General features: G+C 41.2%; 1 protein-coding gene across 1 annotated transcript; it reads right to left on the bottom strand.

Moving 5' to 3' along the window:
• Positions 1 to 17,380: 17,380 nt before the first annotated feature.
• Positions 17,381 to 62,356, bottom strand: kif5b (kinesin family member 5B). The gene is made up of 26 exons (NM_001128654.1): positions 62,055 to 62,356; positions 39,442 to 39,529; positions 35,269 to 35,342; positions 35,080 to 35,184; positions 33,981 to 34,029; positions 31,234 to 31,289; positions 30,995 to 31,082; positions 30,207 to 30,331; positions 29,659 to 29,763; positions 29,342 to 29,487; positions 28,977 to 29,125; positions 28,439 to 28,620; positions 28,176 to 28,244; positions 27,222 to 27,428; positions 26,866 to 27,009; positions 26,240 to 26,428; positions 26,031 to 26,148; positions 25,300 to 25,361; positions 24,334 to 24,443; positions 23,440 to 23,541; positions 22,030 to 22,090; positions 21,874 to 21,945; positions 21,687 to 21,791; positions 21,360 to 21,576; positions 20,050 to 20,182; positions 17,381 to 19,778 (listed from the first exon to the last, which is right to left on the bottom strand). The coding sequence occupies exons 1-26, from the start codon at positions 62,178 to 62,180 to the stop codon at positions 19,772 to 19,774; spliced, it is 2,889 nt and encodes a 962-aa protein (NP_001122126.1). The 5' UTR covers positions 62,181 to 62,356; the 3' UTR covers positions 17,381 to 19,771.
• Positions 62,357 to 72,089: the final 9,733 nt, after the last annotated feature.

The following is a 72,089-nucleotide window of genomic DNA, read 5'->3' as shown; positions in this document are numbered from 1 at the left end:
GCTGTTAGGTTAGGTGGGGCAGAGACTGCAGGCCCTAGGTTTTTTGTGTACTCTTGTATAAGTAGTAGACTGTAGACGCTTCCTGTAGTGTATCTGAAGAGGTTCCAAGGACAATGCAGAAAGTCTGAGGCACCAAAAACCCCAAAGACCCCAAAATTGTGGATAGCCAACCTGTAAACCTTTGGCTGTTATTTAGCTACAGGCATGACTCTCTCCAGGTGTTGGACATCCATGATGTAAAATGTCAAAATATCCAACCAGTTGAACCCAAGACCCATGCTCTAATGGAAAACATGTGGCTCATTTAATAAATGCAGCTGGGTTCATGTAGCCTCAGAGGGGACATTTACCTTAACAAAAGGTATTATTTTTATGCCAAATAATTTAATATTTTACTATTTTAGATTTTATACTGTTTATCTAAAATGTAAAGGACATGGAAACCCCAGTTTACTGGGGGGCAATATATTAAGGTGAAGACACACGAAGCTACTAGTAGCAGCTACTTTTTCACGGCTACTAAATGCCAGAAAATCCCCTGCCATAGACAATACTGAGAACTGCCTCTGCTAAAACACACGTAGAGACAGTTATCAGTAAATAATCAGCATTGTCTGTGTAAAACTATTTTTTAGAACATATATATTATGCTTTAGGGCTCTGGTACACGGGGAGATTAGTCGCCCGCGGCAAAACTCCCTGCTCGCGGGCGACTAATCTCCCCGAGTTGCCTTCCCTCTGCCATCCCACCGGCGAACATGTAAGTCGCCGGCGGGATGGCACACGCGGCGGCGCGATTTCGCGCAAATCGCCGAAAAAGACTCGCGAGGCTTTTTCGGCGATTTCCCGAAATCGCCCCGCCGCGTCTGCCATCCCGCCGGCGACTTACATGTTCGCCGGTGGGATGGCAGAGGGAAGGCAACTCGGGGAGATTAGTCGCCCGCGAGCAGGGAGTTTTGCCGCGGGCGACTAATCTCCCCGTGTACCAGAGCCCTTAGACACCTTGAATCCACCCTGGTTGTGGCCTATGTTATATACTAACGTGAAATCTGGCAACCTGAAGATCAGCTCATTTGGCATTGTCCTAAAATAAGTACATTATTATCTGATTTGACCTCTGGGCCAAGGATTAGATCAACATAGGGGCCTATGGTGTCCCATTTGCTACTGTAAATACCCAAGATGATTAGCACTGTGCCTTATTCAGTATGTGAGCATTCTTATCTAATAAGATAAAGAAAAAGATTCAGTTAATTTAAAAAAACAAACTTATCACCATGTCCTTTTAAACTGTCTGAAGGAAACAATGGAGTCAGACTTTCTTTTGATTTTGCTTTTGGATCATCTCACAGATATGAGGTGGTTTTTGGCCAGATATTTCCATTAGGGGCTTCTAAAGTCAACGGTTTGCATATGATTTCCACAAATAATTTTAGCATTTTTGAAAGAAAGCCAGGCGAAGCAGCTGGAAAGTGAAGCTAAATAAGCATCCATCCACTATAAAAGAAACAAGTTAGGGGGAACAGATACAGATGGTCTGAAACATTGGAATATGCCAGGTAATAGCTAATGACTTTGTAAGTGAGGACATACAGTATCAGAAGACAGAGAAAAGTCCCCAGCCCTGTGAACTACGATAAACATGCATGTATATAATATAGAATATGTAGGGATACAATAATCTGGGTTACTGTACTAAAGTTGTGCTGCCCCACTTGTAGAACTGGTGTTTCCCTAAAGTGCTAATAGTGTAACAGCAAAAGTGACTATTCCAATGGGCAGACGTATGAACCGTTGAGGCTCAGAAACAAGCCAAAACAATCAATTGCAGAAAATTCCATTTCTGCAATCCTTTTGCATGAACCTTAGCCTTATATTTTCATAAGTCTTCCCTTGGTCACTTGGATCCGCTACCTGGAGGATGCTGTACGTATGTTCGCACTGGGGGAAGGCGGATCTCAGAAAAATGCAGACCAAGATGTGGGAGGATTAGCTAGTGCAGGGCTAGATCCATAATAAGTTGCTGTGGGATGAAAGGCCAAGGTAGCTGAGAGGCCTAAGTTGCAAGCAGTGTCCAAATGAGGTATCTGGGGCCCATCAATAGCCATCACCCCAAGCGATAACCACCCCAACTTACTCCTGTTGGGTGCTTCAAACTTCTGGCTGCTGGCAAACTGCTCCCCCCACCCTAGGGCGCCCGGTCAGCATGGCCCACCCCTGTTTTCATCCCTTGAGTCAATGCCCTTTTTATACAAGACAGCACTTTATTTGCTTTAGTAGCCACAGAATGACACTGCCTGGAATTAGATTAATTGTTATCTACAAAAAACCCCAGATCCTTCTCCATTAAGGATAACCCCACACACTACCATTTAGTGTATAACTCGCATTTATATTATTTCTACCAAAGTGCATAACTTTGCACTTATCAACATTGCACCTTATTTTCCATTTTGCTGCGCTGTTTTCCAATTTTGTCAAATCACTGCACAAAGTAGCAGCATCCTTCATGGAACTTATAGATCAGATCACACAGGGTTTCTGAATAAGGTTGGCCCATTATTTCTCTCTCTTGGTCAGTTATGTCCCAGCCTACTGACACAGATTGGTCAGCTACCGACCCCACACACATAGTTTTATTTGGTTGACTTGGACCATCTTGCTTCATTTGTGCTGGGTGCAGAGGTAAATGTGTGTATTCACCTTATTAGCTGATGGTACCAAGATCCTATAGGGCAGTGATCCCCAACCAGTGGCTCTGGGGCAACATGTTGCTCCCCAACCCCTTGGATGTTGCTCTCAGTGCCCCCAAACCAGGGAGTTATTTTTGAATTCCTGACTTGGGGGCAAGTTTAGGTTGAATAAAAACAAGATTTCCTACCAAATAAAGCCCCTGTAAGCTGATAGTGTGCATAGAGGCCCCTAATAGCCAATCACAGCCCTTATTTGGCACCTCCATGAACTTTTATGGTGCTTGTGTTGCTCTCCAAGTCTTTTTACATTTGACTGTGGCTCGTGAGTAAGAAAGGTTGGGGACCCCTGCTATAGAGTTTTGCTACCAGTAGAGTTGCCTATATTTTTCTTCCCTATTAATAACATTGCCACCAAGTATCATTTTAACTGACCAGGCCAGCAAAATATCAACAAGGTGTTTTTTCCCCATCTGCTAAAGTTGGTATTTCCATCCAAGGATGGGGATACATGAATAAGTATTTTCACATTTGCTGGAAAGGCATCCAGCCCTTTCTTAACCCTACCTGATATATCTACCAGACCAGTACAAATACTGCACAGATAGAATTCCCCAGCTCCACTGTACAAAGCCTTTCTGTTCATTAAGATGAAACCTCCTTTCTTCTCATCTGAATGGGTGCCCTCTTGTCCTGTGGGAAGAGCTACTGGTGAATAAGGCACCACAGAGTTTATTTGTTAATGAAAAGATAACAAAGGGTTTGGGCTGTGTGAGTATAACAATTAGGGAAAGTGGAGGAGAGAGGCATAAAGCTGCAGTGCTGGCAGGAGGGGAGGCTTATATATAAATATATATCTGCTGATCTGCAGAACTACAAGCAAAGTGAACTTTCTAGGAAACACATTTATCTGTTGACAAAGTTGTTGTTTCTGGAATAAAATTTAATAAGAATAAAATCCTATTTTCCACCTTTTTTTACAAAGTTCTTATGACGTGATGTGTATTTTGTTTTTGTTTTTTGTTTAGAATGGAATTTGACCATATGAACAGGATTCAGAAGTTCTTATTGCACAGCCATATTATAGGTCTAGGGTTAGATGGGTAGGTAATGCAGGAAGGCTAGGGGGTCACCTGGTGTAGGATAAAATGACATAATTCAGAGGTCTGACCTGCAGCCCTGCTAGCATTTTCATCAAAACCTGTGACATAGTTTTTCTAAACGGGGTCCCAGGGCAATTGTCCTCTGTCTAATGTTGGCCATACACATTACAATTACCATTGGTCCCAGGAAAGACTGCTCGTACCCTCCACTAATATTCAGAGCTGAATCGTCAGCTATAGATATAGAAACAATTCCCATTTCTGATGATTCAACCTGAAACTTGTCTTTTCTGTCCTGGCCGATCGTCGAGTCAACCGGTATCCGAGGCTTTGGCGATACTGGTCACCTCGTCAATCCACCATACATGCACCAAATATTATACGAAACCTCATTTCATACCAAATGGCCAGCTTTATAGTTAAAAGCCAACCCTGAGTCTTTGTGATCAAATAATAGAATGTTATATACACTATAGACTGGGCCAGGGTCCCCAAAATATCAGAAACTTTGTATATAAAATATATCATTGCTAATACGTTAGGGCCCCATTGGGCACTGTACACACTTCGGTTGCCCCAGGACTCTCAAGTCTGATTTCCCCTATTATCACCAGTCTGAATTACACACATTTGGTCAATATCATTTATGTGAAAGAGACCAGCACTGTAGACGCTACCTTTCCAGCAGGCTCTTTAATCTATGCTGCATGTTTCTTTACATGGCAGTAAATTGCATAAATATTCTGGGGGCGGGGCTTTTTGTATTTTTTTGAATCCTATAGTTTCCCTTTATAAAAAAACATAGCTATGTCAAGCCTTGTGTGCCTGGAGATAGTAGACCCCTGAGTGATAACTCCATTTGAAGGAGACCCCCACATCAGGCATTGTAACCTTTATTGGGGAACCACACAATGGCATGTAGCATAATGTTGAAGTTACTTAATGAAACTTTTACAGAGCAGTGCTGAGTGGGCATGAAGGTATAGGAAGAGAATTCCCATGCTGAGTGTATAGGATGGAGCTGCATGGTTGCTAAGAAACCAGCTTATGCTCAAAGCAGAGAGTAAGGAGTTAAACCAGTTCTCCTGTTGACTAAACCCCTTATTTTGTTGTCTGGATTAGATCCCTGGCAATTTCAACACCCACGTCCACTCCTACATATGCTTTATGAAATTCATTGCTGCCGCAGAAACCGAAGCTGCTGATAAGTGATAAAGGTTATTGCCGAGCACTGATACAATAAGGTACAGTGGCAACTAGCAAACCCCGGCAGAGGCAACTGCAAGCACAAAGGATTGGGCACGCAAATTTAAAGGGGAACGCTCTTGCACACTGCATGCTATTTCATTGAATTGCCTTGCAATATATTCTGCTTCTCTTAGAAAATACGTTCCATTTCTGCTCCTTCATACCATAGACTGGGGCGTCCATCTTGCTCCAATGGGTCTAACTACAAAACACAACCAGCATCAAGACTCTCCAAAGATAGAGAAAGTCAATAAGAGTGTGGACATTTCAAAACCTTTGAGAGAACAATGTCTAAAGGTGCCCATACACCTTCAGATCCCCTCGCTTGGCAATGTTGCCAGGCCAGCAGATCTTCTCCTGATATCCCCCACCCGTAGAGAATCCAGGCTAATTCGATCATTGGGCCCTGGGGCCAAACGATTGAATTTTAATGACAGGTATAGGCAAAGTTGGTTTGGGGGCCACATCAACGAGCCAATGCGGTCCTCATTCTGACTAGATTTTTTAACCTGCCCGATCGATATCTGGCCGATTTCAGGCCAGATATCGGTCAGGCAGGCCCGTCGGTAGTGCCCATACACGGGCCGATTAGAATCGGCCCGTGTATGGGCACCTTAAGACCAAAAGGTTTATTAGTTACACATGTTTCAAGCTTATGGGGCTCTAAGACCATGTGATATGTTGAAGCAACAGACATTGGCCGCAGATAGGCCTGCCCCACCAATATCTGGCTAAAAATTGGGCAGATGTCAATCGGACAGGTTTAAAAATCCTGTCGGGGGAAGGAGCACATTGGCTCATTGATGGAGTCCTCCTCCAATGCGCTGCATCCCAGCAATGTGGCCTGAGAGCCCAACGATTGGATCAATCTGATATTGCCCACCTCAAGGTGTGTATATCAGGAAAAGATCTGCTCATTTGTCGACCTTGCAAAAGGTGGGGGTCTTTCAGTGTATGACCAGCTGTGCTTATCTTAGAGAAGATACAACCAAAATAATGAAAGGGAACTATTGTCCAATGTATTGTCTAAACCTGGAATTTGCACATTTTATATTACCTTCATCCATACACAAATGGATGAAAGGTTCTCCCGATTCAACTGGCCTATAATCTCTCAGGTTGATCTGAACAACTAAAACTGCCTATGTGTAAGCCAATTGTGCATTTTAGGGCCAAAATCTGCCCTATTTAAGCACTGAGTTGACATAGGCCTTGGGGTACAAGTGCCCAAAGCATTCCTCACTGACTTCTATGGGAATTACCTGTAAACTCTTGTGAAACTATGTTAGGTGATTCCATAGAATTCAAAGGGGGACAATTTTATGTGCCTCTGGCTCCAATGCTACTAAAAATATGCCGCTGCCAAAACACCCAGCATTGCCTGTGTGTATTTTTCAGCTTGGCCGTTAAGTGCCACTAAGAACAATGCCAAGAAAGAGAATAAATGACCATTATTTATTAACCAACATAAGAATTTTAAATTATTGGTAGGAACATATAATGCATCCTACATACAAGGTGAAAGGCCATAGACAGCCCCTGACTGATGGTTCCCTTGACCCACAGCAGTTTAATTTCTCTAGGGGTCAGCTGGGTTGTTTTTATTGTCTCTAATGAAAACAGAGCAAATAATGGGAGTTGCAGTGAATATTATTCCTTACATTCGGTCTGCATATCAGTACCAAGGCCATCCTGTAACCTAATGAAAACCCAAGGAATAAAAGGAGTGCTTTAGTATTGGATTCCTGAAGGTCTGGATTTTAGTTTTGTAGTCTATGATTGTGGAAGCCCAAGGCCAATGGCCTCCCAAAACTGACCCTGCTTTTTGCTCCCATGTTCCTGGAAATGCACATTGTGTGAGTATAACTGCTTCCTGCTGTTTGGTGTTGCCTCGAGGGCATTTAGCATCACGGGGGACAAATAAGCATTGGGTAAAGAGACTCAAACATAGGGTTTAGTCCTTGGGTTACCTGTTAGAGGACCAGGGGTGTCCCCAGTTGAGACAGGCCCTAGGGAGGTGACAGCTCAGACCTTTCTTTTGCTAACAGAAGGTCATTAGTCAGGTAGAGCAGATATTGAGCCAAACTGTAGAATGTCCAGTATAGTGTCTCATACTGTCTCTTTAGTATTTAAAGAAGAGAACAGTGACAGTTGTGAAGTCGTTTTATACAACGTTTTGAGGAGAGGCACTGGGATGTACTGGGATGCCACTGTTTGGTATAGTATATACCTAAATTTGTTTTGTATTATGCTTTGAAAAAATCTTTGAGCCATTAAAATGTGGTTTTATTTTCACTGAATTCTTTGCTGTTATTTGTATATTAGTTCAGGGCCTATCAGTGAAATATAAAATGTGATTTCCTTTCCTAATTTCTATTGTTGTAAGTGAATAGAAAAGAGTACTGTAGGTACTAAAGGTACAAATATAAAGTACAAAACTCTGGATCAGTTTGTGACTTTCTCCACTGGTGTTGGCACCGGCATTGTTGGCTATGTTTGGTGGCAGGACTAAGGGTGTCAAGATCTGAAAAGAAAGCATCTTTGTAGGTGTGATAATATAAGAGAGTCGAGGTGGTTCTAATGATAAAATATGAGATATGCAGTGTATCTACTCCATGAAGATATCTGTATGTACAGTATGAGTAGTGTGAGGTGATAATGGCAATACACCCAGGGCCAGCCTTTGGGCGATTAAACCAATTTGGCCCAAGTCAGGTCTCGTGCCCATTGAGGCCCACAATGGCAAACCTACAGCCGACTGGCTCCCTCTGGAGTGCTTGTCACAAACTTGTCAGAGGAGACTGTTACATTATTCCCCAATGTATGTAAATAACACCAGCAGCTACCTGGGCATGTGCTGGGCATGTGTTGGGCATGGGGATGGGTGTCGGTCATGGAACGCTGAAGGCAATTAGAACAGAGAAGATAGGTGAACAGGCAGCATTTAGCAGCTGGAGTGTGGGAGAGGCAGGAACTATATGCCCACCCAGTGATAGAGCCACCATGGCGTGCCACCCTGTATAGGACCAGCAGATGATACTGTCCCTGGATATGTTCTGAGCTAGAAGGAAAACTGGCGATGGTCAGAATGGGGAAACCGAGAATAAAGGCGGCCATACACGGGCCAATTGTAGCTGCCGATATTGGTCCCTTAGACTGATTTGGCAGCTTATCGGCCAGTGTAGGGGCAGCAATGACGGGCATGTACGACCAATAACTGGCCTGAAATCGGCTAGATTAAAAGATTGGCTCGTTGATGTGGTCCCCGAACCGACTGCTCCGATCGTTTGGCCCCAGAGCCTAAATTTGCCTGATATCGCCCACCCATAGGTGGGGATATCGGGAGAAGATCCGCTCGCTTGGCGACCTCGCCAAGCGAGTGGATCTTAAAGGAGACATATTGGATAAATGGGAAAAACCCAAATTTTTTAGGCAATTATGAATAATATAAGGTGCTGGTTTCCCTTTGGGCTAAACATTAATCCGGTCTGTAACAATGGCCCCTTTATTGGAGCTCCCTATAGATCCTATCACTTCTCCGTCCGAGTTTGAAATGGAGAGTGGGCGTGTCCTAACGGTCCCTGCCAGAAGCACAGTAGGCGGGGAGAGCCAATCACAGCCCTGCACTCACACAAGCACAGACAGGCGTCAGTTCCCTATCAGGTCAGCCTAGCTGCTGATTGGTTCCTATCCTACAGTGCAGTGTACGGAGGGCCGCCGGCTCCCCAGCTCATCCAGAGAATTCAGCCAGCAGGAAGTGGAACAGATGGGCGGGGCTAGTGGGGTTTTGGTGGAATTTCTCAATAAATCAGTCCGAAACACAACTTTTTAAGCACAATCCTTCTATATCTAGAGGAGTATAATTCACTGGTACATTCTTAATTTTTATAGGATATGTCTCCTTTAACATGCATGGCCACCTTTAGTTGTGTTAAAGTAAGATCAAGAGAATTCCGGAGTGATATGCTTTTGTTACAGAATAAAGCTAAAACAAGTGGAGAAATCCTAAAAAATGAGATTCTGTACTAATGATATAGTTGGAGGCTGCCCTGCCCCCAGTCTCTGCTGTAGCCTCCCTATAAACTTACTCTAGCAGCCTGATGTTCAATAACCCTGTATGTTTGCAAAACAGATCCTTCTTAAGAAAGGAATTCCGACAAGATCATGTCCCACAACAGAATGTAACGTCACACTGTGTTTGTGGCCAAGTCACCGAGCTTTCATGGAACTCTCAGCCTGAACGTTCTACTTTCTGATTCTCTAATGAGAGCTAACTGTAGGATAAAAGGCACGCATGCCCTTAAAGGGAAGGCTTCTCTTTACTAGAAATCACTAAACATGTTCATATCGAGATCTGAAGACTTTTTAATGACTTATTCCCCTGGAGAAAGTTTTTGCCAAACATAAAATAAGGTCTCTCTTTGAAGATGGAATCAGAGTTGCCGGCTAATTTGTGGGGGTGGATGGTTGGGTTTTTATTTTGCTCCTACAGCACCTCTAATGAGTCTCTATTCTCTAGTCCTTTCATACAAAGACAGATTTTCCTCTCCCATAATTTGCTCCAAGAGAAAACAATAGCCTCCAGGCTTCGTTCTTTTTGCCTTAATTATTTTTTCATCCTACGGAGAGCTGACATTCCGTCTGCAACCCGGGAAATGATTTGCTTTGAGTTGAGCACAGCCGTCTCTTTCACATGGGGATATGAAGTTATAATTAATATGGAGTACTCTCCGGATATATGAATTAAATATAGGGATTTGCTAGCCAACGTGTATTTACTATCTGCTGTGCTTACTCTAAGCTCTAAATGAATTTTTTTTTACTAGCCCATATATTTGAATTGAACATCCAGTAAGAAGAACCTTGTCATCTCCTATGCATTTAGTGCAAACGTTCTTGGTTATAGCTAGCCTATGGCCATGCTGGAACTTTCAGTATTTCTCAAGTAGCCATGCCCCTAGCTTAGAAATGGTTGCCATTATATGACTTTTATTTTGTAAGACTTTTATTGTTTTATGGTTTCCGTGGTTTATGGCAAAGGTGAGGGCAAAGATCAATTTAACAAAAAAAAAAACATGCTTGTTTCAAAAATAGAAAATTATTGGTGAACTTTGTATAAAATACTTACAAAAAAGCTTTAGCTCCTAGTTGTTGCTCTGTGCTGCAACCAAATACAACTGCAAAAATCCAAAAAAAATGAATCCAAAGTGACGCATTAGTATCTGTTAAGTCCAAGACACATTAGACGAAACAAGCATGTTGCAAAAATCCAAAAAGTAGGAAAAAAAACTTCAGCAGATTTACTGCAAAACATTTATTGTGGGTAATGGTAACACTCACAATAAATGTTTTGCAGTAAATCTGCTGAAGCTTTTTTTTCCTACTTTTTGGATTTTTGCAACATGCTTGTTTCGTCTAATGTGTCTTGGACTTAACAGAGCGTCACTCAAACCCCCTAAATGCCCAATTCTTGCTACTTCCCTGCCTGAATAAGGATTTTTACTGTCATTTGCACATTAATAGACACTTGCTGCTATCTTGGCCACTCTTAACCAAATTGGCCATGATTTGGTCAAAGTATGGAACCAATATGATGCCCTCCTAATGATTATCACTCATATCCACTGGGCAGCAGGTCTGCAGGGGCTGCTGTGTAATATTTCCCCGAAAATAGTAAAATCAGGGCAGCTTGTTTGGAGACCTTGTCGTTCAAGACCAGCCTCATACGATGGAAAATGGTTGCCTATGTGTACATGTATCAAGCAAAACCAGTCAAGAGGTGCATTGCAAAAACACTGTGGTTACTAGCTAGTAGTCTATTGATGTGCCACATTTATGACAGATATTTCATTCCAATGAGCATTAACACTGAGACTAATGCCACACAGGCAGTGTCGGACTTGGAACCCAAGACCCTAGGCCCGCTTTTCAAACTATTTTTCCTCCTTTCCTGACCAACCTAGTCTCTTTTATTTACATGCTAGCATCTATTCTTCCATCTAGTTCTCCTCTTTCTTCCCATTCAGAAATAGGGAATGAACATAAACAGGCCAAATGGTCAGGAGCAGGAGGGCCCACTTACGCCTGGGCACATTGGGAGTTTTCCTGGTATCCAGGTGGGCCAGTCTGACACTGCACACAGGGACTGATCTCAGCCTATGGAAAGGCATCTCGTACACAGGTGGAGAATGGGGGTACATAGAGGGAAACTAAAACTATAGGCACATATGGCTTTTATGAATAAAAACACAATTTATACATTTATAAGACAGGTATTACAACATACACATATTAAACTATAAACAGCTATCTATACCATGCTAGAAGGTGAGCATGCCCATTAGGATTATTCTAAAGGTTCCTAACTTTTCTTTGCTGCCCAAATGAGAAGTTGTGATCCACTGGCAGGAGGTTCTGGCTCATAGGCAAGTTCCCATTAGCCTGTATTATTGGATCCATAGCAAGGTTAGCATAAAGCCAGTACAATGACACCACTCTTTCGGTATGCAGAGATTAAATGAAAAAAATCTCAAACCTCGAATGACTCAAAGATTGTGATGTGTGCAATCATACGCGTGTAAATATGATACAGCTGTTAGTGGTGCTTAGTCACAAGAGCCCAATATCCCATCCCTATGAGTACAACTGCTGCGCTCTTGGGCCCAGGAGATGTTGCCCCTTCTTATACCCGGCCTGGGCTGGCAATCTGCAGATGCCAGAGGGGCTGCTGTAAGGTGCCATAAACACTATAAGACACTGTCACTATTTATTGGGCTGGGGGGGGTGCTGTTGGGGCCTCTGTGTACTTGAAACACCAGGTCCTATTTTGGATCCCAGTCCAGGCCTAGCTTACACCGTGCCCCCAAACACAGCTCTGAATGAGAGCGAGAGGGGCACAGCAGTAACCCAAGCCTCGGTGAAGCTGCCATGTGTGTGGAACTTTAATGCACATTTTAGGCTCCTGTAAATTATTTTAATGTGCTTTTATGTTCCAGGGGAAACCATCTGCGCTCTAAATGAAGCCCTGCAGAGACACGGAGCCTCTCGGCTTGGCAAACACATAGCACTGAAGCAAATCCTCCCGGAATGGCATGAAACTGTTATACTGAGGAAGGATTTGCCACGGGTCACTAGCTTTTATTCTGCATTGGAGAGAGAAGCCAACCTAGTATAAACACTTGCTAATGGCAACGCTTGTACAGAGAGAAGTTTTGCACATCCACACCCCAGTACTTCTGTTCAAGGCTGGGAAACATCATGTGGTTTATTTATTTTTATTATTCTTGGCCTTTATTTGAAGCCACTGTGGGGATGTGGTAAAACTGCCTCTCTCTGCCTTTGCCAGTAAGGGAGGACAGTACCTACAGTAGGGAGTCTCTTTCCCAGGGTGATGTAGATGTAAAGGTGATGTAGATCCTTAGCATAAGCCCATGTGATAAGATTGGGTGATCACCCTGGGAGTACCGGGGGGGGGGGGGGGGGGGCAATCTATTCTCCCTTGCACCTACATATGGTGCTTACCCTTGTGATACCAACTAATATAGTATATATAAATATATGTGGTAGACTATCAAATATACTAGATGTTTGGTTAAGGGGGGGGTGAGCAGCCTCAGATTAAAATAGAATGGCAATATCATACACAGATGTTTGTGAATCCCTTTTGCAGACAGGGCTCATAAAACCAAGAAATGCATCCAGCCCCAGGGCCCATGGCATATTTCAGTAAAGCTGGCCATACACGTGGCGATCTGACGATGTTTCGTGCGACCATCGGTCGCACGAAACATCGTCAGATGTGCCACACACCATTCAGGGCTGAATCGGCAGGTAAGGAGGTAGAAACAATAGGATTTCTACCTCCTTCTGCTGATTCAGCTCTGAAGGGAGATTTTGATCAGGCGCCTTCTATGGAAGCTTTCTGCGATATCGGTCGACTCGCCGACATACCATACACGCACCGAATATCGTACAAAATGAGGTTTCGTACGATATTATCGGTGCGTGTATGGCCACCTTAAGAGTGAGAGAGAGAAGAAAAGGCCCTGCCACAACGACTCAATATCTAAAGGCAGATAAACACCACAAGTGTATAGGCTGCAATGTGTTCAAACCACATGATCCCTACAGGGATATAGATATGGGGCTGCTAAGGGCTCTGGCACACGAGGAGATTTGTCGCCTGCGTTTTTTCCCCCTGGCGCTTTGGCGACAAGTCGCCACAACAATACCCACGAAGAGATTTCATGCGAGTTGAGCTCCAGGCGATCTTCTATACATGGTACCACTCAACAGTTACCCCCCCCACATGTTTACTCAAGTCGCTCAGAAAAGGGTCTGTGTGCAATTTGAAACAGCAGGCGATTTGAAGTAGCCTCGTATGTTTTGACGCTGGCGATTTCCATTGATTTGGCATTGGCATCTTGTCGCCAAATCGCTCTTTTAAAAATCGCCGGCGACAAATCTCCTCGTGTGCCAGAGCCCTAAAGGCTGCATTGTTGGCTAATTAATGTTATTAATGGGACTATTTGATTTTTCAGTAAATGGCATATGACTCCATTAAAGGGCACATTAAAGAGATGCATGGGAATATAAGCATTAGTATAAGTCAATGAATAACTTGGCAGTAATAAGTTGTGGCACAAGGCTTCCCTGTATTTCCAGGGAGCCTGCAAGTTCCATTGACATATACCAATTCCTAAATTCCCATGCACCTCTTTAATGTTCCTTTGGTCTGCCCAGGAGAGGGTTCCCAAGCACTCAGGGTGCAAGCATATTAATAAGGTTTGTATTTCTCAGCCTTGTGTCTGTGTTCAGTGTTTGTCTGCAGCAGGTTACATCAAAAATCAACATTTACTTTGTGCCAACGCCCTTTGTAATGTATTTCACATCCCAGTATTTAGTGCCGATCACTGACTCCCTATTTCCAGATTGAGCACTAAAATGGCAGAATGCTGCCACCTACTGGCAATGTAAGGAGTGACTGCAGCCAAACCGAATATCTGTATTCCCACAAAGGGCTGCTGCTAATTTAATGCTAACATATGCAAATCATCTATTAATCCTATTAAGCCCTACAGGCATTTAGTTCAGCAAACCGTAATTAATCACCCAAGGTAAGGGGGCAATCAAGAGTTGTTTGGTAACATTGATGATTATGGCAGTTGCTGTAGAATTTAAAGGTAACAGCAGAATTAAATGGGGCTGTTGTACCTTTCAGTATAATGTAGGCCATGATATTCTGAGACAATTGCACTTTGTCTTTATTTATTATTTTTTGGTTTCTGAATGATAATGTACAAATGTAAAAATGACAAAACTACAGACTCAAAGAGCAATAGCTGTTTGGTTTCTGGAGTCAATAAAAATGCAAGTACGGTACTAAAAAAAATAGCCCACCTATAGCGCCTCAATAGTGTTGGTTGCTCTGCCAAAGGACTCATTATGGTGCATTGTAATGTGAGTTAATGTGTGCTCCCTGGCAAGCTTGGCACCCTGGCCTTATGGGAAAGCTAAGGATACAATAAGCCCTAATTGTGCCAGTTAGCTAGAATGAAAGGGGGTACCACATTCGAGTGGCCCTTTTTAACAGTTACACTGGAATATACAATTGTAACCAAGAATATAGGGACCAATTCTGCCAGAATTCTTACATGGACTGGACAAACGGAGAGGCACCTCAAATTTGTAAGAAACATTTGGATTTCTAGCCAGGGATTGAGTGCTGAGCTGCAGGCACCAGCAATATAAGCAGCACATACTGAGCCAGTCTGGGTGCCCCACACTCAGCATGAGAGAAGAAAGAAGGGAATTGTCTGAGGACATGAGACAGAACGTAAGAAAGTACAGACAACTTCAAAGCTCAAGCCAATCACTAGAGGCCTTAATGTTCCTGGGCCCACCATGCCAAATGGTTACAAAGAAATTTAAGGCCCATGGCACTATAGCCAATCTCCCGGGATGCGGAGGAAAGTGATAATGATCAAAGACTGCAGAGAGGGACAGTTCAGTGGTGAAAGAACTGCTGCCAGACAGATTCAAAGTGGCCTTCAGGCACAGCACTACCAATGGGCACTAACCCAACGAAAGGGGGATCTATGGTAAGAGACCCAGGAAGATCTCATTGCTGACAGAGAAAGTCTGATCAGAGTGAACAAGCCAAAATCCTTTTGGGAAAAGATGAGAGCTCTCTGGTAAAGCAAATCTGTTTGGGGAAAAAAGATGCCTTTAAAGAAGACTATCCCTACAGTGAGACCTGGATGGGGGTCACTGATTTTATTTAAGTTGCTTTGCAGCCCCTGGAACTGGCTGCTTTGAATCTAAGCATGGTACCATGGAATGATATGTTATCTGTGAAACATATGAGCTACAAGGTATAGGATCAGTTATCAGGAAACACCTTATCCAGAAAGTTCCTAATTACAGGAAGGCCACCACCCGTAGACCTGCGGGGGGGGGGGGGGTGAAGGGCCCTGAGGCAGCCCCAGTGGGCCCTGAACCCCCCAGTCCGACCCCGTGAGCAGCTGAAAGGCAAGCTGGGTTTGGGCATGCTTGCAGCCTGTCATGGAACAGATAAGCGAGGGCTTCCTACACTCCCTTCCTATTCTAGACTCAGGGGCCTGGAAAGAGCACAGGGGAATTCTAGAGCAGATTTTCTCAGCTGCTGGCAAATATTGTGTATGAGGCTTTTGTCAAGAATTTATGAGTCACAAACAAAATGTGCGAATGGAAAGTGGCGCAACAAGCTCGGCACGGGACATAGGCTGCCAGGCATTCATTTCATAAAGAAGACTTAATAGATTCCCTGCGCCTCCTTTTTAGGCAAGTCTTACAGCTTTCATACAGAAGCTTCCCCAGTGGTACAGAAACAAGGCAAATCTGAGGGGGGGTTACACCGGGGACATACAGCAGCAGCAGGTTCAGTATCTGTAGGGGGGCAGGAGCATAGCATTTCCTATTACAGCCAATGGAAACCACCAAAATGGCACATCAGATCAGTATATTGGACTAATGTAGAAAATAGATTCCTGGGCAAAAAATGTAATTTGTCATAAATTAGTGAATTCTGCCCTACTTGCCTTTCTGTTGCCTCTCACCTGACATGTAAAATGCTACCGTGTGTGTGTGTATATATATATATATATACACACACACACATACACTTTAAAAGTATTTATAAGACACTATCCCCCATATCTAATTGAAGACACTACATTTTCCCAGAAGCAGTAACCGCAACAGCAACCAATAGGACGTTTACTTGTAGACAGGTGACCAGTAAGTACTACCTGCTAATTGGTTGCTATGTGTTACTGCACCTGGGCAACTTATTACTGCATAACCGAAATACAATTGTGTTCAAAACTACAGGCACCCATATTAACATGACTGGTTTTGCAGACATTCAAAGGGAAAAACATAAGTATTTTGGCAACAGAGACAGAAAGGTGAACTCCCCCTTTATCTATTATGGAATAATAAAATACTGGGAAAAGGAGTAATATGAATGATGTCTATAAAGCAATATGTCAGCACTGAATACATGATAATAAATAATGGTGCCTGAGAAGGCATAGCTGGGTACAGAAATGTATCACATTAAATTAGTGAGAAGTTTTGTGATGCTGCTCTGCTCAGAAAATGAAGTGAGGGAGCAGGGAAGTCATTAAGGTTTCTCTGGTCAGTTCTAAGCAGAGCAACATCGCAAGACGTTCCTCTTCTCAGTAATTAAAGATCAATGCATTGTATTAAAATCTTATATCATGTAAACTAGAAAACGATGTAAATTGCAGAAATGTTTAGAAAAGCATTGAGGGCTTACATTAATATAAAGTTAAACTTCCCCTTTAAAAGCAATGACAGAACTTTCTTATATTTTAGCATGTGAAGGGCATGTAGGTAAGAACAAAATTTAAAAATGGCCACTTGACTTTGACATCTTTATTTTAAACACAAATACATTTACAGCATGCAGAGAGTTTGAAGTAAATGGCATTTCCTCTGTCCAGTTTTCACTCTGAATGTATTGGATCCAAAGTGGAAGGCAGGCAGACTGTGATCTGCTGAGGCATAACCCGTTAGAAAGAACGAACAAGCAGTCAGCGTTTCTTTAAATTAGGCAAATAATTTAGTTGTTTATACTGCATAAATATTTACTTTTTACCCCAAATTGGTGTTGTAGGGACAAAAAAAGAAAGAAAATAAGGAAGAGACAATGAGTAAAACAGTATGTAATAGAAAACCTAAACAGAAAAGAGAAACCCATACAAGCAATAACATAGAATAAATGGGCAAGAGACTGTAAAGAAGAGAGGCAGAGTACAGAAAATATTCCGTATCTTAGGTTTGAGGCTAATGTTTATTTAACCATTAATGGCAAAAGTTACAGATTTTAATTTATTAGCAAGTCTGATATCATACAAAGGAAATCAAACGAGAGAGCAATGTAGGCACACAACTGAATGGTAATGTACAATGGGATATATATCTATAACTGATCAACACTGTCCCCTGAGACAAGCAGCTGGACCGGCACACAGCGGATAAAAGGAAAAATTAGTGTTCAATACAAGTGCACTGCCTTCACCATGAACTGCACGAGCAGCTTTGCCTGAGGTCCCGGAACCGCACCATCTGGTCTACTTCATTGCACCGCAATGGGTTCTAGGACCTTCACAATGGCAAATGGGGAGGAATCAGTGTACATCTGTGAGTTTCATTCATGGAGTGTTTATGATTCTATTGTTTGGCATGTGTATAGCATGAACAAGAAGTTAAAGGGTCCCTCCTACCTAAGCCATCTTGACTAACACACTAACATTCTCCATTCATAACATACTAATGTCCTGCCACCAACATTACCCCCAACCATGAGTAAAATACCCCACAGCAAGCAAAGGCAACAATAACTATCATGCTTTATTCCAGACTTCAGGTTCCTCTTTGGTGCCAAACCTACTACTTTCCATAGCAACGCAATCGAAGGATGCCCAACACATAGCAACCTGCCTCTGGGATAACAGATTTCAAGCGTCTCAACCGCATTCAAGGTATTTTCAAATATTACAGTTTCCTTATACAGGGAAGGTGACCACTAACATCTGTGTACTTGTGGAGACAAACCAGTTGGGAGCCGGTAAAAGTGCAAATACATGGCAAAAGGGGTAAACGCAACAATAATAAGGAAAGCTCCCAGCCAGCAAGGCCTACAGTATTGAAACCAGGGTTATGTATAAGAAAAAGGAAAAGATCTAGATGAGTGGTTAAATCAAGTACTGCTAAAAGGCTTCATATACATTCAAATACTCTCCTCTGTCAACTATCCATTAAAAAATAAGCTTTATTTGGTGCAGAAATCCTGTTTTGCATCTGTATTTCTCATCCAATGGATGTGCAGTCATCATTTGAGCATCATTAGGGCTCTACTCTGTCCCCTCCAAACTCCACCTTGTCAGCAGTAGAACTGCATGTTAAATGGCGTACTGGTTATTTCGGGCTTGTTACAAGCACAGGCTAAGGCTACTGGCACATGTGGTGTTTTGATAGATTTGCTACTCTCTTGGGGAAACAATGCGCCCACATTCATCATTCAAGTGCTACGTCTTTATCCCTGCCACTGTCAAAACACCATAATTACTATAGCCCTAAGAACACATACGTATATGCATATCTGCCAATGCTAGTAGCCTTTTACCAATTGGGAAGCCCATTGCCATGCTCAAGCATAAGTATCTTGTTGCAGGGCACACAACGGCAAAATCCATTAATGCCTTCCAATGTGCACAGAGACCAGGCGTTCCTTCCAACTAAGATCATCGGGAATGTATATTTTACACCGAAAACGGACAGAAGTGGCAAAATAACCGACAACGTAGAAAAGTGAAGCCATTCAAGCTCCGTGTTACGCCAGAGTAGGAAACCGTGATCCTTTATGTAACAAAGATCAAAAACCAAACATTAGAACGAAGCAAAATGTTGTCATACCATCAGGATGTGATGCAATAGGACAAATGCTAAATGAATATCCCATTCGCTTGTATATAAAAAGTTTACTCCAGTATTTTGTTACTATACATTATTTAATCCAACAACCCCCGGGGCAGCTGTGTTGTGCCCCGCCAGATAAAACAGCAGCCTTGATTACACGGAAACCTGGTCTTATTCCGAAAGGTATATTACTTCCCGAGCCCTGCAGCGAGTATACACATTAGTATCTAGACACTGTCGCAAAGTGTAAAACCTACAGTTGCTTTATTGTAGCATTAAATGAAGTCACTTCAGGAGTTGTCAGCACTGCTGTAATATAGTGAGACGGTAAACAGGGATGCATTTCAAATGCTTAGCCCGGAAGAGGTTTAAATGCTTAACGTTTGTTCCATGTCCCCCGGAGAGAAGAAGAGCTGACACAATATAACAAGGGTCTATCTAACCGGTAACTTATGTTCCAACTTGGCACAGTGCAGACTACATTTTTAAGACATGGATAACAAACTGTGCAATGGATGGCGCTACATAGTAAATTACATGTTGTAAAGCGAGGACAACGAAATTGCACTCTAGTTTTTTTGCCGCAAATCAGTTAGAATTTGCCAGACACTGAGGAGAGGGAAAAGGAGAGCTGTACAGGTCAGATAAATTACAATTTCAAAAACAATCCTACAATCCCATAGAGATAAGTGCGTTTCTCAACGTCACTGCACGATTCTCCGACTCCTGTGCTCCGATAGCCTCTCAGCAGCTGAAAGGAGGAGAAGAAAAGAACAATGAGTCAAGTCCAAATGCACATGTACACTATACACAAGTATTGTCTCTGTAGGGATGCAAAGGCAGATCGATCATTTTTCTGGGTTGGTTTCCTTTTTCTAAGCCAGCAATGGTGCAGTGTATGTAGCATGTAACTACTACTTCTGTATCTATGGAACTGCACTTATAAGAACATTAAACACTAACTGAACAACATGCAACATGAAAAAAGGAATGTGTTCCATATACAAATAATAAAAGCTTACACTTTGTCTTGTTTAGCCACGCCTCCACGGACAGCCACTGGCTGAGCATTCTGGGGAAACACGCTACCTCCACGAATTGCATTTGGATGGGTTGGGGAAGCAGCAGGGTGCTGCCCAGGACGAATAGGCTTAGCTGTTAATAAATACATAATAAGTATCTTAAATGGAAGATTAATTTAAAGACAAAAAAAGTCAAGGTTATAATGATGGATGTCCTTTTTAAAAAGACAAAAAAAGTCAAAGTTGCAGTTTAAGTTACCCAAAATGGGAAAAGGATATAAAAAGCACTGGAGACGGTCAGAGGGAAAGAAGAGAAAAGGTATAAGATTTATCAGAAGAGAGAAATGAAAGAATAGAGGGACGAGATAAAAAGTAGAAGAATACAGTTAGGTGGCCATTCATGGGCCCATACACAGGGAACCTAACCAATCGGCCTTAAGACTGATGTCCCAAGGAGAGATTTAGTTGCCCACGGTAAGTCTCTGCATTTGCACCTACAAAAAAACGAGTCGTCGTTGGAAAGGTCTACGCATCATTTCGGCTTTCTTAAGTTGCCTGCAGAGATCTATTGCAGGCATCTAAATCTCTCCATGGGACATCAGCCTAAGGCCAAAGAATGGATAACAGAATTGTTCTGTCCATTTGAGACAACCACCCAAACAAACCGCAGGAAGTGAAGAACCACACACTTGCAGCTCATCTTTCACATTCTTTCAGCTGACCAATGTTTATTTTCAGTCAGTACCAATCCTTTAGATTGCAAATTCTATAATCATAACCCATATGTTAAAGGGGAAACACAGGAGACCAATTGGGTAAAGCTCCATCCGTGATGTGGAAGGGAGCATTAAGGCAGTTATTGAGGTCTTGAACCTTGCATTAAAGGCTTTTTAAAGGCAATTTTCACCGCAACGAATTCTTCCCTACAACTCTCATTCGCTTCAGCCTGGGTAAGCAGGCTTACTATGTAATTTAGGAAGCTGGTAAAACAAAGTCTGTGCCATTTACAGGGTTTTGGGGTACACAGAATCCAAGATTTGGTTGAATATTTTATTGTCTACTGATGCATTTTTTTTCCTGAAATTTGAATGTGCAAATTAGGATTCAGATTAAGATTTGTCAGAATCCAAAAATGATGGGTTCAGTGCATTTTGCTTCAGTGCAAACAAAAACAAAATGGCCACCTCTGTCTTAATAACAGCTACTAACAATAGCAATTTCATTACACCATTTTCTCAAACCTATCCCAAAGCCTAGTTTTCTGAAGATCTTTGACTCAAAATATTAGAAAGATTAGCAGCTGTATTTACCAATCTGTGCAGAATGGCCTCTTCTAGCCATGTTCTTAGACCTCACGGCTTCTTTTATGCGATCCACCTCTTGCTGATAGCGCTTACGATCACGTGATGCATTTTCTTTGGCTTCCTTCAGTGCAGATTCCAGAGCTTTAACTCTCTCAGCAGTAGCCCTAAGTCGCTTTTCCAGCTTTGGAAGCTCACACCGCAAGTCTGCATTATCACGTACCAGCTATACAGGGGATGAGAAAGTCCATTAAATATTCTTATGTTTCTGAAGGGAAGAGTAATGACTTGTACGGATATTACATACATTTTACTTAATGCCGCTTATTTTCATACCTGTTTGTGCACCTTAGTGAGTTGTTCAAGGTTATTCTCAAGAAAAGAAATTTTCTGCTTCTGTGCAGCACTGCCCCCAGTGTCATCAGAATCCATTTCTGCACTCTGCAAAAAAACAGAGAAATGTCTGTATGACAGCCACAATATTGCATTTAACACTTTAGAATGGACATGGGACTGGTCTTACCTTTTTAACTCGTGTAGTTAAATCCTGAACAAACAGCTTCCTGAGGTTATGAAGAGTCTGAAGCTCTTTTGCCTGTGATTAGAAGGAAGTCAAGTCAAACCAAATATATGAGCAGCCAGTGCAACTTAATCAACAGACTTTGCTTGTTTCACTTACCACTGTCTCTTCCAATCCCTTCAGATCCTGCCTTGCTTGCTCTCTTCTATCCTGCATTACACTGCAAAAAAATAAAGAATCTTAATGCAGTTTCAAAAATGACAGATAGCATCTTGGAATATTGGGCCTATTGTCCCACTGCTACTACAGGCACCATCTCTCCCTACTATACCTGCTATCCAACAGCCACAGTCCCTTCCCAGAGGCTATTATCCCCCCACTGCTACTATAAGCACCATCTCTCCCTACTATACCCGCTATCCCACAGCCACAGTCCCTTCCCAGAGGCTATTATCCCCCCACTGCTACTATAGGCACCATCTCTCCCTACTATACCTGCTATCTCACAGCCACAGTCCCTTCCCAGAGGCTATTATACCCCCACTGCTACTATAGGCACCATCTCTCCCTACTATACCTGCTATCCCACAGCCCCAGTCCCTTCCCAGAGGCTATTATCCCACTGCTACTATAGGCACCATCTCTCCCTACTATACCTGCTATCCCACAGCCACAGTCCCTTCCCAGAGGCTATTATCCCCCCCCCACTGCTACTATAGGCACCATCTCTCCCTGCTATACCTGCTATCCCACAGCCCCAGTCCCTTCCCAGAGGCTATTATCCCCCCCCCACTGCTACTACAGGCACCATCTCTCCCTACTATACCTGCTATCCCACAGCCACAGTCCCTTCCCAGAGGCTATTATCCCACTGCTACTATAGGCACCATCTCTCCCTACTATACCTGCTATCCCACAGCCCCAGTCCCTTCCCAGAGGCTATTATCCCCCCACTGCTACTATAGGCACCATCTCTCCCTACTATACCTGCTATCCCACAGCCACAGTCCCTTCCCAGAGGCTATTATCTCCCCACTGCTACTATAGGCACCATCTCTCCCTACTATACCTGCTATCCCACAGCCCCAGTCCCTTCCCAGAGGCTATTATCCCCCCACTGCTACTATAGGCACCATCTCTCCCTACTATACCTGCTATCCCACAGCCACAGTCCCTTCCCAGAGGCTATTATCCCACTGCTACTATTGGCACCATCTTCTTGTTTACATAGCAACAGAAAGCATACTTCTCTCTAAAATATAAATGATCTTAAACTTTTTTCATTTATATGTATATACACACTCTCAAATAATCTGGACTTTTGCCTATGTTTATAAAGAGATAATTGATTCATAAGACTATAAGATTTCCTAACCTTCTCCTGCTGCCTACCAAGTAACACACACGTTTCGAAAAATGCCACAAAGCAGGGCTTTAGAATTAACATGTAACTGTAAATGTAATGGCAACACATTGCAACAAAAGAATAGAAGTAGTTTAATATTTGCTAACCCAAGATTTAATTCCTGAAATGCATTGGGCTGCATATAATCACTCCGATCAACTTACGTGAGCTCATGTAGTTTTTTGCTTTTTTCCTGATCAGCATATTTCAGCTTTTCATGTTCTACCCTTAGCCGTTCTTGTTCAAGCACCATCTTCTGATTTTGGCTACAAAAAACAAAAAAAAACAGTTAGGCAGGTTATTTGCAGGGTTAAAGCCATATACTGGTAAAACGTCAATCCCAGTAAATTATGGATATCCCAGAAAGTCCAATGCTTTTGTTCCCTTGCCAAAGAACGCAACCAATACATAACACTCACTTATGTATTAGAATTTAGCTAAATACATCAGATGCCAACTTGGTTCTCTTCAAATCCTTGTGTGTTCTGGCCACACCTGTTCCACCTCCCAGCCATGCCACCCAGGCTATAACCCCAACAGTGCTCTGAGGATTGGGGGGTGACTTTAATGTATTTCAATAGTGAATGTTAGTTAAAATTTGGGTGAATGGGTAAGGTGGAGATTAGGATGACTTTTGAAAATGCAGATGAATTGACATTACTAGATCCTGTATTCTTACACTGTGCGCAGGATGCAGAAAACCTCAGTGCTAAAATTCTTAGAATTCATTTTTTTACCCATGAGCAACATGAAAACGTAAAAAAAAAGTTGGAGAGCAATACAAGCATGAAAAAGCCCCGGATGGGAGGTCGTTTTTTTGGGACAAAAAAAAAAAAAAAAAAAAAAGACTGTTATTGGCTATTTGGTAGCCCCTACGTGGACTTGCAGCCTACAGGAGGCTCTGTTTGGCAGTAAAAAAAAATTAAAAATAAGCCCCTGTATTGTGGTCACTGGGAGCAACATCCAAGGGGTTGGGGAGAAACATGTTGCTCACAAACCACTAGCTCGGGATCACTGCTGTATGGTAATAAACACTGATTGTTATGTACAATACTCACTCTTGTAGCTCTGTAATAACTTTTTCCTTGGTTTCAATCTCATCCCTGAGAGCACTTAGTTGCTTCTGGTGGGTTTCCCGGTGACTCTGAATCTGTTCTTCCACTGCATGCTACAAAACAAGGAATAGTTTTAAAGAGATACTGACACCTCAAAAAAACTTTTTGCCATAAAAATATTTGCCAGGTGCTTCTATGTTCCCTATAATATCCCCCATGTTCTTGTATGAGGGGGCTGCCATATTTGTGCAGAAGTCTGTTAGCATTAGAAACTATAACCAACAGGCTGAGAAGGGACAGTCAAGTCAGGTAGGTTTAGTAACTTCAATTAACTTACAAATCCACCATATCGGCGAAAAATGATCAATATGACCTATAGGTAATGTTTTATGTAGATTCGTATTTTCAAATGTAGTTTTTTAGTGTTAGTATCACTTTAAGTTCTCTCTTCCAGAAACAAGTCCACACATTTGTAAGCAGTCCTATGGTAAACCTCAGTCAATTGACCATCTATTTTGACAGTCTGATAAATCGAGGAACGGACTTTGCAACTTTAAGAGGCTCTCCACCCAAAAACTGTTTTTGGCAAAATGAAAAAATAAGATGTAGTGTAGCGATGTTCCAACATATATTAAAATGGTAAGTTTTGAGTTGCCATACAAAATATTCTCTGCACAGTTGGCAGACTCCTGAAAAATGTAGTAGAAACCAGCTAATTAAAAAAAAAAAAGAGGAAAAATGACTCCTGATGTATTGTTGTAAGTGTCAGACAAAAAGAACAAAAAGGGGAAAGACAGATACTTCTTTTTAACTGCAATTTTAACTAAATAATATATTCAGGAATTTGAAAAGTTGATTAGAATTACATTTTATATACATATTATAATGCAAACAAACAAAAAAAAATGTTTTTTTGCGTGAAGGACACTTTCAAAAGACACAGCATTATAGACATAAATGAAAACATACCTTCACTTCAGTTGCAGTCTGAACTTTATTAAGATGCTCTTTTTCCATCTCATGCACTTTTTCTGTAAGATATAAAAGCAGATGGAAGCTTAAGTAAAGGGTAATTGACAGGCCATGGTTTCTAAAACATCAACAGAGGTGAAAATATAATCCCAAGCCCTCAACAGTTTGGAAATTCAAGGTTTTTTGTTGTTTTTGTTTAAGTACCTATAAGACAAGCATTTATTAAAAGATTTCCCATAGCCACTGCCCCATTTATTTGCCATGCAGAGTTAGCATTGAAACTTCCAGGTGAATGGGAAACAGTCTGACAACTAAAAGAACTGCACGTTGCTTGTAAAGGACCAGTAACATCAACAATTTTAGCACACATCACGAGTAGACAATTAAGGCTGGGATATTTTTTTTTGAGTATAACTGCAGATGTTTGTTGACTCATGGCACTTCCTATTCCTATTGAAGGTGAAGCACTCTGCAGTAGGTAGTAATGGTTTGCTATCCAAAATAAGCAGTGACAATCAAAACTCATATTAATATTTGAATCTTGATTTGTGTTTGTTGTGTGTCTCCCCATCAAACAGCATTTAACCCTCAGCTAAGATGCTAAGCTTTATATTCCGTTTAGCAGAAGCTTCAAATAGTAGCTCACTGTAGGATTCCAAAGTTTACCACTAACAATATATTCTCCTTATTTTCCCCAAATGTAAGGTGAGGGCTTCAAGCCTTTTTACCTTGTGCTCGCAGCTTTACAAGCTCTTCATTAAGAGAATCCACAGACTCCTCCAAATGCCTCTTCTTCTGTTCCACATTCTGGACATATTCTGTCAGGGATTTAATCTTTGCTTCATGCTTTTGGGAAACACATTAAATGTTTTAATATCAGACCAGCATTAAGGAACCTTTTCAGAACAGTTTACTGCAAGGATATTGCTTTAGTCACCTGTGAGATGCGCAGCTGACATGCAGCTAACTCCTTCTCATTCTCCTCCATCTTCTTGTTACTCTCACTCTGTGTGCCTTCCAGCTGTTTGCATCGTTTTACCATAGTCTTGACTTCAGACTTCATTTTACTAATGTACAATCTTGCGACAGTAAACTCTTCATCAATCATGCCACTTACTTCAGGTTGCTGACAGGGAAAAAGAAAAGTTGAGTGTGGTGCTTGCAATATGAAGCCTGTAAAAGTATCATTAAGTGCCACAAGTAACTATGCTATCAGAAAGATTTGCATATCTGCACTTCAAAGTAAAATGTAGAAAATAAAAACATTTTTATACCATATACATGGTAATTAGGAGAACTCTGGACTAGACCAGAAGACAAGGAAAAATGATGCCCTTTAGAAATCATATGAAGTAGTTTTGCACTCCAAGGGTGTTATCTTTAGTTTTCATAGTGAAGAGTACTTCGCAAGCAGGTGCATGTTATTAAAGTTAAGTAGAGAAATAGTTTAGCACACTGGATCAAAAAATAATGTGTGCAGAGTCATTCACTTACTTCACTTTATCACAGTAGACACGGAAAGAAATCACTGGTTGTTGGCCCAGCCCCAACATGCCAACCTACCTTACCATCGTTGCCTCCTACTGCAATACCAATCTCTGCTAAATCTTTCAATAAGGAGGTCATCATCTCTGTTGCTCTTTTCTTTTGATGGTTGGTCATTTCCTTTAGTTTCTGTAATTCTGAGTCTATACTGGACAAAATGACCTACAAGCAAAGAGAAAACAAAAAATGTATTAACTGCAAAACACAATAGGTATCTGTTGGTTAGCTGGTAAAATATTGCTATCCCTCCAGTTTACAAACTACTGAGAATATTAATTGTGACAGAACCCAGGATGGTTCTGGTTAAACCCTGACCTACCTAAACACACTAATACAAATGCTACAACAGAATCTGCAGTGCTGAAGTCTCTTACCGATTTTTGATTAAGTTCCTCGCTTAAAATGTCATATTCCTTAGATTTATCTTCTACTTCTTGAGACTTCTGATCGTAGTTGACGGCAAGTTCCTCTAGAGCCTGCAGCACTTCTTTCACTTCTTCCTTTGAGGCATCATTTTCAGCCTGGAGCCGGTTTAACTCTGCCTGCATATTATCCTGATCTCTTCTTGTAGACGCCAATAGCTAAACAGAGAAAGGAAGCAAACAGACCACTTCTAAGATGTAATGGTTGGTTTACAAAAGAGTTTTATCAGTGGGTCAGGAAAAAAACAATATTCTTTTGTCTTATTACAATAAACACAGGCAGCTTTAAGTGGTCTACATAGCATTGTAACAGAATTAAGCCACAGGTCAGACACAGTTTATGCTAAACTAAATCTGGCCATACAGTCTGATGTAAGCTACTGATTTGGCCCTCTAGACTGATTTGTCAGCTTAGTGACACGTGTTGCCTCCCAACAGCCTGTCAAAAGTGCAAGGCCATCTTGCAAAGGTAGTTTTTATTTGTCTTTTTTTTCTATTTAGTTTTTTGTTCCGCAGCTTTCCAGTTTGGAATTTCAGCAGCTATCTGGTTGCTGGGGTGCAATTTAACCTAGCAAACAGGCAGTGGTTTGAAAGAGAGGAAAAAAGAGGAGAGCCTAAATAAAAAGACAAGTAATTAAAAGGAACAATGACAGTAAAATTGTAGCCTCCCAGGGGAAGTTTTTTTTTGGCTGCTGGGGTCAGTCACCCCCATTTGAAAGCTGGAAAGAGTCATAATAGGGAGGGCAAATGATTCAAAAACTATATAAAAAAAAAATGAAAACAAAATTAAAAGTTTGCTATTGCCATTCTATAACATAGTAAAAGTTGACCTAGAGATGAACAACCCCTTTAACAATACAATTTTAGAATTTTCTGTCCTTTTAATGCTTTCACATGCTTGCCTACCTCTTCTTGATCCAACATTTGCTGCTTGAGTTTTTCTACAAGCTGGCTTTGTTGATTAATCTCTTCATCCTAAAATTAGAAATAACTAGTTAAAATAAAACAAAAATAAATGACACTTAATAGTAAGACATGAAATAGTAAGCCTGAAAGATAAAACACTTCTTGTGTATGGAAATAGGCATTACACCTTTCTCTTCCTTTGTAGCACCAATTCCAAGCATATCTTTTATTTCTACCAACCCTGCGAATACCCCAGAGCTTACCTTGTCATCAAGTTGCTTATATAGTTTAGTAACTTCTTCCTCACATTTCCTTCTCTCTGCATCTGTAAAATTTGCAGCAAGTGTGACTGCTGGCTTTTCATTATTGACAAAGTTATCCACAACGAAGGCATCCATGTTGGCTTTCTCCTTATCATATTGTTCTTCAATTGGGACAGTCTCTCCTGCATACAAGAATAAACATATTTAAGAGGCAGTTTATATTAGGAATTGGTCTTTAAAAACAGACTTCTCCAAACTCATACATTTTACATCCTGCTGATTGGAGGACAGCCTAACCAATCGACAAGCTGCCAAGTAACAGGTTTTACAAACATTAGACAACATGTTCTTGAACAAAGCATTTGAACAGATAAACAAAATAGGTCAAGTCATCTGCAATCTGTAGCTCTCCAGGTCAAAAAGAGCTGGAGAGCAAATGGGAGATACTACTCTACAATATATAAATCTAATATAAGGGCTGCAGCACAAGTGAAAAGAAGGGATCAATTAAATATTAAAACTTGTGTTTTGCCCTCACCCTTGCGCCATCTGTTAAGTTCATTTTCAAGCCACTGAACAGTACTGCGCAAACTCTTGGTTTTTTCCTTCTCTTTTTCATATTTCTTTTTCCATTGTTCGGCAGTAAGCTCTACATTTACACATACCGTATTCTTAATGGTCTTGGCTCTAAGAAAAATAAAATATTCTTGCATAAGTTCACATGCAGACACAATACAGACAGAAGCAACATCAAGGCTATAAAATAAAAAATAACACACAAGATATAGTACTTAGTTCAGTAGTTAAAAGTATGGAAGGGGGCTTTAGGTGGTAAATACAACATTAAAAATACTGTTAAAGGCCTTAAATGTAAGACAGCTGCTCTGCATCAGGGCCACATACCTTTGCCCAAAGAGAAGTGTAGATTTTGATTCTGCCTCATTGTAAGCTGATGGTGAGCAGCAAATCACAATAGTGGTTCTACAGTTTCCTCCCAAGGAATCCTGGAGAATTCTGGTCATTTTGCTGTCACGATATGGAATATATACCTGCAAAAAGAACAGCAAATGTATATTCTGTTTGATAGGCTTATGAAGAGCATATCATGTGTCAAAGCTCATGGACAGCATGGTTCTTTTAAACAGGTATCCTCTCATTTTAGGTAGCTAACATTTATATTTGTATAAAAAAAAAGGGAGATTGTGCATCTTCAAACTTACACTGCCTTCAGCCAAAGCAGAAATGACATTGCCAAGAGAGGACAATGATTTGTTGATGTTTTTAGCCTCATCCAACACAGCTCCTTCAGCTCCAGTTTTGCTCACCTACAACAGTTTGCACAGATTTAAAATCATTAACACTCAACCAAAAAGCAGGAAATGCACAAACAAAAACGAACTGCAACGCAAGGCTTTCTGGCCTTTTTACTGCCGCTGCTCAGACAATGTAAGCACACAGGTGCTGATTTATAAACCAGAGTCAGGATTTACCAAGCAGTAAAACTTTAAACCGTAGTTTTGGTGTTAATGTATTTTTCAGCTTGGAAAATCAGAATCCTTCTTCCCAGCATGCAATTCCCATTAAGTTCAGATTTAGGACTGGTTTTAGTGCACAGTGCTGCTACTGAAGCCAAACCAGTCCTCAGTACTATGCTAAATACCTTTATGATATTTTAAGACAAACAATTAAAGCGTATTTAAGGTTAAAAAAGTTAATCGCTATTAATAGATGAGCAGTTTATAAAAGAAATAACATGGAATATTTTTACCTTTTCACTACCTGCCAAATCAACCAGGTAAAGCTTGCCACTTAGCTTCTGTTCTGTCTGAGTGTTTTCTTGTTTGACGTTGATTAAAAAAATGCTGTGACTTCGAGAGCTGTGCTCATTCATATCTGCAAAATTAAATTGCAAGGATTTTTCGAATGTTTGTGGCAAATGCTAACACATAAAGGGGTGGCACACACATATATTATAGAATATTGATCTATTGGTTTCCAGTAAAAACACAATACATGTATGTCAGAACTCTATCTGTACCTTAAGTCCTGTGGGCTAAATTGGCTTGGCCTTTAAAAAGGATAAAACTATGTAGCACTAAAGATCAGTGTTTTAAAAAGTATGTGGGAGTGTTGGCTGGCACTACGTAGTATGCACCCATGACTAATTTTGCTGGTTTTACGTTGAAATGCTCGTCTCCAAAAATGACGCAATTTGTATAAATTCCTATGTAGCAGGCTCCTCATCCTCTAGTCTTTGCAGAGATCAGCACTGTAACAGTAATGCTTTCACTCCCACTTGCAGGAGGTTAAAGAGAAGCTTATTTCCACACGCCGGAGAAATGCCACAAGCTGACAAGTCAGGTATGGCACAAGCAGAGCCGAAAGGTCACTGCTACATGTCACAACAAAGGTGACATTTCTTTTACAAAAATTATTGCTACCACTGTGCACCAAGCATAGCAATCTTAGAGTAAACAATGGAACACAGTAAAAGCTGCAAATATCCTGATTCAGCAAAACGATGATGTCCTGTTGCATTATTTATGAGAGACTTACTTGTCACAGCTACATGTCTGTTAGATTTCCCTTCATCTATTGTATCCATGACTTCATCAGGACTACATACAAAGCGTTCTGTACAACCCTGTGATACAATAATGAGAAAATATAACTGTAATTTTACATTTCTGAGTAGAATGAGTGCCGTCTTTAATGTAGATGTAATACCATTGGTGTATAAATTCTGGGGGTGGGCAGGTAACAAATGCAAGGGAGCCACATATCCCAGTACTCACCTTGACATATGGAACTCTGTTTTTGTCTTCATGAACAGAAAGGTTTGTCTTCGAAACTAAAAGAAGTACAGAAAAAAAATAATGTAGAAACAGTAATTTTAAAACATGCGTGGTTACTGTATCGGTTACATGTTACAGGTGTGTCCCCAGATTAGAGTGGGTGAATTAGGTCTGACATACCTTAGACCAGAAAATGAATGTTCCAGAAATGAAGCATAATGCCTATATGTAAATATGTAATTACAAATCTCTATTATGCAGAGGATTGTTGTTCAGAATATTGTTCTTACAAATTATAATGCCGATTCCCCTAGGAAACTAGAATTACAGCAAAACTGGGCTTATCTATACACCTATCAATGCTTGATTTTATCATGCAGGGGGAGCTAGAGAACTGTGGGAAAGCTGAAGTGAGTCAATACTGAAAGACAGGCGGAGCACAGAAAAACTTATGACAGCAGGGTAGCAGCTTAGGGGGGTGGAGGCACAATGGGTTGAGCATTTGGTACAAGTAAGGGACCTGTTATCCAGAATGCTTGAGACATGGGGTTTTCTGGATAAGGGATCTTTCTGTAATCTGGATCGCCATACTTTAAAGGAAAACTATACCGCTAGAATGAGTACTTAACCAACAGATAGTTTATATTATGTTAGGTGACGTATTAAAGAATCTCACCAAACTGGAATATATATATCAGTAAATATTGCCCTTTTACATCTTGTTCCCTTGAGTCACCGTTTATTGATGGGCTGTGTGCTCCCTCAGAGATCAGCTGACAGGAAATAATGCAGCTCTGACTGTAACAGGAAGTAGTGTGGGAGTAAATAGCAGAACTCTGCCCATTAATTGGCTGATGGGGCCTAGCATGTATGTGTGCCTTGGCTTGTTTGTGTGCATTGTGAATCCTATGATCCCAGGGAGCGGCCCATAATTCATAAAATGGCAAATTTCTATTTAGGATTACCCAATGGCACAGAATACTAAAAAAAATTTTATTTGATATGACAATTATTTATTTAGATGAAGCAGGGTTTTACATATGAGCTTTATTCAATATTCAATATATTCAATAAAAATGATTCAATATATTTTTAGAGACTTACATTGTTTGGGGGGCATAGTTTTCCTTTAAGTGTAATAAAGTCGTCCTTACTTACGTTCTGTTTTATTATTACAGCGAAAAAGAACATGTTTTAAAAATTTTAATTATTACATTAAAATGGAGTCTATGAAAGATGGCCTTCCCGTAATTCAAAGCTTTCTGAATAATGGGTTTCTGGGATAACGGATCCCATACCTGTAACTAAAAAAGTTGCCGGAACACTCAGGGGAAACAGTTTCCAGCAGCATGAAATACTTGCCACAGCAAGTAAGGCCAAACCTGGAAGTCCTGCGATTGGCATAGCTGCACCAACCAGATCAGCAAGTAAAGGCCTTATTAAAGGAACAGTAACACCAAAAAATAAAAGTATATTAAAGTAATGAAAATATAATGTACTAACTTCCTGCACTGGTAAAACTGGTTTGTTTGCTTCAGTAATACTACTATAGTTTATATAAACAAACTGCTGTGTAGCCACGGGGGCAGCCATTCAGTCTGAAAAAAGGAGAAAAGGCACAGGCAGATAGAATCCTATTGTATTCTACAGAACTTTTCTGTTATCCACTATGTAACCTGTGCCTTTTCTCCCTTTTTCAGACTAAACGGCTGCCCCCGTGGCTACACAGCAGCTTGTTTACCTAAACTATAGTAGTATATGACTGAGGCAAACACATCAGTTTTACCAGTGCAGGGAGAAAGCACATTATATTTTCAAACAGTTAGATTTTTTTTGGTGTTACTGTTCTTTTAACTTACTATAATACCAGCTTTGCACCTCTAGTGCAAAACTGGTAGCTTCATACTAATATGACAGAAGTGCTGGGAGCACATAGGACACATGGCAGATAAAATATAATTAGTTGAGGAGAATAGGAAACAAATACAGTAGGACATGATTGCATTACTACAAAATAGAAGGATTATAAATAATTGTGACAAAAATATAGAACATAATATACCAATGCTTTAATTCAATTCAAGCTCACAACCTAGAGCCAAATATAACTGAGGGCCAAATGCAGTCAGACAGACTTTTGGTACAAAAAAAATGGAATGTAACTGCTTTGATGTGCTCTAACACTGGCAGGCACTGATTAATAATGACAGGAGTAAGGGAACCACTGTGTTAAAGTAGAAATAATGTCTTATTTGGTACAGTGCAATGACATCAAGGGCTCCATTAACTAAGGATGTTACCAAATAAAACATGTACGTTTACCTACAATGAGTTAATTTATTCCCTTACAATTCATCAAAGAGTTGCTGTCAAAAGGCTTCTATTTAAGTATTTTAATTGCAAGATATTAGCACATATGTTCCAGTTGTGCAACATCTCTAATGTAATGAAGTCAGGCTGCTGACTGCGCGAAGTATAATTAAAGCATTAAAATAAGGACAGCTCTTGGTCAATCCCTTCCCCCTCACCCCCAAAATCTAAACACACCTACAGTACATAGGGCTACCAAAGAGCCAGCAGAGAAGAAAGACGACCAAGAAGGCTAAAACCAGTGCTTCCACTTTTACTGATTTTTTTTTCTTATGAAGCGATAATTCAAAAAACTAATATCAATAAAGGGCAGTGCATACTAAATTAAAGCATACACATTAATCACACAGGGGTTAGGCTAAAAAGGAAAAACTCACCATCCAATAGGTCCCTTATCTTGTCCAAATAGATTTCAAAGTATGATACCTAAACCAAACATTATAAAATAAGGAGAAGAACAGAATTATAATCACATGACATACGTAAATCAACCCAACTCCAATCACCTACAATGATGAGCTTTCCTCTGGGTAGAAAGCATACAAGCAGCTCGGTGGGTACAACACACTGTGCAGTTACTAACACTAAATTAGATTATACAGTTTAATATACACACTATAATGTGTAATGCCCCCTAGATTGATAAACAGGTCACCATGGAGTTCCATGACCAAAACAGTTTGGGCACAATGGTCAGGTTGGGGGGTCGGTCCTGTCATATTACAGATGATCTGTCCAGTTTGAAAATATCATTTGCTGCTGCCCCATGCTGGTGATGTGGTTCTGATTGTCTGGCTGCTAGCCATGAGTTCAGGTAGATTTACAACCAATTTGAGCAGTTTACAGTCATAAAAAATAACACCCATAGGTTCTGCATGACTTCCCCAGTGATGTAGTCATTAAGCCAACTGGCAAAGCATTATGGGAGACATTAAAGGAGATAAATGGGAAAACCCTAATTTTGTAGGCAATTATGAATAATATATGGTGCTGGTTTCACTTTGTGCTAAAAAATTAATCCTATCTGTAAAAATGGCCCCTTTATTGGAGCTCCCTGTAGATCCTATCACTTCTCTGTCAGAGTTTAAAATGAGGGGTGGGCGTGTCCTAACGGTCCCTGCCAGAAGCACAGTAGGAGGGGGAGAGCCAATCACAGCCCTGCAGTCACACAAGCACAGACAGGCTTCAGTTCCCTATCAGGTCAGCCTAGCTGCTGATTGGTTCCTATCCTACAGGGCAGTGTACGGAGGGCCGCCGGCTCCCCAGCACATCCAGAGAATTCAGCCAGCAGGAAGTGAAACGGATGGGCGGGGCTAGTGGGGTTTGGGGGGAATTTCTCAATAAATCAGTCCGAAACACAACATTTTTAGCACAATCCTTCTATATCTAGAGGAGTACAATTCCCTGGTACATTCTTAATTTTAATAGGATATGTCTCCTTTAACACACTACTACAGCTGATACAGACAGTATTACCTTTATATGAAATTCCAAATTTTCATCCATAGAGTAAATATAATTAAAAATATCTTGCACTATCCTGGGAATAATCCCCATTCCATCTGGGTCATGGAGTTTTCCCTGAAAAAAATTAAGAGACGTTCAGAATAAAATCAGTACAGTTTTATCAATGAATACTACCAGCAGTGAATGACTGGGTCTTACCTCCATGGTATGGGTTTTTCCTGATGATGTCTGCCCATAAGCAAATATTGTGCCATTATATCCATCCAGAACATCTAGCAAAATACAAATGGAAGGATGAATAATGAATAAAGTATACATAAATAATCACCATTCAACATTACCAACTTTATTTCAGGGCACATTACTTCCAAGTATCAAGTTACCCCTCCCCATCAATTTTTAAACATCTGACAAAATTAAAAGGCACACATTTTAACTATTTCATGACATACTACTTCAGGGGGCATTGCCATTTCAATAATAGATACTTGAGTACATGGGCCAAATTGTTTCATTTTTTGAGTTTATTGAACGTATTTGTGCAAAGCAATTCAAGTAATATAGAAATACGCAATCATAGTTACAGGATGTATACAGGTTTATATATCTATAATAACAGACATATGTATGCATAGATCTTACATTGCCTGCGGGTATATACTGTTGGAAGCTTGTGTGTCTGGACGGAAGGAGTCGCGCCACATGAGCCTCCCAGAGCCCACAGTAGTATTAATTTGCTTCTAACCTTTGTAAATCAAACAGGGGAAGGGGAGGGGACCCGGGAGTATAAATGAATAAAGGAATTAAGGAAAGAAAGAAAAAAAAAGGGGGGGGAGAAAAAGACGTATGTGTCGGCTGTTACATCAAGAAAGTGTTACCCTGATCCTCTGTGTTGTGAAATAAACTGTGTGTTAAAATGATCAAGTAACAGAGTATAGTATAGTTTTGAGTGCAGGATGCTCCTGTTGGGACCAGCCTAAAGGTAGGAAGTGATTTTACAAAAGACTGGCGCAGGAATAGCATCAGGAGAGCATAATACTGTGGTGGGCTATAGAAGAAGTAATATTATACTTTAGTTATAAGAATAATCAATTCTTTTCTAAAACAGAACTTTTATAAAATACTCAATACCCTTATTCACACTACAGCATGTAGAGAGACACTAAAAAAAGTAACTAGATTTCAGAAAAGGTAAAGAATTGGTAATGGATTTTGAAAGTTTATTTCCAAGAGATTGGGCCATATTCATTTTCATGTATGCGATATGTTTCCATTAACTTCTGCACCATGATACACGTTTTGGCCCACAGCACATGGCAGATATGATTTTGTGGCAAACCGCTTTGCCCAGCTAAACAAAATGTACAGTGACGCTGTATCTATCTCTGTGTGGGGAAATTACATTTTGTACAGATTCTCTTTAAAGAAACAGTTCAGTGTAAAAATAAAACTGGGTAAAATAGACTGTGCAAAATCAAAAATATTTTAATATATAAATGCTGGAGTGGGCAGATGTCAAACATACTTTATTTCCTGCTTTACAGCTCCCTAAGCTGTCAGTAACCAATCAGTGCCTTGAGGGGGGCCATATGGGACATTACTGTTCAGTTTGTTTGCATTTGAATCTGACCTACGGGCTCACAAACTAACTGAACAGTTATGTCCCATGTGGCACCCCCTAAAGTCACTGACTAACTAAGAGGTTAGAGAGCAGGAAGTACAGTTCTGGCTATTATGTTAGACATTTGGTCTGTCCAGCCTTTATAGATTACATTTTTTGCCTAACTATATTAGAAATATTTTTTATTTTGCGCCGTCTATTTTACCCAGTTGCATTTTTAAATAGACAATTACAACAAATGGGTTGTAACTCTTAAAGGAGGACTAACTACCAGATATGCCATATTTCAAATACTGAACTGCACCAGCCTAACATTTCAGCATCTCTCAAATCAAGCAGAAAATTAGGCTGGCCTGTCATATAAACTGATGCTACAGGGCTTGTCATTTAATTTGTATGCACTGGTTTCTGAGCTGCCACGTATTGAAAATCTGAATTAATTACTCTGCTTTGTATAATGACATTTATATTAATTATATAATATAGGTTTCCTTGGGCTGGCACAGCACTTCAAAACATGATGTGCTGCATTTTTAGCCTACTTCTTTGTTAATCTTTAGTTCTCCTTTAAACAACAAACCCAACTATGGGAGATTAGGCAGTCAAAATAACCAGGAGCATTACATCATGTTGTGCGCAATGGGATTGCAGAGTAAGCCCTAGAAGCCTCCAGGGAGTGACAGCAGGGCTAGGGAGTGGCACTGGAGGAGTAGCATTTTGCTAAGCTTGTATAGCTCTTGCTAAGGAAGCACATTACCAAGATTTAACAAATAATCATACCCATACTGCAACAAACCACTGAACTGATACAGCTCCTTTCAATAGAAAAGATCAGTTACACAAGCAGCACCCTAGGTTTCAATTTGACAAATAACTATATAATAATATGGAGAATGGCTTGATAAAAGGCCTGAATTGGCTAGGAACATTGCTGTAATGCCCTATGTGTGCAATAAACACATTTTTATGGATTAATAACTGCAATGCTTTTCAAGTTTAATTTCCTATTGAACACCAACGTGGTAAACGTGCAGTGCTGAAAACATTTCCGAATTGTTGTGCTGACTACTTCTTGTCTCTAGTATGGAGAATGGGAATCAAATGCTTATGTTCTTGTGCACACAAACTCAGTTCCTTTTGCACCCCCAAAAACCAAAAATAAGCAATACAAATTAACTTGAAAAAAAAGTTGCAGTTAGCCCACTGTGGGTTAAACACTTTTGACTATATCCTTTGTAAGAAGAATTCTGCTTAAAGCATGTTTAAGTTTCACTCTAATGTGCATATGCAAGTCATACATAGAAGAGGATCGCTCGATCAGTTACCCCAGGCCGGTGCAGTTTTCAACTAACAGGAGCTCCCTTAGGGTGAAGACACATGGAGCTACTAGTAGCAGCTACTTGCCGTGGCTACTAAAATAGACAATGCTGATCATTTGCTGGCAAATGGTCTCTGTTTTAAGAAGAGGCAATTTTCAGTATTCTCTATGGCAGGGTATTTTCTGGTGTTTAGTAGCCGTGACAAGTAGCTGTTACTAGTAGCTCCGCGTGTCTTTACCCTTAAAGGGAAATCATCATGCTGGTATAGACAGGTGTAAACAACTAGCTACCACATGGCTTAAATCTTATGTTTTTGTGTACAATACAATGGCTTTGCACCTTTCCCTAACTCAGATGGTACGGAGACAGAACATCAAACTGCAGCATATTCATACCACTGTACAAGGCCAATGCTAATTTGTATTTAAAAGGGTAGTTCGCCTTTCAATTAACTTTTAATATGATGACATTGATATTCTCAGACAATTTGCAATTGGTCTTCATTTTTTATGGGTTTTTTTTGGTTATTGAGCTTTTTGTTCAGCAACCCTCCATTTGGTATTTTAGCAGCTATCTGGTTACTAGGGTCTTATTTACCCTAGCAATCAGGCAATGGTTTAAATGAGAGATGGGAATATGAATAGTAGAGGGCTTGCATGGAAAGATAAGTAATAAAAAGTAACAATAATAATACCATTGTAGCCTTACAGAGCAATAGTTTTTGGCTGTTGGGGTCAGTGACCCCATTTGAAAGGTGGAAAGAGGCAGAAAACAAAAGGCAAATAATGAAAACCAGGGGCATGAACAGGTCCAGCAGCTTTCCTGTCTACTAATCAGAATGGGAGGCAACGGGAATGTGTGTACTTGCAATAGAGCAGTTAGTTTTCCAGTGCTCTATACTGGTGCTTACTCATTTCTCCTGCTGCAATCAATAGACAGAAGGGTCAGCGGCCCTCCTGCTAGCAAGAAGAATGACATTATTTGGCTTAATGCTTTTTATTAGACTAAAAAGGAAAATCTATAACAAAAGTTACATATATAAAGGTATAATTATACAATCACAGAAATATTAGTTAGAAACTACGGTACCTTAAGGCTAGTGTCACATGAGGCAGATTGTCAGTCTGCGTATAAACACAAGTCAAGAATCGGCCGATCCACCGGCCTCTACTTGCTCCTGTGTCTGCACTCGCAGACTCCGTTTTGGCCTCGGTGCAGACACAGAGCCGATTATGGTGCTAAATTACACAGCTATGCATTTTCACACCAAAATCTGCACCCTGTGTCTGCACCTAGACCAATGTAGCAGTGCTCAAGTGTGCAGACACAGGAAAAGGCAGCAGCCAGTGGATTGGCTGATCTCAACCTGCACAGCGTCACTTAAATTGTAGGAAATAGGAAAAAAAATTGTTAGCAAAGAAAAAGCTTTACCTTTAACAATTGCTTTTGCGCAGGCGTTGTAAACTTGCTCTTGAGATGTGTTTGACTGGAACACACGGTCAAAAACATAGGGCTTGGACTAAAAGATAAAAGTGATACAGAGACATCAGATGAAGATTGCACACATGAGAACGATAGACAGCATGAAAGAACTCTATGAAATACAGTGTTACCCCCTGATTAAAACAAGGGACTTGCCATTTGTGGGAGGGGCTTCATGACAAATCATACAGCTATAAAGGTGTCTGCAGAGATAGTGTCAGCTTAAACTCTGCACATCCTGATTTGTATGTTCATATTTGCCTTTAAAACCCTATTGAACAGAGAATCTATCATATTTAGAGCAGACAGGTGCCTAAGCACCAATCCTTAGCAGTCTGATGCCTCCTTCAAACACCTACCCAAATGGTTATTAGTGCAAGTGTGCAGTCACATGACTGCTTTTAAAGAAGACATTGGATAAATGGAAAAAAAAAACTAATTTTGTAGGCAATTATGAATAATATATGGTGCTGGTTTCACTTTTTAACTAAAATTGAATACGGTCTGTAAAAATGGTCCCTTTATTGGAGCTCCCTATAGATCCTCTCAGGTCTCTGTCAGAGTTTCAAATAAAGGGTGGGTGTGTCCTAAAAGTCCCTGCCAGAAGCACAGCAGGAGGGGGAGAACAAATCACAGCCCTGCAGTCACGCAAGACAGGCTTCAGTTCCCTATCAAGTCAGCCTAGCTGCTGATTGGTTCCTATCCTACAGTGCAGTGTACGGAGAGTCGCCGGCCCCTGTGCACATCCAGAGAATTCAGCCAAAAGGAAGTGGAACAGATGGGCGGGACTAGTGAGGTTTTGGTGGAATTTCTCAATAAATCAATACGAAACACAACTTTTATTAAGCACAATCCTTCTATATTTAGAGGAGTTTAATTCATTGGTACATTCTTAATCTTTTTATGGTATGTCTCCTTGAACCTTGAATTTATTTTTTCCGAAGTCACACAAAGTGTGCGACTCCAATTGTTGCCAGGGGAAAGCCTTTTCAGAGCGGTTACTCGCCCTTGATAGTAGAGATCTATTGCGGGCGACTAACTCGCTTGGTGGGTTCTTACCCTTACAGTTGTGTGCTTCCTTTAGAAACTCTACTATAGTTTTTATAAATGCCCTTCTACATAGCCATTCAAGCTAGAAAAAGGAGAAAAGGCACAGGTGACCTAGTAGATAACAGATAAGTCCTGTAGAATACACTGGTGTTTTTTCTGTTATCTGCTATGTAACCTGTGCTTATTCTTTCTTTTCAGCTTGAATGGCTGTCCCCTTAGCTACCCGGAAACTTATTTATATAAACTATACTAGGGTTTCTGAAGCACACAAGTTTTACCAGTGCAGGCCAACAGTACATTATATTTCATTTTAAAACACTAATTTTATGGTGTTACTGTTTGGACAATTTCAACCATACTGCACATAATGTATGCCATGTCTGATGGCCAATTCAACAGATTATGCTGCTTTCCAGTCAAATCGGACATGTTTATCAAGTCCCTTGTTGAATCTGAATAGACATTTTCATAGTAAAACCTCTTTTAATTAAAAATATACAACAGCCTGACTGTACATTTTTGAAGTAACAAAATATAAAACTAATATTATCAGCCCACTGAAAAGCCACTGATAATGAGCTGCTTAAAGGTTTCTGCTTAGAGAAGGGATGGCTTTGTTTGTTCAATAGATAGATAGGAAGCTCTGAACAAATTGCTTATAAAATTAAAAGGATACTGCCATTTATTGTGCTCATTTTTAGGCTTAGACAGCCCCCTTTAAATGCCCACTAAAAGAATAATGATTGGGATGCTGGACTGAGCAGTAAAAAAAAAAAATATTCAGGCATTTGGCATGTGTACAACCCCAGTGCTTTACAGACAAGCAGCACTCAGGGCTGGATCGATATTTCCCTGTCTGGATGACTCAGGCTCTCCTTTGTTTCCATAACAAAAGGCACAGAATAAGTCACCAGCCTGGGACACACAGTCAGACCTGGGGATGTTGTAAAGTTAAAGCAGCACTATTTCGGAAGGCAAATTTAAATAGAAACAAAATTAAGCGATATTCTTTTCAGAATAAAGCTTATCCTTTAAAAGGAATGTATAATAAAGTGGAAAGTTCTGCAGCACTGCAAAAACTAATATAAAGTGACTGCTGCTTTTCTGCTTGCATGGTAGAACCCATTTCCTGGTACTCATGTGACCAGTTCTTTTTCCTTGCATTCACGTCTTGCTTCACAAACCCCTAATGGGTAAGATAACATTACACTTTGGGTTAAAGGGGAAAAAAAATCAAATAGTATTGTAATAAAAAGTGTAATTGTGTGTGACCAATTACAGCATTATTAAACGGAAAGCACTGACCCTGCAGCAAAGACTATTGCTCTGGCTACAATTGCATTATTATTTATCTATTCAGGCCCTCTACTTCATATTAAAGGAAAAGTAGCACTAAAAATTTTTTGTATAGGAAGGAGTCAGGCTAGGCTCGATCAATCAATCGTCGCATAGTGGGACCTTAGCAACCCAGTAGCTGTTAAAATTACAAACTGGAGAGCTACTAAAGAAGCAACTAAAACAAAAAAAAAAAAAATCATACTTAATATAAAAGGTGAACTACCTATTTAACACAAACATTTTTGGCTACTGGACAAGACTCCTGTAACAATGGCTGACATGCTAGTAAACAAGAAACTCGCATAGATAGATTTAGGGTTGTTTCAAGATGCATAGATTTGTTGTTCATTTTCCAAGAGTAAAGGTGGGTATACATGGGCTGATTTCAGCTGCCAATATCAGTCCCTTTAGACCAATTTGGCAACTTATCTACCCGTGTAAGGGCAGGAACGACGGGCCTGCCCGACATATCTGACATGATATTGGGCAGATCTTGATCGGGCAGGTTTGCTTTATCAGATGAATCAGGGAGCATATCGGCTCGTTGATGTGGTCCCTGAACCGATGGCACCTAAGCCCGCAGTTTTAATTGTAGGTGGGCATATTAGGAGAAGATCGTCTCGCTTGGTGACCTCGCCAAACAAGTGGATCTTACAGTGTATGGCCACCTTTAGAGTCCTTTGGAGATATGCTGAAAGCAACGATGAAGAATAGACAGATGTACTGGCAAACATGGGGCCCATTTGTGCAAGCTAAGCCTATGGTAAAATAGCAGCATAGTTTGGGAACGAGCCTCTAGCTGGGACTTCCTGCAGAAAACTCACCAAATGATCAGAGCTAAAAAGAATGGAGGGTGGAGAGGTATAAAAGGGCTTCTTTATGAATAAAACATAAGGTAAAAAGCCACATGGGGTGGGCTTGTTATAAGTTATTAAAGGAATAACTGTCATGAGAAAACATGTTTTTCATGCATCAGTAAATAGAGCTTCTCCAGCAGAATCCTGCACTGAAATCCTTTAAAAACAGATTTTTTTTTTTTTTTATTTGAAATTTCACATGGGACTAGCCATATTCAGGCTCAATGCACTGAGATGGTGCCTACACACCAATATTACAGCTAAAAAAAAAAAAATACATTTATTGGTCCAAGAATAAAATGTTAAATGGCAGAGTGAATTATTTGCTATGTAAACAGTGTAATTTAGAAATAAAAAGTACCCCATAAACATCATGACAGTATCCCTTTAATTCCAGAGGGAAGTTGCCCAAAGGCAGATGTTTCTTATGAATTGGTTGGAGTGGAGGAATGTTGTGTGTGTAGCACACATATAGCTCTGAATACTCTTATGATTCTGTAGGACACTGCATAGCCATCACCCAAATCAAACCAAGTAGCCCCATAACCATTAACCCCAGCTGAACCAAACACCCCCACATAATTACTACCCAAATCAAACTAGAAGCACTAAGCTACAGTACACTTAATAAAACTCAGTTTCCACAAATATAAATTTTCTCTGTATATATAACGAGGGTATAAGACTGGATCACAAATACTTTTTGCAGGTCTTGGTACTGAGGGCAGCAGAATATACACTTTTGCAGAATAGCAAGCTGCAGCCCCCCCCCTTCTAGGACTGGTACCCAGCCTAGCCAGTAAAAACCTGCCAAGGCAGAAGCTGGTATCACAAGTTTACTCTCAACATAGTTGCCGTAATTTTGTAACATGCTGAAATTTACCCCCTGTACCCCCACCTAAGCCCTCGACCCACCCCAACCATACCTCCCCTTTCTATAACCGCACCCGGCCAGCCGGTAAAACAGATGTAAAATGTGGCATCCGTACCCCCTTTGCACCCTCATGCCAAGGCAGGCTGAAAGGGCTACCCTTATGGTTACTGCGGAGGGCAAACTGGCACTCTTTACACTAAAACAGTTTACAGATAAAAAGCTCCTAACTTTACCAGTGACGTTTTGAGGATGCAAACTCAAAAATTCTATGATACTTAATAAGCAATTTATTCATTAGAAATTTTCTATGGTTACTTGTAATGTGGTGCATGTCCTAGGTGAAATTCCTCAACTTTGAGGTATATTTAAAAAAAAAAAAAAAAAAAAAAAAAAAAAAAAAGAGCAATTAATAATGCATTTATTCAATGTATAGAACAGTTTCTTTCCCTAACGACAGGGACAGCTCCTTGCTGTGACTGCACCTCACCCTTTAGTGGAGCATTTCCATACAAGAGACACGGGCAGAAGATTGGCACTGGGGGCAAGCCTACTGAAGCACTGGCATGTAATTCAGAGAAAAAAAACAAAATAATTATCTTGCGTGCAGCCTGGCAGAGTGGCGTAACACTACAGCAGCAGAGAGAAGATCAGGACTTGGCACGGGCCAAGTGATTAATGCATTGTTAATGGTGCTTCATTAAGCATTTTTTTGGCTATGCAAGTCAATCTGAGAGCTGCACTAAAGCAGTACAATACCACACTGCGCCATAATGTACTTTTCGGAAACTGAAGCCTATGTAATACCTAAATACAGCTCTGGGCTGAAATTGGGCTTGCTTTAACCCTTTGGGTGATGTTCCAGGTTTCCTACAAATGATGCAGCACAATTCGGGTGTTCTGGAAAAGGAACTAATTCCACTGAGCAAGTCTTTATTCAGTATAAAGTGCTTGTGCTGCCTAAGGGCTACGATGAACTGTTCTGAAGGCAGACAATCTGCCACAAAACAAAATTTGTAAAAGCAGAGTTACCTTTTATTTCCTAATAAGAATGTTACAGGAGGGCAATGAATGTTCATAATGGCTAATGCTACACAGGGTTGGCCCTTGCCTGCATATAAGTTCAGGCTGAGAATCAGCCTATGGGCAACTGCTTGTGTGTCTGTACCTTGTGCCACTGCCTTGGCGTGCGTGGAGACAAATGGAGCAGATTTTGGTTTTGAAACACACCAAGGGGCTCATTTACTATCATTTTTTTATTTTAAACTCTATTTGGATTTTTTTTTAATAATCCTCTTTAATACTGAGAGTTCACTCTTTCATAAATATGTCCCTAAAACTACTGCACAAGTTAAGACAAAGCTGTGAATTTTCCCTCTTCGACAAGCTCTATTTTCACCCTTAAGTATACCGTATGGGAACCATTATCTGGAACCCAGTTATCCAGAAAGTCCTGAATTAAAGAAAGGCCATCTCCTATAGACTCCATTTTAAGGAAATAATTCACATTTTTTTTAAAATATTCCCTATGACTAATCTTTATTGGAGGCAAAACAAGCCTATTGGGTTTATTTAATGTTTAAAATGTTTAGGAGACTTGGTATGGAGATCCAAATTACTGAAAACCCCAAGCATTCTGGATAACAGGTCCCATACCTGTACTTAAATATATCTTCCTCAGTGTTATTTCAAGTAAAATGCAGTACATATGTCAGTAGCCCCTAACAAATGCTCACTCAATTCTAAGCCGAGGACAAATGGCAGGCTATAATTATAAATCACTTGGCAGCCTACAAAAGCACAGGCATGCAAGAAATGCTCTGCAAGTGCACTTTAGACTGGATCAGAACATATTTTTCTAATTAGCCAGCTCAGTTCAGGATCCAGCTACCAAAACTCTGCATTTTCAAATAAGGCTTTGTAATACATAGCCAGTTACTGGCTACAGAGGTAAGCTAGCCACATACACACACAGGGGGCAACGGATTCATGGATTTCTGTGTAGTTAAAAAAAACACAGTACGTCTAGGTTCATAGGCCACCTCTAAGATACAAGGGCTACACCAAGTACTTATCAGTAAAAAACATCGGTCTTGGTTAAACAATATTCATGCGGTGCCATAGAAAATGCAGCAGGAGTGATCCAACATGGGTATACTATAGTACAATATCACACAGGCATATGGACTCATATCTTTAAAGTAAGCCTGGCAGTATGAGCTTCGAGGGGGCAAAAATCCAACAAATTAGCAAAGACTACTTACTAGTAAACATGTCAACTTTCTCCTCAAAAGAAAAACCTCAGCTCTGAAGCACCCCATGAAATTAAGCACAGACTGAGAAGCAACCTACCTGTAACTGCAGTGCAGTGTTTCCAGCAAACAAACGTTAAGCGTGCATGATGCTCAGATTTAAGTCCCCATAGAAAAAGGTAAAGAAAGCCTAGGAGAAGTAGCAGTAGATAACCATCCCTCTTTTCATACCACAGCATCTCTGTGCCCCCAATTGGACACAACTTGCCAATGGATTCTCCAAAGGATACTTGTAGCACAAAGGATTTTCAAATAGTACGATACACAAATTTTCCCATATTGAGCAGAACATGTATTGTCTATGCTTTAAGTTAAAAAATAAAATCCAAATTTCTTATAGAGCAAATATGAAAATGTCTTTTTCTTGACTGAATTCCTACCCCTGAATTGTTTAAATGTAGACAATGAGTACTGCATAAACAAACCCCTCCTTTCCCTAAGCAGGAGGCTTTATTGGGTTTTGAAATACAAGGAACTACTCGTACGCAAAGCTTATCTGTGGACGTGGCTTTACTGGAAATTCAAAATGTAAAAGTGGTTTAATTGCTTAGTACATAAAAACAAAAAACCATGTTTTAAAAAAAGCAATGTTCAGCGCATGATAAAGAAAAAGCATACTGCCCCATTAACCCAAGGTTCAACAGACACTCCACAGACTTCTCTGCATTACATCATTTTTGTCATAGTGTTTTACATTTCAGATATTTGTCCCAAAATGTTGAATAAGCACTCCCTGTGTGTGCTGTTTATCTAAAATTAACCATATTTTATTAAAGGGGACATCAAACTTGCTATTGCCTGAAAAAGCATAAAAGTTAAGGGTAGCACTGGAGAAAAAGGGAAATGTAATTACCGACAATTCTTATTTTTATTTATTTATTTATTTTAAAATACTGTTTCCACAGAGGTAAAAAGTAACATGGCTTTGCATATGGTTGCAGCCTAGATTTGATTCCAGAAGTGGTTTTTCCAGATGGGTAAGTGTTTGTCTGGCCTGGTTAAAGAGAACTAACTGCACAAGGAGGCCGATACCACACGTGACCTTATGTTACAGAGACATTTCCCACTGTAGCCTATGGGAATAGCCACAAGTACTGCTATAGTGTAAGAATACAGATACCAATGGTTGCAGGCCAATGTGCTCACAATGAGATGCTCTAGCAAAACTTCACACAGTTTCTTCATACCCTTGTTTTGAACATCACTGATTCTACGCAATTTTTCCATCGGTCTTCATTTTTTATGGTTTCCTCAATGTATTAGTCTTTCTATTCTCTATATTTTCAGTTTCCAGATTCACAGACTTAAAAGACATACAAACCCTACATTTTCCTACCATGTATACAAGTTGGGCACATCTCCCCTGCCCAAACCACACCATTTTTACCAGGGCTGTGGAGTCGGAGGCAATTTTGGGTACCTGGAGTCGGAGTCGGCAAAAAAATAACCGAAATAAAGCAAGTTTAAATGTCCCAATTCACAAACAGTCATAATTAATTACTTCTCTGCTATAAGAATAAGCCCAATGCAGAGCCAGTAGTTCTGTGGTTAAATGATATGTATGTCTCCTTCCTTTCCTTCAATGAATGTATAAAATACATTAGCATATTAAAAACAGAGGAGGAAGTGATGGGGTTAACAGAGGGAGCTGAATCCTTATGGGTTGAGCTTCTCACAGATAGTAAAGAATCTACCAAACTAATTGTAGGGGTATGCTATAGACCCCCTAATGTAAGCGAAGAGGAGGAGGCCCAGCTCCTGTTGCAAATAGAAAAGGCTGCTAGTTTGGGGCAAGTGATAATAATGGGGGATTTTAAATACCCTGATATTGACTGGGGCAATAGTACTGCCAATGTAGTGTATGTAATGACAGTAAATGGGAACAAGTTTATAAACTTGCTGCATGACAACTTTATGTCACAAGTTGTTGAGGAGCCAACCAGGAACCATGCTATACTAGATCTAGTGATCTCTAATGGCCCAGAACGTATAGCAAATGTGCAAGTGGTTGAACCCCTGGGTAATAGTGACCATAATGTTATTTCATTTAATGTTTGGTGCAGGAAACAAATTTACACGGGGGCAACAAAGACAATGAATTTTAGGAAGGCAAATTTTAGCTCCTTAAGGGCAGCGCTTCAGGGCATAGATTGGGGCATTATGTTTTCTGATAAAAACACAGAGCAGAAATGGTTGTCATTTAAAATGATATTAAATCATTACTGTTCTCAATTTATTCCATTAATAAGAAAAAGTAGAAGTGTTAAGAATCAACCTATGTGGCTTAACTCTGAGGTAAAGAAGTTAATAGGGAAAAAAAGGAAAGCTTTTAAGAAATATAAGTCAGAGGGGACAGTAGCTGCGTTTAGTGAATATAAACACTATAACAAGTGTTGTAAAACAGCAATCCGGAAGGCAAAGACAGAAAATGAGGAGCGCATCGCGGCCGAGGCCAAGACTAACCCCAAAAAGTTTACACACAATAAATGTAAACAAGGCACCTGGGCCAGATGGAATACACCCTCGGGTACTGAGAGAGCTAGGGGGCAGAATTGCAGTGGCCCTTGTTTCTGATATTCTCAGACTCTCTTTCATCAGGTATGGTACCTAGGGATTGGAAGAAGGCGAATGTCATTCCCATATTTAAAAAGGGAGTAAGATCTCAGCCTGGCAATTATAGGCCTGTAAGTTTGACATCCGTGGTGGGCAAGTTATTTGAAGGCTTGTTAAGGGATCACATTCAAAATTATGTAGTGGAGAATGGCATTATGAGCAGTAATCAGCATGGCTTTATGAAGGACAGGTCATGTCAGACCAATTTAATTGCTTTTTATGATGAGGTAAGTAAGAAGCTGGACAGTGGGGATGCAGTAGATATAATCTATTTGGATTTTGCCAAAGCATTTGATACCGTTCCCCACAAACGACTGCTTTCTAAGCTAAGGTCTATTGGTCTTAGTGAAGTCGTTTGCACATGGATAGAAAACTGCCTACAGGATCGGGTACAGAGGGTGGTTGTTAATGGTACATTCTCTACTTGGAATAAGGTCCTCAGTGGGGTCCCTCAGGGTTCTGTACTGGGTCCACTTTTGTTTAATTTGTTCATAAATGAAATGGGGGAGTGTATTATGAGTAATGTATCAGTGTTTGCAGATGACACAAAACTCTGCAGACCAGTCAATTCTATCCAGGATGTGACATCCCTGCAGCAGGATCTTGACCAACTGGCAATCTGGGCAGCTAAGTGGCAGATGAGATTTAATGTGGATAAATGTAAGGTCATGCACCTGGGATGTAAAACTATGCAAGCCCCGTATACCCTTAATGGAACTGCACTAGGCAAATCCATAATGGAGAAGGACCTTGGAGTCCTTGTAGATAATAAACTTGGCTGTAGCAAGCAATGCCAGGCAGCAGCTGCAAGGGCAAACAAGGTTTTGAGCTGTATTAAAAGGGGTATAGATTCACGGGAGGAGGGGGTTATTCTTCCCCTTTACAGAGCGCTGGTAAGGCCCCATCTAGAATATGCTGTTCAGTTTTGGTCTCCAGTGCTCAAACAGGACATTATTGAGTTAGAGAGGGTCCAGAGAAGGGCAACTAAGCTGGTAAAGGGTATGGAAAGTCTCAGTTATGAAGAAAGACTGGCCAAGTTGGGTCTGTTTACACTGGAGAAGAGGCGCTTAAGAGGTGACATGATAACTATGTATAAATATATAAAGGGATCATATAATAGCCTTTCTAATGTTTTATTTACCAGTAGGTCCTTCCAACGGACACGAGGGCACCCACTTCGTTTAGAAGAAGGGAGGTTCCATTTAAACATTCGGAAAGGATTTTTTACAGTGAGAGCTGTGAAGTTCTGGAATTCCCTCCCCGAATCAGTCGTGCTGGCTGATACATTATATAACTTTAAGAAGGGGCTGGATGGATTCTTAGCAAGTGAGGGAATACAGGGTTATGGGAGATAGCTCTTAGTACTAGTTGATCCAGGGACTGGTCCGATTGCCATCTTGGAGTCAGGAAGGAATTTTTTCCCCTCTGCGGCAAATTAGAGAGGCTTCAGATGGGGTTTTTTGCCTTCCTCTGGATCAACTAGTAGTTAGGCAGGTTATATATAGGCATTATGGTTGAACTTGATGGACGTGTGTCTTTTTTCAACCCAACTTACTATGTTACTATGTTACTATGTCGGAGTCGTGGAGTCGGAAGTATCAGAAACTGAGGAGTCGGAGAATTTATCTACCGACTCCACAGCCCTGATTTTTACTGAACATATCCCACCCATTTGCACGAGCCATAATCATTTTCCTAAAACAAATAGGATTCCTTCTCACTGAAAGCTAAATGATTAAGGGGATGCTGCAGCCTTACTATTAACCTTTCAACAAAAGGAGTGGCAGGTATTTAAGGATTTCAAAGAGGCTGTTAACTAATGAAATTGTTTTCGTGGGGGGTTTACATGTCCTTTAAAGGGGTTGTTCACCTTACATTAACTTTTGGTATGATGCAGACAATGCTATTTTGAGACAATTTGCAATTGATCTTTATTTTGTATTATTTGCAGGTGTTGAATTGTTCAGCAGCTCTCCAGTTTGGAATTTAAAGGGCTATCTGGTTGCTAGGGGCCAATGTAACCTAGCAACCAAGCAGTGGCTTAAAAGACAGGGATATAAAAAGAGGAGGGCCTAAATAGAAAGCTAAAATAATTTAAAAGTAACAACAACAGTAACATTGTAGCCTCACAGATCAATAGCTTTTTGGCTACTGGGGTTGGTGACCCCCATTTGAAAGCTGGAAAGAGTCAGAAAGCAAATGTAAAATATATTAAAAAAAAAACAGACCAATTGAAAAGTTGCTAATAATAAGTAATTCTATAACAATTAACCTGAAGGAAACCAACTCTTTAAAATAATCACATACTGCAGCCCAGGCACACAGGATAGTACCACACCAGATCAGAAGTATTCTGCATCAAAAAATAAATAAATATATATATATATATATATATATATATATATATATATACACACACACACACATATATACACATACATACATATACATATATATATATATATATATATATATATATATATATATATATATATATATATATATATATATATTATATATATATATATACATATATATATATTATATATATATATATACATATATATAATATATATATATATATATATATATATATATATATATATATATAAAAACCCCTTAGATTCCAAAACACAGATAAACCTTTTTTAGACCTACAAGAAGTGTAGCTATGCAGAATGCAAGCAAACATACCCAGATGATAGCTAATGGAAGAGTCTTTGTATTTCATCAGAAAGCACTGGCACATTTATGCAGCGCCCAGAGCACCAAAAAACAGTTCCCCCACAAACAAAGCTCTTTTTATTATAGAGAAAAATGCACTGCCAGAATGTATTGGGAACATTATTTATAATGCATCACTTGATTGTCATGAACATCAGACTTCAACAGAAACAAAAAGATTTCTCAACATTTCAAACAGAAAAAAAAGATTAAACTTTTGCCCACCCATTAACTGATTATTGTAAGTTTGGGTCAAACACAAAAATAAATCCATAACGCATTCATAGGTTTAAAGGGAAACTAAATATCCATGGAAATGTAAAACCAAAAACTTTACTAAATGTATGTTTTGTATTTTCATTAGTAAACACTTTCAGTTGTTTTAAAGTTAAACATAACTGCTGTATTGGTCTTGGGTTTACATACTGTAAGGGGCCACGCAAAAGTTTAGCAATAGGATATTCTTTATGGACATATATTGAAGCTGCTGGTCAGTGTCCCACTAGGGTGCCAGCAGGTTCTATTTTCTCTATAGTTAGTGTATTTGGTCAGTAGTTGCCATACAACCAGACTGTATTCAAACAATTTATATGACAGACTCCATCCGAGTACTATATAGTTTTATACTCACAATTATAAACAATTTCTGTAAGACGAAGCACAAATGGCTCAAATCCAAGCAAATATTAAAGCGTAAACCTGGTAATAATTCTTTTTCATTTTCAACTGTATTTATGAACCCAAACCCTACCACACCTATTAATTATATATATGATGATATCAAGGCTCATTGGCAAACAGAATAACATTAAGAACAGAATTTACAAAAGCCAGCCCTTTGTAGATCAAAGAATTACCGTGTGAAATGCAACCGGATCACGCACATTATAAAGAACTGCTAGAAACAAAATACATTATCAGACTACTGCCAAAGGACAAGTAAGGGCCTTGCTTGCGTGCAAATCAATAAGAATAGAACACCTCTTAAAGTGCCCCAGAAGGCAGTAGTGACATTAACGAGCACCGGGAACCAATAATTGAAAAACACTGGTCTAGAGTATATATATATTTTAACAGTAGCAACAAGTTATACAGCACTTTACAGAGACAGCACATTCACATCAGTCCTTACATTGTTTGGGGGTGATCTTTGACTCCTGTCTCATTCTCTGACCATATTAACACCACTGTAAAAAACGGTCACTTTTTCTCAAGCAATATTGCCAAAATTCGTCCCTTTCTTTCTACTGCAACAGCTAGGCTGCTCATGCATGCTCTCATCCTATCCCAATTTGACTACTGTAACCTGCTACTAACCAGCCTCCCGAACTCCCATCTTTCCCCCCTACAGTCTATATTAAACACCGCTGCCATAATTCTCCTCCTCTCATCCAGGAGAGTTCAGGCCCTTCCCCTGCTAAAGTCCTAATTGTGGCTTCCTATTAAACAAAGAACATCTTACAAACTCCTTCTCTTAACCTTCAATGCCCCCATTCCTCTGCTCCTCACTACATCTCTTCTCTTGTGTCTCCGTAAGTTCCTGGCCGACTCCTTTGCTCCTCACAGAGCAACCGCTTGGTTGCGCCCCCAACCCCTCCCCACTAACACTGCTGTTTCCCGCCTTAAAATCTTTCTGCCCCTTACATTGGGAATGCCCTCCCGGATTTCCTCCGGAGAGAATCCTCCCTCAGTCTTTTTAAAACTAAACTTAAAGACTCCCTCTTAGAGCACTCGCACAGCCCCTGATCTGGGAACTGGCACTTACCGTATATACTCGAGTATAAGCCGATCCGAATATAAGCCGAGGTACCTAATTTTACCTAAGAAAACTGGAAAAACTTATTGACTCGAGTATAAGCCTAGGGTGGGAAATGCAGCCGCTACTGCTAAGTTTTAATAATCAATAATAATCAATTAATAATCAATAATTAAATACCAATAAAATGACATTAAATTAGGCATCAGTGGGGTATATGTTTTTCAATATTTATTTCAAAGAAAAACAGTAAACTAGATCTGTAAGCGGAGAAGAGGGTCAACAAAAACAATATGAGTACCCCATGCTCATTGCACATAAACTGGCAGCAGACCTGGTCCCGGAGGGATGTAAGGGGGAATAAGTATTGCTAGTGGGAGCCTAGGCCAGGGCACTGGAGGGTCTGGTTGCAGGTGGCCTAATTTGCACACAAAGGAGAGAGGGTGCTAGTCTGGAGGGACCCATGGCACCCTACTCGAGTATAAGCCGAGGGTGACTTTTTCAGCACATTTTGGGTGCTGAAAAACTAGGCTTATACTCGAGTATATACAGTATATTGTACTGTCACACACCGTGACCTACAGCACTTATATTTGCCTATTTGTGTCTGTAAGTTACCCTCCCATCTAGACTGTAAGCTCTACGGGGCAGGGACCTCCATCCTCTTGTGTCTTTGACTCTTAACTTATTGTAACTATTTTGTATTTATTGTTATACTTTGTATTTATCTATTATCTTTAACCCCCTGTTTGTATTAATGTATTCTACTGTACAGCGCTGTGTACTTAAGTAGCACTTAAATAAAGATATACATACATACATACTCCAGTGGAGCTTAGACACACACACTGAAGTCAGTTTTCTCAGGAGTCAGTTAACTTGCCTGTATGATCTGTAGTGTGGGAGAAAACAGAGAGCCAAAAGGAAAACACATGATCATGGAGAGAAGATATAAATGCGATGCACATAGTTCCTTTAGCAGGCCATACACCAATGTGCTTGGCAAATTGGAATGATCAGATTATTTGGTTTGCAGGCTAATACAGGGCCTCTGTAGACTTGTTGGGAGAGGACTGAATCTATGTGCCAGTGCTGTTCTTGCCTGAGGGACATTTTCTTTCCTGCCCAATAAACACGTGGGCCACATATCAGTTTCCTTTAGTAAGAATTGAACCCATTTGCCCCATGCTGCAAGGCAGCAATACTAACTACACAACTGAGCGGCCAGACTTCTCAGATTACCAGTATCCAACATCTGAACTGGCTCTGTATAACAATATTTTTAACATTAGTAAGCAACCCCACCTGACTTTACTAAAAGGACACTGACCTACATATGTAAAGCGAGGCACAAAGTTTGCCCAGGGGCAGCAACCCACAGCAGCCAATAACATGTTGGCTGTTAAACAGAAACCCAAGAATTGCTACCGGCTGGTTAGTTATGGGTGATAAGACCTGTAAAAAACTTAGAACATTGGGTTATGTAATAAAATATGCAAAAAGCAAGGCAAATAAATGCAATGCAGCAGAACTTAATGCAATCGTTTCACTATAAAGCAGGCCCCTGTAAGCCCAGTGTTTTGGTACCATGTTTTAGAGAATCTACTGCAAAAATATATTTCATATGATACCATTATTAAAAGCTGCCCATGATTCTGTGCTTTTTTTCCTGGACAGTGGCAGCTGTGTGTGTGTAACACAGGGAGAACAATAGCAACTACTACAAGTGGGTCAAAATAGGCTTCACTATTTTCTATGGGGCAATTTGTCTCTTATGTGGCACCATGACCTATTTCTAGCCAGCAGCATCTAAACTCCCAGCGTAAAAGGGTCATTTTATGCAGCAATGTATCTCAACCAAAGAGAAATGCAGCACTGCAGAGTACACACATTTGGGAAGATATCAATAATACCTAAAGCCCATTTCATAAAATTTTTAAAGAGTATTTTCCAAATCCTCAAAAGAAACAGAATGCAAATATCATATGCAGTGGATTCAATTTAAAGTGGAAATTTCTTTTAGCAGGCACACCCTTGTTAGTTCTGAGGTCATAAGCAAACACTCTACCCAGTATGTATACTGGATAGTGATATATTTCTGCTTTTATTAAAGGTGTGGTTCATCTTTAAGTTAACTTTTAGTATGTTATAGAATGGAAAATTCTAAGCAACTTTTTAATTGGTCTTCATTATTTATTTTGTATAGTCTTTTTCATTATTTGCCTTCTTCTTCTGATTCTTTGCAGCTTTCAAATGGGGGTCAGTGACCCCAGCAAAAACTATTGCTCTGTGAGGCTCCAGTTTTGTTGTTACTTTTCTTTTCAGTCCCTCTCCTATTCATATACCTGTCTCTCATCCAAACCGCTCCCTGGTTACCAAGGTAAATTGGACCCTAGCAAACAGATAACTGCGGAAACTTCAAACTGGAGTTGCTGCTGAACAAAAAGTGAAATAACCAAAAAAACTACAAATAAACTTAACTCAAAGGTGAACAACCCCTTTAAGGAAAAGTTCCTCCCATTATAAGATCTCCATTTGTCAACACTCTCTCTAATTTCAATCTGGCTGTGTATGCAAAATTTTTCTTTCATGCACACTATACAATTGTATGGGGGGATATACAAGAACTGAATTTGGTTTTACACAAAATATTCTTTGTTGGTAACACAATTAGTAATGCATTCTTGGCTAAGAAGGAACAGTGATCTTTATAAAGCACACCAACTATGTAGCACCACTGAAGTATATTTATGTATTTAGTATATACCTCTGTTCAACATGAGCACAATAAAGAAGACTTGTGCTGAATAAGTTTCCCACCCATCCTTAAGCTGGCCATACACGTGGCGATCTCACGATGTTTCGTACGACCGTCGGTCGCACGAAACATCGTCAGATCCGCCACACACCATTCAGGGCTGAATCGGCAGGTAAGGAGGTAGAAACAATAGGATTTCTACCTCCTTCTGCCGATTCAGCTCTGAAGGGAGAATTTTGGTCAGGCGCCTTCTATGGCGCCCGATCAAAATTTTCTAACTTGGCCGATCGGCGAGCCGACCGATTTCAGCAGCTTCCTGCGATATCGGTCGGCTCGCTGACATGCCATACACGCACCGATTATCGTACGAAACGAGGTTTCGTACGATAATATCGGTGCGTGTATGGCCACCTTAAAATCTATTAGTAAAGGACTAATCATTGTTTTTTTCCTTCTTTCTCACAAACTCACAAGAGTTTGTTTGAAGCGGTAATTAACTCTGTATAAATGTGCCTTTCCCCAGCTTCAGTCTATGTCTCAGGCTCATGATGAGATTAGTCGCCCGTGATAAACCTTCACTACCACAGGTGACTTATCTACTCCAAATGCTATCCCAACGGCAATAACGTAAATGGAAGGTGGGAAAACAAAGGGCAACTTCAGATAAATGAAGCAATACATAAGCCTCTTTACAAGGAAACATTGGGCGACTTCAGAAAATGAAGCGGCGTGTATATTTTTGCACCAAAGATTTAGTTTACTGCCGTTGGGAAAGCATCAGCAGTGCAGATTTAGCCTCTGGCAACAAATTTCCCCATCTACTATAGGACTATATCTTCTTGTGTGACACAAGTCCATAGTAAAAACCTTCAGTCAGACCTGTTCATTTTTAGAGGGCCAGGGCTTACTTGGAGAGTTCTTATTTATCAGTTAAAGTTGCCCCATTTCAATATTGCACAGAGATCTCTCTTTAGTCACAAAAGACAAAGCAAAGATGTTTAAGTTTAAGTTCTCAATTAGGATGGAACATATTACCATACAAGCCATGTGACTGCTAAAAATGTATGTTTTCCTGTCACAGTATATTTACTATGTGTGCTTTATATAAATATGGCTCCCAAACCTTAAACTTCTTGCTGTTCAACTGCTGCTCAATTACAACTTCCCAACTGGAAACCCAGCAGGCACAGTGTTAGCTCCCACTGAGGCTGCAAACTGAATCCTACAGTGAGAAAAAGGGCATGAGTTGTTTATTAGGAGTGGGAATTACACCTGCTATAACTTCACTCCCTGGCAGACTGGTAGTTGTTTTTAGGTGTGTGTAAGTTTGAGAAAAATGAAGTATTAGGCCTCCCATTGTTAAGTCTAATATCACACAGACAAGTGTTTACTCGGTATAGAATTACTGACATTTTTCTACTTGTGTAAAAAAAAAAAAAAAAAATTAGACTACACCTAGGGACTGAATATGATCATAACTTTGCATGCGCTTTCATTTAATTCCAACACTGTAAAAACAATAATTTAGGTTTCCTCACTAAGTATTCAGATATGTGATGGAACTGACCCTAAATACACCATGGAGAGACTTCCTATTGCATAAAGATTCCTATTTATCTTGTTTATGAACTAATCAGTATCGCAGACATTTATATAAAGAACAGCAAAAGCTTATAAGAGCAGGCCAACAATCCACTTGTACCCTTGAAACATCTTCTAATTGGGCAGCTTTGATTTTGCTGTTGGACTAAGGACTGCATCTGCTTGTTGATTTGTTGGTGCAGTGCCCTTCATGACCGCCTACAGTAGCACAATGCCCAACATTCCTATCGGCCCACCAAGAGGTGGGCATAACCATGAAAATTCCACCATACAAGCAGACCACCTAATGGCCACCTGCTTTTATATTGTTTACAAATGTTGGCCACATATGAAAGTAAATGAGTCATTCTCGGTGACCAAGTTCCATTATTGTAGAATGCAATGCAAAGGTGATCTGGTCGTGGATAGTCAACATAAAAAAAAAAAGGTAAACCCCCTAAACTAATAAAAAATTGCTCACAATTTACATTTTTTTTTTTTTTACTTTAAAATTATCAATTTTTACACCGACCAGAAAGTTATCTGAAAATGAAGTTAGTGAGAAAAGGAATGTCTTGCCATGTTGCTCTGCTCAGAAAATAAAGTCAGTGTGCAGAGAAGAGTTCTCACGTTTATCTGGTTTAATCTAAGCAGAGCAACATCACAAGACTACTCATCCCATTAAACACCACTTTAATCATATTAGCAGTACAAAAAAGCTAATATCTTGAAACCTAGAAAAAAATAATTTAAATGGTGTACCTGCATGGTTACTGCTCTGAAAACCCTAATAAGTCTGTGCAGGTACATTAAGTTTTTTTTAGACACTGCATGGAAAAATGCCGAAACTGAAAGAACAATCATGCAGATAAAAAAAAAAATTTGAATGAAATATGATAACCTGTAGCCGTTTTCATTTCATTGATTACTTCCGGTTTTTAGCATAGAGCGTGTACCAGTCACACAGTGGTTAACATGCATGGCAGATGTGCACAGAATATGTATAAACAGATGTTAAGACACTTAGACCTCCAAGTCAAGAATGCTTAAGATGCTAGGTCTAGGTCCAGCATTACAGCAGAAAGAGGCTGTATAAAATCAGAGAAATTCACCAAAGCAACTTAAACTTAAGGTGGCCATACACGAGGCGATTTCGCTCGTTGTGCGATGAACGATTATATCGACAAACGATCGTATGGCGATCGAGTTCCCATACGATATGCCATCCACGGGCAACGATAATTCGGGAAAGATTTCGTCGCATCATTATCGTAAAATACGTACGATCGTACATCTACGTACGATCGAATGTCGTTGACTTCCGCTGCTGGCAATCGTGACATGCGCAGAGAACAATCGTTGAAAGACAAATGTCTGACACTCACACCAACTGGCAGATTTTATCGTTAAACGACCAAAATTTTTAAACCTGGCCGATCGATTTTGGGGACAATAATGTCGGCTCGTTTAGTGGGCCGACGATCGTTCGTACACCACCAACTATACGATAACTTAACGATAGCATCGGATCGTTCGGGAATCGGTCGTTTGTAAGTAAAAAATCGGTCCGTGTATGGCCACCTTAAGGGTGAAGACACACAGAGCTACTAGTAGCAGCTACTTTTCACAACTACAAAAAAAAAAAAAGACAATGCTGATCATTTACTGATAATTTTCTCTATGTGTGTTTTAGCAGAGGCAATTCTCAGTATTGTCTATGGCAGGGTATTATCTGGTGTTTAGTAGCTGTAACAAATAGCTGCTACTAAGTAGCTCCATGTGTCTTCACAAAGTGCTGGCAAGAAATAAGCATAGGAAGCAGATATCTGTGGAATACAATAACTAAGTTCAGGTATGTCAGCCCAAAATAGGAAATTTAAAATAACCAGTTTTATTACAGACTACATTCATAATGTCAATATGTGCATTTTTCATTTTGTATTTTGGTCAACTGCTAAATACATACAAAACTCCTTAAACAGGCCAAGTTTTCAGAGGTTGTGGGCCACATTTAAGTGAAAGTCTGTGAAGACCTAAAAGTGCAAAATAAAGAGAAAGGTACCCCCAGTTTGACATGCCTTTCTTAAAGGAGACATATTGGATAAATGGGAAAAAAAACCCTGTAGTCAATTATGAATAATATATGGTGCTGGTTTCACTTTGGGCTAAACATTAATCCTATCTGTAAAAATAAAATGGCCCCTTTATTGGAGCTCCCTATAGATCCCATCAGTTCTCTGGCCCTGTTTCAAATGAATGGTGGGCGTGTCATAACAGTCCCTTCCAGAAGTGCAGCCGGAGAGGAATAGCCAATTACAGCCTTGCACTCACACAAGCAAAGACAGGCTTCAGTTCCCTATCAGGTCAGCCTAGCTGATGATTGGTTCCTATCCTACAGTGCCGTTTACTGAGAGCAGCCGGCCCCCCTGCACATGCAAAGAAGTCAGCTAGCAGGAAGTGGAACAGATGGGCGGGGTTAGTGGGGTTTTGGTGGAATTTCTCAATAAATCAGACCGAAACACAATTTTTTAAAGAAAAATCCTTCTGTTTTTAGGGGAGTATAATTCACTGGTACATTCTTAATTTTTATATGATGTGCCTCCTTTAAGGGGGGGGGGTTAAAAAAGCTGTCCAGGTACCATACATTGTGTATAACCTGACAGCTTACTATCAGCATTTTGCACATTAAATGCACAACCTACCGCAACAAGAGATTTGCAGAGTGGGTCAAAACCAAATGGATTTCACTCGTTACAGATATTCATCTGGATAGCTTTTTAATCTGTTTTATTTACCGAAAAATAACAGGCATTTTTGGTGTTAACAGGATATAGAAAATGGTCCAATAAAATTGCGATTAGCTGGAGAAAGGCAATGTGCAGAAATCTAAATAGGGGTATTACTATCACTTTTACACTGGCACACGGGCACCACAGAGACTCCGTGATCCTGATACCCAACATATTGCTTTAAATGCCAAGCCTTGAGTTTCTGGAAGGTGCAGCCCTATAAGATGTAGCACTGCACTAGGCATCCATGTGCTTTCTAAGGGTGAAGACACACAGAGCTACTAGTAGCAGCTACTTGTGACGGCTACTAAAATAGACAATGTTGATCATTTACTGATAACTGTCTTTACGTGTGTTGTAGCAGAGGCAATTTTCAGTATTGTCTATGGCAGGGTATTTTCTGTCCCTTAGTAGCTGTAACAAGTAGCTTCTACTAAGTAGCTCTGTCTGTTTTCACCCTAAATGACAATGTGACATCTAGGGACTGGGGAAATAAGAGCCTTGCCAGAGGCCAAACACATGAAGCAAAGCAAATCAGTTGCTTACCCACACTGCTAAACAAGCCTGTAAACTCACAGTATGTTTCACAACATTTCCCTGCCAGGGATTTTTGTTTAAGCAGGAACAATATTTTCAATTTTACTGTGATCTTGAAAAATATGCATTCTTGCGGGTGCTGAAAGGCCAAAAAATGTGGCATTATAGCAGGACTTCCCCCCCACAGCAGCCTTTCAGGTTTTGCTGACCTGCACTCCTAGAGCCACAAACCGGACATGGGCGAATCGAGAAGAGTTGGGACCCGTGCAATGTACAGCGGGGACACAATGCTTCAACTGTCAGCTAGATGCTGACAGCTGTAGGTTGAGGCAGACAAACTGTCACATAAAGAAGTCTCTTATAGAACTGGGTATTAAAGACGAATTACTGCACGGCAAAAATGATCATTCTAAGAAACTTTTTAATAGAAATTCAGTTGATTCTTTTCACTGGGTCAGACTCTTGAAACAGCAAAGAAGAAGTTGCCCTCCTGGTCTGCAGCTGCTACATTGTTTCAGCAGTCAGAAGCAGGACTGCAGACAATATAAACAGATACTGTAGCAATTACCTTTACAGATGACAATAAAACCAGTGAATGTGTATGGGAAAGGAATACAAATGCCATGTTTTTTTATATACACTTTGGAAGCAACAAGCCAGTGGAAACGTGTCTGTATTTGCCCACAGGGGTGCCCCATGTCTGATCACAGTGCCCATGGGCAGGAGGGGCAGCAGGCACCCACCCTGATATAAGGCTCTGTATGTCTGGCTTCAGCTGCTGCTGCATGGCACTCCTCATTCATTAGGCTGATAATTACAATGGCACTTGGGGCAGCTGCTGAGTAAAGCTGGGCACTCCCATGTGTGAGGGATGCCGCCTGCCAGCACTCATTCTGCCCTCCCTGCTGCGGATCATTTGTTCGCTGACAACAAGAGGTTAATACCCCCCCCCCCCCCCATTCACAGCAATATGTCAGCTCCAACCCGTATCAATGCCAATATGTAGACTCATACGTTCCACCATAATAACGTAGCCCTTATAGGGAGTAAGGCTAAGTTGCACCATAATAACGTAGCCCTTATAGGGAGTAAGGCTAAGTTGCACCATAATAACGTAGCCCTTATAGGGAGTAAGGCTAAGTTGCACCATAATAACGTAGCCCTTATAGGGAGTAAGGCTAAGTTGCACCATAATAACGTAGCCCTTATAGGGAGTAAGGCTAAGTTGCACCATAATAACGTAGCCCTTATAGGGAGTAAGGCCCTGGGACGCAGGGAATGGTTGGCCCCAGAGTTAATGGAAGATGCTGGGAGTTGTCACAGCAGCGACACTACAGCCAATCCCCCCACCTAAGAGCCCATCCCTGCACACTCACCGCCATCACCACAGTATCTTCCCCTTGAAACTTGGCCACATACTTGTCCCCTCTGGTAACCTCGGAATCGTTCAGAGGCCTGAAACGGCACATCACTTTGATGCTGCACTCCGCCGGGTCCGCCATCTTGTCCGCCCCTTCCCCTCCGGCACAGGGGGCAACTGAGCACACGCAAATAGGACGCTGGCGGCTACTCCCGCTAAGTTATTGTGACGGTAAACCACCACCACCGCCGCAGCCGCTCCCCGGAACCGGTGAGTGAGCCGCTAAGCTTGGCGGACGGAGGCACTAGACTTCACTTCCCATCCAATATGGCAGCCACGGCGGTGACGCAACTACTGTTCCTCCCTCCCTGCCGGCTGTGAGCTGAGTGATGTCATCTTCGCCCTGAGACTAGACGCGCACACTGAGCAGAACTGGTGGGCGGGGCGTACTGTAAAGTGACGTATGCGGAAGCGTAAAGGGAATGTGTCAGGATAGAGCAGTGCGGTTGCGCAGTACGATCACGTGATCGTTTCCCTGCGCGCTAGTTTGTCAGGGTCGGGCGTCTGGGACAGTTCATTAGCGCGGCTGCGGATGAATAAGTGTGGAAAGCTGTTCGAAACAGTGAATGGGGGGCCACAGGCGTGGGGTCCTGCTATGCTTAGTGCAGGGAGTGGGCTTCCATAGCAGGGTTGCCAGATTTATTTTTCCAAACCAGGCAAAGTCAGTTCTAAACTAGCCAAAAGCCACTTTGAAAGTAGCCCAATATGCACAATGAAAAATATTTTTTAAAAAAGTATATGTAACCCTATTTTGGCTACGGTTGTACTTTAACCACGCAATCACCTGCGTGTGGCGCTACAGGAGCCCTGAGCCCCCGCTTATTTATGGGGGACAGATATGATATAAATGAATGGCGTGCCTCCACCCAGGGTAGGTATAGGTAGAACTATATGTCTCCTCCCTGGGAAATCTCAATGAGGTCCTTATTGGACCCGGACTCCCAGCAACTCCCGGTACCTTGCCCCTCCCTTGGGGTAGCTGCTTACCAGGCAGTTGAGGATCCTCAGTATATGAACAGCCAAGACACCGGTTAAAATGGTGAACCAGATGAACTTGTTTATTGATGCAGGCAGAACACTTCAGAGGATGTCACACAGACGGCTCAAGTCACACACTCTCTCTTTGGGCTACCCCCGGTACTCCCGCCGGATGCTTCCACCTAGGAACTCACCCCGGTCCACGCGTAGGGCCCCTTCACTGGGAACATTCCCAGGTGCTGACTTGGCGCCTCTTACTGAACATTAGAGGTCCTGAACTCCAGCCATGAATGCTGGGGGGTCTTAACCCCTCTCTCCTGTTGGGGGCTATCGCTGCCCGTACTCTCTAGCCTGCCTGTCACTCCTAGAGTGACCTGTCACAGTACCTCTTGTACTAGAACACTAGCCTGTTGCTGACCTCATTACAGAGGGGGTCCCAGGCAGAAAGACCTTCACAAAATTGGTGTCATCCCTTTTTATATTGCAGCACACTGCCACCTAGTGGTTGCTGCTGCATAACAGGGAAACTCCCTTTTCACACATAAACACTCAGGACCACCTTTAGGTGTCCAAATCACATAAGGCCACCCTCATGGTGCCTGTCTAAAGGGGAACTAATCCTGGAGGGGCCCAATTCTTTGGGGTCCCTACATATATATGGGAAAACATGCCTTTTTAAAGCGTTTAATCACTACCTGTGCCCTGTGCCCCCTCTCCAGTTACTGGGATTGCTTATAATTCCCTGCCCTCTGTGCCCAGCCCAGCTGGGAAGTCACTACAGAAATGGATTCCTAATGTTGCAGTAACTCCAGACTTCATATACATATGTGGGTGTTGAACTACAACTCTCAGAAGCCACAAGAGATCCTGAGAGTTATAGCTTAAGGATCAACTGCAGAACTGCCCCCACATCACAGTAGAGAGTAATGGTACAAACACATACCCTAGGGAGCAGGTTGTAGGCCAGGCAGGTCAAGCCTTAAAGAGCAAAAAGGAATAGAAAACAGAGTCTCTGTCTGTACTGTCCAATTGCATGCTGGGTATTGTAGTTTATATTCTAGCTGTAGGTTAACTTAGGTACAAACTACATTACCCAGCATACAGTGGAACAGGCACACTAGGGGAAAAATGTTGGCTAGTTTCCAAGCTACAAACCCGCCAAGGCTCCAAAAAATAGCCCAAAACTGTACCTTGGCGGGCTTGCACTTTGGAAACCCGCCAGGGCTTTAAATTAGTAGCCCAATTTGGCAGAAAAACCGCCAACCTGGCAACCCTGGTGAGCACAGGTCAGGTGTCTGCTGCTATGCCTATCAGTGAATAGAGCAGGGCGCCACAGGTTGGAATTCTGCTATTCTTATTAGGCCACGGGTCTGGGGTCTGCCATTACTAACATCTAGAGGGGGCATGGGTCCAGGGAAGTGCAAGTCAAAGGGCATCACTTATAAATGATATTCTTTACACATTTTTGCCTAATATATCAATAAAATTGTATTAAGAGGAGCAACAACCTGTGTTTTACGTGTGTGTTCTACCAGGACACTAATTTTGTGGGGTATTTAGGTGGCTTTTTTTAGACATCTTCGATAAAATTTTATAGATTCAGCTATCTCGTGAATATTTCTTCACTTTCGATTGCGGTTTTCCTGCCCATGGAATTCCCCCGTCTGCACCGCACAGTTGTCCCAACGCAATTCTCTGAGTTATTTGACAACTTTGTTCACAAGGTGCGTCTCGTATTGGTTTGTTGCCGAAACTTGCCAGCTTGCCCTTGGGATTGCTATATAACAAGAAAACAAATGTTTGAATAAATTCAGATGTATGAAAAGGAAGAAATTTGTTTACAATCATCCCCACGGGTGATATATTTACTGTGCACATTATCTGCTACTCACTAAATTCACAAATTCACACAAGTAGGTAATGATAAAATTGATCCTAGTGTGTGAATGGTGTATTACAGTGCTGTCATCCCCTGTGGATAGCACAACAACCCCCAGCACAAAATTACACACCTTAGGAACCATTTAATGGCTATTTCCAACTGCTAACAAACTCCCAGAACAAACCCCTGCCAGGTTCACTTCCCACAAGCAGCATAGGGCAGGCAGAGTATGGCACACACAGGCAGGGTAGAGCAGGCAGAACATAGCACACACAGGCAGCATAGGGCCGGCAGAGTATGGCACACACAGGCAGCATAGGGCAGGCAGAGTATGGCACACACAGGCAGCATAGGACAGGCAGAGTATGGCACACACAGGCAGCATAGGGCAGGCAGAGTATGGCACACACAGGCAGCATAGGGAAGGCATAGTATGGCACACACAGGCAGCATAGGGAAGGCATAGTATGGCACACACAGGCAGCATAGGGCAGGCAGAGTATGGCACACACAGGCAGCATAGGGCAGGCAGAGTATGGCACACACAGGCAGGGTAGGGCAGGCAGAGTATGGCACACACAGGCAGCGTAGGGCAGGCAGAGTATGGCACACACAGGCAGGGTAGGGCAGGCAGAGTATGGCACACACAGGCAGCATAGGGCAGGCAGAGTATGGCACACACAGGCAGCATAGGGCAGGCAAAATATGGCACACACAGGCAGCATAGGGAAGGCATAGTATGGCACACACAGGCAGCATAGGGCAGGCAGAGTATGGCACACACAGGCAGCGTAGGGCAGGCAGAGTATGGCACACACAGGCAGGGTAGGGCAGGCAGAGTATGGCACACACAGGCAGCGTAGGGCAGGCAGAGTATGGCACACACAGGCAGCATAGGGCAGGCAGAGTATGGCAAACACAGGCAGCATAGGGCAGGCAGAGTATGGCACACACAGGCAGCATAGGGCAGGCAGAGTATGGCACACACAGGCAGCATAGGGCAGGCAGAGTATGGCACACACAGGCAGCATAGGGCAGGCAGAGTATGGCACACACAGGCCTTGCCATTCTGATTGCATGTTTGTGAGCACCAGTACAGATGATTATTACACCAATCCATGATGCAACCTCCAGACGTCAAATTGATGATCAATACATTGGCAATCACTTTCACTTGATCCCCTTGCTTTAATCATTGACACATTTCAGTGGCTATTGTTTCCAAATGGTGAAAGCTATAATTTTTTTAGTCATTAGTTCAGTCATTGTATATGTGCAGAACTTAGCAGTGTAGCCTGCACTGGCAAACTGTCCATCACCAGCAAGAACTACTGCATTTCTGGACATTTCGCTTATAAACTTTTTTGTTCCATGCTAACTTCATTGCAGGGAAAACATAGAGTGTTTTAATATACCATTAATTATTTCTTTGCAAAGAAGAGACTTCCAAAAGTAACAGCACAGATAGTAAAGCCTGGGGCAGAGTCAAACCTACAGTTCAATGAACACCCCTTTATCCTATAATTATTATCACCCACCCTTAGTAACCCCCTTAAAGGTACAGTATACACCCCTTGAACTCAATGAATAGAGCTTGTGCTGAAATTACTGTTTGCCCACTGTTTTAATTTAAAAAAAAAAAATAAAAGAAGTTTTTTTTGTTGTTTCTGGCACTAAACAAAAATGGGATACCAGTTTCACTTCTTATCACTTCCTGATCCCAATGAATTTCAAAGAAGATGATAAAATGAATTACCAGCCCACCGAGAAGCCCCTGATAAATAACTGCTACAGTGCTGCTGCATAGAAAAGGGAGGGGTAATGTTCATAAAGGAAGTTCAATTAACTTTTAAATTAGTGCTTTATAATGGCAATAAAATGGAAAAAATATTGATTTTTCAAATAATTACAGTAGGCAGAATGTAATCCTATTGTGCTGATTTTTAGCAAAGGTGTTTACTGTCCCTTTTGAGTTGTTTTGGTAAAAGGCCAAAGCTTTATTACAAAGTGAAATAAGAGGCATCATTTACTAATTGCACAAGAGGGTGCAAAGTGCAAAAAAATGGGCACAAACTGTTGTGATTTATGCATTTTGTGTTCTGCCCATACTCCTGTATCACTGCAGGTCTCTGTGCTCCAAAGCAAAGTGAAGTGAAGGAACCTGTGTGTGGCCCATAAATACAGAGTGCAGCCAGACATGGACCCATGTGTTATTTAAATAAATACACAGCGCACAGCGGTCCCGGTGTCTGCTGGAAGGAGCTGAACACTGAGCTTGGCGTCACTTCCCCCCCATATACCCCTCTGCGCAGCTGCTCACCCCCACACCTCATGTAACTCTGCCATTCAGCCTCCAGCTTGCTGGCACCCCCAGTATAGAAGGTATCGGGGGGGGGGGCATTCTGATAACTTTTTATATGAATGGATATAGGGAGTTTGCTAATACGATTCCAAGAACCCGAAGAGTACACTTATTTGTAGTGAAGCAGGAATCGTATTTGTAAGATATACAGCCAGCACGGGGACTGCTACCTGTTGATGAGTACTTACTGAATACACTGGAAGCTACGGCAGGACGTCTACCTATAATTATAGGGAGTTTGCTGCTTGCTAGCTTGTAACTGATAACATGGCTAATGACTCCTCATCTGAAATGAAATCTATTTTTCAAGATGAAAAGGAGGAAAGGCTTTGTGTGTCTGTTGCAGCCATTTGGGATTGGGAAGGCAGCGCTATATTTTTTTGTAAAATAAATCCTGAACTTCACAAGGACTCTAGTATCAGCCCTGAGTGTTTGTATACACAGAGACCAATGTGACTGAATGGTGCATACACACAAGCCTGTGTCCTGCCATTTACATCCATTATGCGCCAATCCATACTGTTTTACTGGTTGTATAATCAAGTTAACCCCTGTAATTCCTTGGTTTTGCCGCTGTCTCCCCGTCACTGCTACTCCTGACAATTTATCCCAGGGGTTCGGAGAGAGACACCTGCAGGGGGGGCTCAGTTTCCAGCAAATACACGTGCACAGCAAAACCCTGTTCCTATTGCAAGAACATTGTACCATAATTACATTTTATATTCCCTGTAGCTTATGGAAGTCCAGAACTACATCAACCATGACATTCACTGTAGTCTGCAGGGTCATCTGTGGGGGTCCAGCGCTGGGCCCATGAAACTGAAGTTTTGGCTGAAGAGGAGGTGACTACCTATGCAATGCTGCAATGTTACATATAGTCAGAACAAGCAGAGGAGGGAATAGTAAGATGGATACTGCATTTGAAAGCAACTACATTTAAAGTGTATATCCAGTTATTTTTCTTTATTCATGTTTGCTCTCCTTTTTAAGTAATACATTACTCTATTTCTCATTATAAAGCTCCAACAGTGATTTGGCAAATAAGGCAGCAACCTCAAAAAGGATAAAATCCTGGTTCAAGTCTCATGTCAACCACATCCTTTAAAGTCATTTCTCCCTGGATATCCATAGTGAGGAAAATGAGGCTTGCTATAAGTCCGAGGCTGAGTAACATAGGAGGGGCTCATTTACTGCACATCCACAGATGCAGTGAGAAAAGTGCAATCACTATGCTTTTTTTTTTTTTTTACACAATGCAATGTTTTTCCCAGAATGCAAGGGTCATTGCTGCTGCTGCACTTGGTACAGTTGAGCTGCATTTGTTGCAACTGTGTCTGGTTTGGCAAAATTAACACAGCACGTAGAATTTGATGTGAATTGGACACAACTGCATAGTCTGGTTCCATTTCCAGTGTTCAGTGTGCAAGTGATGTCTATGCCCAAATCTTTATGTGCTGTGTCTATTGACACAGGGTATGAAGGAGCTACCACACAGCAGTTCTTGATTCTAAACAGAAGGCAGGATGGACTGAATGGTGCCAAGCACAACTATATGGAAGGGTAAAGAGCAGATATTAAGGCAATTGCCTTTAATCAATGTGGTTTTATGTGCAACTCATTTCAGGTAAAATGAGCAAATTGCCCGCTGCTTCTGATCCATGCAAGGAACAAAGGGGTTTCACATGCAGAAAATACATATACAGTAATACATGCAGTACATATGGTCACACAGACAAGTGCAATACAACTGTCTATTAGTTCAAGGGAAGGGCAGCTCGTCGGCAAGCCAACCCTTTACCTGGCATACATGGCTAGACGGTTGGGCAGCATGGTCATAGTTAGCCAAACTGCCAAAACAGATCTGGGAATGTAAGGCCAGCTTTAAGGTGGACATACACATTCAGATTTTAGTCTTCTTCCGACGTTCGGATGTCGTATGTTTAAATGCAACGATCTGAAACTCACATTCAGACTGAAATTGTTAATAAAGCCCTTAAAATACAAATCAGAGGATGTTCTGAACATGAAATAGTTGGCAGATACCAATCGTAGGAAAGTGACTTCCATTGTAGGTCCCCCAAGGATATCACGCACAGATTTTTATTTTAGCCGACAGAAATTTTCTAACCTGGCTGATCGACTAAACGACTGATCACCATGCTACGATAATTAGGAGCCCCACACAGTCCAAAACTAGTACAGAACTGGGTTTTGTATTATATCATGGGTAGGTGTATGGCCAGCTTTAAGGTGGCCATACACGCACCGATATTATCGTACGAAACCTTGTTTCGTACGATAATCGGTGCGTGTATGGCATGTCGGCGAGACGACCGATATCGCAGGAAGCTGCCGATATCGGACGACTCGCCGATCGGACAAGTTTGAAAATTTTGATCGGGCGCCATAGAAGGCGCCTGACCAAAATTCTCCCTTCAGAGCTGAATCGGCAGAAGGAGGTAGAAATCCTATTGTTTCTACCTCGTTACCTGCCGATTCAGCCCTGAATGGTGTGTGGCGGATCTTACGATGTTTCGTGCGACCGATGGTCGTACGAAACATCGTCAGATCGCCACGTGTATGGCCACCTTTAGTTGTAGTGTTGACTTTTGGAGTTGAAAATAGATGCTGGCGGACATCCCATTTAAGATGTGTCTTGATCAGAAAGGTTCAGACCAAAATTTGAAATCAGTAGCTTAAATGTTGATAGCCTCTATCATAAAGGTATTTGTTGTAATGCTGCTTGCCATTTATATTGCAGTAACTAAACAAGCTCAGTCATAATGAGGATTGTCTATTGGCAGATATCACTTCCATGTTATCAGTTAATTACCTTGGGTATTATCACTTCCTTGTGTTAGCAAATGCACAAAGTCTGCACTATATTGACCCAACCAGGAACATAATATCATGACCATGGGAAAAGAAAACATTTTAAGTAAAAAAAACAAAGGTGCACAATTTAGAAAAAAAAAAAAAACCCTGAATGACCTTCCTAAAGAGCTTAGATCACACTGCTCAAACAACTCAAATCTAGGCAGCTGCCCAAGAATACATATAAGGGCTCTGGCACACGGGGAGATTAGTCGCCCGCGACAAAACTCCCTGTTCGCGGGCGACTCCCCGAGTTGCCTTCACCTGCCATCCCACCAGCGAAAATGTAAGTTGCCAGTGGGATGGCACACGCGGCGGCGCGATTTTGGCGATTTGTGCGAAATCGCGCCGCCGTGTGTGCCATCCCACCGGCGACTTACATTTTCGCCGGTGGGATGGCAGGTGAAGGCAACTCGGGGAGATTAGTCGCCCGCGAACAGGGAGTTTTGTCGCGGGCGACTAATCTCCCCGTGTGCCAAAGCCCTAAGGGCTCTGACACATGGGGAGATTAGTCGCCCGTGACAAATCTCCCTGTTCGCAGACGACTAATCTCCCCCAAATGCCATCCCACCGGTGAAAATGTAAATTGCCGGTGGGATGCCAGAGCCCTATGGGCAGTGACACACGGGAAGATTAGTCGCCGTGCGACAAATCTTCGTTGTCGCGGGCTAATAATCTCCCTGCAATGCCATCCCACTGGCTAGAATGTAAATCGGTGGTGGGATGGCATACGCGGTGCAGAGATTTGTCGAAGTTGCCTTGAGAGGAAACTTCGGGTGACTTTGGCTAATCGCGGCGCCGCGTATGCCATCCCACCGGCGATTTACATTCTAGGAGGTGGGATAGCATTGCGGGGAGATTTGTCGTGCGGCGACTAATCTCCCTGTGTGTCACACAGCTATAAACATACACTCTTCATCATGGGGTTAAATATAAAAGTGTAACTCATGAGAAGGAAAAAGATTTGTTAAATAAAAAAAACATAAGCAAGGAGCCTTTAAAGTTTATTACCCAAAAAAGGGTGTGGGATTCACAGCAGGGCATTATTTGCAGAGGAATGAGTTCATTGCCATCAGATAGCTCAGAAAGAGAGATTATTTACAAAGGAATAAAAAAAAAAAAAAAAAAAAAGACTTGGATACTGGATATCCTGACAGTATAACATGTATACTCATGCACTGCTCCCAGAGCTAAGGCAGGCGGAGCCAGTTGGCATCATTTCTTGCCTAGGGTCCACTCTCACAAACATTCGAGGTAGAAAGTGGCATGTAGGTATATGGTAGGAATGATTAAGGAGTGATGCTAAAGGTGGCCATAAGCTTCCTGATCTTTCCCCCAGTATGGGGATACTGTGCTAATGTGATTATTCAGACATAGGGCTCCCAGCAGCAATGTCGTTAGTTATAATCAGTGCTTCGTGTGTTGTAAAAAATCCAGTGGGTTTGTCATTTGAGTGCCTGAGTCTGAGCATTCAGAAGGAGCCAGCGCTACACATTAGAACTGCTTTCAGCGAACCTATTGTTTCTCCTACTCCCATGTAACTGGAGGAGTCCCAAGCCAGACTTGGATTTCTTACTATTGAGTACTATTCTGATACCTACTGGGAGCTGCTATCGTGCTCCCTTCCCATTGTTCTGCTGATTGGCTGCTGGGGGGGGGGGGGGGGGGGGGGGGGGGGGGATATCACTCCAACTTGCAGCGCAGCAGTAAAGTGAGACTATACGGCTAGCTCGATGTAACATTTCAAAATCAAATACACTGATACAACTACACTGTAAAGGATATGATGGGGGGGGGGGGGGGGCATTAAATCCAGCCCTGGGCCTACCTTGTCATTTTGTCACACCTGTTGAAATGCCTATATGACCTGTTCTAGGGCCCAGCAAGATTCTCAC

The sequence above is a fragment of the Xenopus tropicalis genome, chromosome 6, assembly GCF_000004195.4.
Source record: "Xenopus tropicalis strain Nigerian chromosome 6, UCB_Xtro_10.0, whole genome shotgun sequence".
Taxonomy (NCBI): Eukaryota; Metazoa; Chordata; class Amphibia; order Anura; family Pipidae; genus Xenopus; species Xenopus tropicalis.
Note: the sequence above shows the minus strand (reverse complement) of the source record. Positions and strands in the feature narration are given on the sequence as shown.

What these genes read in the sequence shown, in the direction of transcription:
- kif5b (NM_001128654.1), bottom strand. Translation starts at nt 62,180, where the DNA reads ATGGCGGACCCGGCGGAGTGCAGCATCAAAGTGATGTGCCGTTTCAGG. An exon ending in TGTAAAGCTGCGAGCACAAG is followed by an intron (nt 25,362 to 26,030) that starts GTAAAAAGGCTT and finishes TATATCTTACAG; the next exon opens with AAAAAGTGCATGAGATGGAA. An exon ending in AGGCCATTCTGCACAGATTG is followed by an intron (nt 20,183 to 21,359) that starts GTAAATACAGCT and finishes ATTTATTAACAG; the next exon opens with CTAAGCCTATTCGTCCTGGG.